Here is a 72,089-nt window from a genome sequence, read left to right as displayed (position 1 = left end):
GGAGAGTAATCGATTCGCCAGGTTAATACCGACTGCGTCTTTGTTGTTTAAGTGCTACATATAATTGTAATTGCCTAATTGAGTCGACGCAATTAGACCTTTATTCTTAGTGGACCTTAACCTAGACCGAAAGGTTGGAAGAGGCAGACTAGTAGCGAACAATAGAATATTGCAGCGAGGGCGAAAGTTAAACTGTTTACATTTTAGGGTGAATTAAGGACCGAAAGGTGACGTTCGCTACCCCTTAGACCGTGTTGCATTGACCTGGGACCTAGATTACTCGACCGGATAATTATGGTGAACCGTTTGTCTTAGCTATTCTCTTTTATCTGTTAAACTCTTCCTTTTTATTCCTCTTCCCTTACTCTCTTAGTTTAGAAATCACATTTTATAAACCCCCAATTTGGTTACTTAGACGAACTTGAATTTAGCCGACAAATTCCTACCTCTCTGTGGATTCGACCCGACTTCCCTAGCTATATTAGTTAGAGCCAGTTGGTTATTTTTGACAGGTACGCGACAGACGTGTCACAAATCTGCCTCTTTAATCACTTGGTTAAATGTGATATTAGCATCCAAAGCTTCACTAAACATCCAAAGTTTCCACCTTAATTGGACTTCAAATCTTGGGCTTGACTTTGCATAAGACCTTATTTTGCATTTCTCAAATTAATCCATCACTTTATCTATGCAAGTCCATGCACATCTTCCATGTTGGTCCATTATCTCTTCTTTAGCTTAGCTCATGCTTCTAGTGTTTGTACTTGAGTAGAATTTGGCTCATTTTAGCCCATTTTCTTACAAAATATGAGAAAACATACAAATGGAACTAGAAAGTAAATATTAGCTCATAAACATTAAGGTTAGTGCAAATGACATGTAAATTGGAGCTAAAATATAGGGATAAAATGTATATAAATTGGACTTATCAGGGTGATAGAGTTGACCTCTTCACCATTGATTCCTCTTACTAATGAGGTAATATGGTCGTGCGGGACTGCTTAAACCAGCGCTACCGAGAGGCAACTCGGAGTTTGATTTGTAATATTTTGTAATTCAGGAATTTAAATTTTGTTAATAGCATTTTAATTATGTTATTTCATATATTTTGAGTGATATGAGGGAGAGAATTTGATGTGTTTACAAGTATTTTTGCAGCAAAGACGGTTTTCAAGGTGGAAAATTGACGTATTGGCGAGAAAGTGGAAAGAATTTGAGCCCTGGATCAAGTCTACTTGTACTCGATCGAGGAACCAAGGCTAATTAATTAAATTTGCAAATGTCGAGAGTTGACGATTCTAGATTTTGAGTACTCGATCGAGTGCATGCAGGTTCGATTGAGTACCCAACTTGAACTCGGTTACGTGTTTTTTATACACGATGGCTCCTTCTTTCTTTTCTCATTCTATTGCTTCCTCTTGTCATTTCCGTCACTTTCTATTGCATTTCTCTCATTAACTCACATCACCCATCACTCTAAATCTCTCATATCATCATCAAACTTCATTATAATTTGTGCTAAATTGTTCTATTGTGAATTAATTCACTCCTTTGTGCTTATTTGTGTGATTCATTGCTCTAATTAATCAAGTAAGTGTCCCGTTTTTGTTTATAATTGGTCTGAAAAATTGATATTTTGTTGCTTATTTCTTGTGTTTATTGCTTTGAATCTTCCATTGCTCATATACAATTGCTATTTCCTTGCTTTTTAACCCATTAATTGATGAATTAAAGGCCTAATTTCGAAAATTTGGGAATTAGGGTTCATAAATCCGGGTTGAATTTATGCGTTAAATTGGTTGGTAATTGTGTTTGTTTGCTTGGAATCTTCATTATTTGTCATATAATTGCAATTTCCTTGCCATTTACATAGTTTGTGTGATTTTCGACCTCCAAAATCGAAATATCCGACTCACCTTGTCTTAAAAGCGTGGACTGTTTTTGGCATTAAATTGGTTTGTAATTTTATGATTGTCTTTGGTAGGTATGTTGAACCGAGGATAAAGCAACAAGAGACAACGGGAGAGGCGCGCTCCCGTCCGTCAACCTGAGGTAGTAGTGACTTCCGAGGAAGAAGAGGAAGAGCTTGGACCAATTCTTGAATTTCCATTTATTCAATTCCGGGACAATGAGCAAAGGGCAAAATTTATGGATCTGATGGATAATTATCACATGTTTCCTACTCGGTGTGTGGATAGTAAGGTATTACGTACTTTGAAGATTGACTCGGCCATGTATGACATGTTTTTCCAAATTGGGTTGACTTGCTTGTTTGATTTACATGATCTATCTTACCGACCGTTGACACTTGATTTTCTTAGTTCCTATGACTATATCCCACAAGAACATAGGATTCGGTTTATATTGCTTAATGTCGAGCGTTCCTTAACTTTTAATCAGATTTCTCAGTATTTAGGCCTTCACCTCCATGTTGATGGTGATTTATATACTTCTGCGGGATTGTTTGCTGTTAGATTCTTTCCCCTTTTCACTGGTTATGCTGACGTAGATGTCAGTACCATGGCCTTGAATGATGTGCAACATGTTTGTTTAAGGTTGTTTTTGCGGATGATGAGTTATTTGTTGTTTGGGAGGCATGATAGGAGTAAGGCTCATTCGATAGAGGTGATGTTGCTTTCTAGTTATTTAAACCCCTTTTAGGAGACCCCCTTTCAGTTTAGTCCTCCAGCTCTTATTTCTATAGCTCTTGACCGTATGACTGGGAAACATGTAGACTTAGATTGTGGAGCCATTATCACTAGGTTTGCGCGTCGGCTTTGCAACTTTCTGGGTGAGGCTCCTTACGAGCCAATGCTTGATCATGAGCCTTTGGTGGATGATGATTATTTGCGATATGGTATCCATTATATCGACATCATTGGTGGTACCACTCATTACTGGAAGATAAGGGGTATTTTTTATATGCAATTGCCTAATGATAAGCTACCTGCTATCTCTGCCCTTGAGGAGAATGATTCTATTCGTCGACCTGCTCCCCATTCCTACTTGATACCAGATGAGTTGCTAGTCACTTTGCCCTCTTCTAGCACTACCACTACTACTGGAGGGCGCCGTAGACCACGCCGAGCACCACCTACTCACTTATCTGGGTCTTACCAGCCATAGCCTACTGCTCGTTCTTTTGGATATCCTTCGCATTATGGTTATCACTTTGACCCAGTTATTGAGATGGAGGTGAGGATACATGAGAGGATAAACACCACCTTGAGTAATAGGCAGTTGTGGGAGCAGATAGAGGCTACTTCCTTGACTGAGGGGCATCAGTTTACTAGCACTACACCGAGTTACTACACTACTCCTGGAGATGATAGTCGTGTATTTCATCTTTATGGTGTCACTCCTACGGAGTTTGGTCCGTTCAGTCAGGATTTTGGTGTGCTTGGTCGTCCTTTTTATACTCCTATTCGGCCAAATATGCCCGTTGGTGATTTTGCAGAGGATGTTGGGGTTCCTCTTTCTCAGAGAGGACATTTGGCGCTTCTACTTCTTGGACAGCTGGTGGTTCTAGGGGTGGCCGTACTAGAGACCGTGGTCGACGTGGTGGTCGACGTGGAGGCCATGCTGGCCGTGTTACTGACCCAGATATGGATGTTTTATTCCGGGAGATTGATGGGTATGATGATGCCATCCATGGTGGCAATGATGATGATGATGATGATGATGATGATGATGATGATGATGATGATGATGATGATGATGATGATGATGATGATGGAGATGCGTAGTAGTGACAGTTGGTCACTACATCCCCCACTTTGTAGCTGGTTTGGGGGAGCTTTTGCTTTACAGCTGGTATTATCTTTCCTTGTACTTTCTTTTATTTTACTTTTTATGTCCTTATTCCCTTGTTAGTAGTGTCCTTTAGGTTGCTGGGTTTGTTGTGTTATTGCTATGTTGTAGGCGTCACAATGAGGACACTGTGACATTTAGGTTTGGGGGAGTATATTTATTTCTGTTGTGTGATTTACTTTCAGTTGTGTACTTTTATTTTATGTTGTGTGCTTTTAAAAAAATCCATAAAAATAAATAAATTTCAAAAATACAAAACCATGTTTTTCTTTATTTTAGGTCGGGTCTTGGTGAATTGTTTAGCAATGATGATAATTTGCTTTGTCTTTGCATATGAATCCCACTTAAGTTGTCCATGTACATTGTTTTGACATGTTATTTATGAAAACAAAGCTCATAACTCAAGTCTTGACCGTAATAATTTACCTTATGCCAAGTAAATTTCACAATATTATGTTGGTAAACCACTTAAATTTCTGAGGTCTATAGAGCTTCCTAGGCCAGGAACATCAATAAACTGGTCTTATTCGTCAATTAGGCTAAAGAGTGTGGTTCTCCTTGTGGAATGTGTAATACCAAACTGCATAAGTGTGACATTAGTTTCTTAATTTTTGCGCATTCATATGATTAAGTACTTGAGGAAAGGCGATTCTTACCGTTCAAATAAGCCATACATTATCCTTTTTGTTAGCCCGTTTGAACCCTTGTAGCCATTTCATATCTACTTTCATAGCTGTAATCTAGAATTTGCCTACCTTTTCGGGACAGTCGCAGTTGCTTGAGTTTCATGTCTTTTTTTGCTACTTTGGTTGGGATTGGAACTCTTATGTCATGTGGGTAGTAGCTTAAATTTTTTTAGCAATTGTGTTATATCTCTTATGGTGAAAAAAGAAAAGAAAAATATGAAGCAAAAGAGAAAAAAGAAAAAAAAAAAGAATTACTTCATTTGATTTTGTTAAGAGATTATAAGTGGTGTGTACTAGAGTCTAATGCATTTTTGGAGAGTGATTCATAGTCTCTCATATGTTCAAAGTTGAGATGATTTCTCTAGTTGGGATGGTTTATGTTTATTGTCATTAAAATTGGATTTTGGTTTAGCGCTACGACTACCGTCTTAGCCTCACATATCTATACGTGCCCTGGCACAAAACACTTCTATAACCTTGCCCATTTGCCACCCTATTGTCCTTGATACATGTACTTTTATCTTTGTTGTGAATGCGTATTGGTTGGAGAAATTTCTATCACATTAGAATGCATGCATGTTTCATAAGTTGACTGAGTGTCTTAATTCTTTCTATTTTACATATAACTTACCCCTTATGAGTACATGAGTGAATACATGAGGAGCCAACTAATTTGTCTTGCAAGATTGAAAGGTATTTGGCTGAGTCACGGTATCATGTCACATCTTGAGTAGAGCTGCGTTAATCTAATACCCGTGCCTTTGAATTTGTTTTATTGGCACAATTTTGGTCACTACTTTGTTATAGATATAAATAGATTGGGATTTGTATGTACATTGACATTAGCTCTGAGTTATTCATTCACCATTTGTATGTTTGTCTTTTGTATTGTGTTAGTGCTTTGCTTAGGGACAAGCAAAAAGTTGGTTTGGGGGAGTTTGATGTATCACTTATATACACTTTTATGGCTCCTTTTGTCTGGGTTTTGATACGGTTTCCGTTCTTATTATGTCATCTATATGCTTTTTACATTAGAATGTCGATACTGCCGCTACTTTGTGTTAAAATGCGGGAATGACGCATTTACGAGGTGAAACAAGTTAAGTTGAGCACTGCGGATATGGCATAGCAGAATACACGAGGCATGACACGGGAAACTAGAGGAATTGAAAATGAGAATTGAAGATTACACAAAGATAAGCTGAGAAGTGCTGAATCCTCGATCGAGTATGTGTAGGCTCGAACGAGTGATGTATACTCGATCGAGTATGTGTAGGCTCGATCGAGGATCTTTATTACTAAACATTTTCCGAATTTTCCTAAAACACGTCTTATTTGTATTATATATTCTAAACTCGCGAGAATTATTAGGTTATGCTTTTATTACTTTTAGAAGTCGAAAATATTCTAAGTTTTAGTCGGCTAGCATACATTGAGATCTATAATCGTTCCTCATTAATTTTGTTAAGGTACTTTAGTCTTTCTTCATTAATTGTTAATCTAGTTCATGTTATTGTTTCTTTGTTCGTATTATATGTCTTTAATCATGTTTTCATCAATTATTGTTGTCTTTAATCCTATTACTATGAGTAGCTAAACCTTTTATCTAGGGTAAAGGGGATCTAGGTTGATTAGAAGGGGGTTAATGAATTGATTGTTAGTAATATCGTATAATTATCGTTTGATTATTGTTCTTATTCTTGTTATTTGATTTAAGGCCTGAATCAATAATTAGTGTAGCAAATTAATACTTTCACCGACTGGGTTAGAATTAATATAGGCTACGATAATCAGATAGTTAAAGTTTAATTATAGCGATTGCATGTTAAACTGAATCTAAAGGGCATAATAGAATTAAACAATCTTGTGACCTTAGATAATTTGATTGACCTTACAATTGATTTGAATACATCCCCAGATAATTGACCAAGTGTACCTGCTCCCTAGACTTCTTAATATTATTACAGTCTTTACTTTATTGCAATTAGTTGTTAGCAAACAAACCAGATCAATCCTCCAAGAAAATCGGTTACTTTAAGACAATCTAAATATTAGCAAACTGAATATTACCGCCTCCTTGTGAATTCGATACTTGTCTTACCACTAGCTATTTTGTTAGTACTAAGATAGGATTATTTTGATATAGGTGATACGACTTTAGCCTTATCATAGGGTGTTTTTTATTTACTTGTTTGTATTGTTATGTATTAGAATGAAATATTTTGTTTTGTTTTGCTTTTATTTATTTTAGTTAGGTTTTTATTTAATTTTATCAATTTGTATGGATGTTTTATGTTTTTTATGTAAATTTATCGTTTTTTATTTGTAGTTAACAAAGTTGACGTAAATTAAAATACAACTTTATTAAAAACATAGTTAACGGAATTACATAAAAATTACAACATAGTTAAAACACATTTAACGGAAATACATATATTACAACTTAATTAAAACATACTTAACGGAATACTTAACGGAATCACATAATTAAAAGATACAATGAAACATAGTTTGACTTAATTAATTTGGAATGTAAAATCCAACTTCATTATCTTCCGCTGATGAAGATGACGATTCCAGATCTTCTAGATCGTCTCCAGACTCAATTTATTCAAGTTGACTAGCAACATATTGATCATAGTAATCAATGATATTGAGTTTTTCGTTTCCGAGGTTGAACACTCTACCAGCACATAAATCAGAAAGTTTTGTGTAATCGAGCACGGTTAGTATGCGTTCAAAATATGTAATGACATCACTTCGCAACCTGCGAAACTCCCACATCTTTTCTATTAATATTGCTAGAGACACGCCATCATCATTAACTGGAGAGTTAGTATATTGTCCCAGTGCCCGACTAAGATTTGACAAAGCCTGCCAAGTGGTATTTTCAAGCAAGTCCCATACAGTGGCTCTTGGGATGACAAATTCAAGACGGTCCACTAACTTTGGTAAATCCAAAACGATGGAGTCAAAATTTTGTTGGTACACTCTGATTTTTTGAGCATTTGTAATCATTTTGGTATTGTTTCGATTGTTTTGAATGGATTGGATTGAGAAATCGGGATTTAAAATAGTGAATGAGATAGGTTGTTAGTGAATGAGATAGGTTTTTATTGGAATAGACATTATCAAAGTTTAATTTCCTCGCTGCTTCTGGGTTATCTTTACTTTGACTCCCTCTTTGGCAACGCACTCTAGGTGTCGTTCTTATAGTTGTATGCCAATTGTCGAAGTTTGTCTTGTACAATTTTTCTAAGTGTGCAACAGAAGGGTCTATTCCCACTTCCCAAAATGGATCGATCGGAGGCATCGATACTTCTCCCGATGGTCCTCTACAATGCAATCGCATCCAATAGAAATGGTAATTTACAATCCATAAAACACCGTATGACACCGAACTTTGAGTTAACCTCCATAGGGGTAAATATGTATTGCATTTCCAAGAACGGACTTCTCCAATTTGAATTTGGGCGATGATGCAAATGGCCCAATTAAACAACGATGCAAACACAAACAAATGTTCCCCCCCACATCCAATGGTCACTCTCACAACCTCCTTTGTTGAAAAATTCGATGCGTCTTAAGGTGTTTTCATATACGGTCAAACCATTATCTGTCATGCATGTATGCCCAAAAAAAATTCTTGTACACATCGTTACCCCTAATCTCCCTAGCACACCACTCTCTCATGACTAAATAGTCACTTTCCCGACCCCGCGCAGCATGCGAGATTACTCGAAAACCACCATAAAAAAAACTTCAAAGCTCTTCCGGGACCCCCCATTTTTTCCCGCAACTTGAAAAAAGTCCCTTAGTGTAGCCAATTGCAAACGGTGCACCTATCGGTCCTTGATCAAAATCACCCAACGTATGTTGAACATTTGTCATTCCATTTATGGTAGGTGTCCCGTACTTCCTCTTTGCATGCTCAAAACCGGACTTGTTCCGAGTAGTAGAACCTCGTGGTCGCCCCTTGGGGTTTTCTCTAACAGGAGGTGGATGAATATCCTCGTCCTCTGGATGAAGGCCTTCGCACAATTTCTCAATGAGTACCCTCCTCTTTGCCAGGTCACTAGCTCTCGCTTCCTCTATAAGCTCCTCCAACTCATCAACATTGTTCTTGGGCATTGCATTATCATTACCGTACTCCAAGGTCCTCCAGAACTCGTGAACGTCATCAAGATGGACCCTCTTACCCCTTCTTTGCAGTTGAATCAAACCACAAGCACAAGGTAATCCATGAGTAATCCGTAAAACACATCCACATCGGTCTTCTAACCCAGTCTCCAGCTCAATCCCTCTCTTAATTTCGGCTTCCATGATATCAATGGCCTTGATAGACACATTTCCTTGCAACAAGGAAAAGACACGATTTCCAATTCGCGGCCTACTCTTCGATTATTCTAGCCCATATCTAATTTTGGAGTGTTGAGATTCAAGCATTGAATGAATACGGGACTACATAGTATCAAGGTTTAGGTTAGCACTTTTCAACCAAGCCTCCAAAAGTGAATGGGCGGACTCAACCCTGGAAGTGGTTGTGTTTCCAAGATGGAAGTATCGGTTTTTATAGCATAAAACCCACTTCTTCGTGTATTTATCCCATGTTTTCACCGCATAAGTCGCCATCTCCTACCACTTGTTACTAAAAGCTTCCCAACCGCTCTGAAACTCATCCACGGTAGTTGGATCGATCACTAGGTTCCAACCGCTTTCTGGATTGTCCATTATAATATTTTTGTACCACACCGTAGAACCATTTGAGATTGCTTTTTTCTCCATAGCACGGTTCAAGTGCCAACGACACAAAAGGTGAGGAGTGCGAGGATAAACGGATTCAAGAGCGGCGATAAACCCCAACACCCGATTAGTGACAAAGGCTGAAACAAATGCACCCATACACTCGAGGAGCTCCCTTAATCTCTCCAACATCCACGCATAATCTTTTTCCAACTCGGAAGGAAGCACCACACTAGAAATTAAGAAAGAAGTGTTGAAATATGTGTCCTCCGACAATAATGCGATCACGACTGTTGATCATGATGATCACATGTTTAAGTCTCATTATAAATAATACAATTGGGAAGTAATATTTTACTGTCAACTGATCAACATATATCGGTAATGATTGGCTGACTAGAGTTTGACATTACTGTCGTGCGACGGTGGTGATCAGTTGATCCCCTAGGTCATACCTATAGGGCAACACTCTTAATTGATCATTTAATTAATCGTATAACGTTACGAGTTAATTAAATTACTTGAAAAATTGACGGACGATTTTGGAAGTAAAATTTACGTATCTCATTGAAATTTGATTAAATGAGATGCGGTCTGAGTAATTGAATTGTATCATTACTCAGATGAAATTATTGTTTAAAGAAACAATTAAATTTGAATGAATTATTATAAATACAATTTATTGTGATTTATAATTGGAGAAATATTTTGGTACAAGTTATTATGAATCACTAAGTCAATTTTTGTATATGACGTATTTTTATTAATACGTTGATTTTTAATATGTTAAAAATACATAACAAATTTATGTTACATATGACATGTGACATATTGACAAATTTGACAAAAATAAAATGGATCCCATTTTACATATATGTACCGAAATTAGGGGAGGATTGAGGATAATATTGTGTTTATTTTTGAGTGGTAAACATGATGATTACCCTAATGACTAGCCATGCAAACCTAATGCTTATTGTAAAAAACAACACAAGCATGCATTGGCTCCCCAAAATCCCCCCCTTCCACCCGGTTTTTGAGATGGAAAAACCATTATGGTTTTTTTCATCTTATTTACCTAATAATACACTAAAAATGTGGTTAGTGCATTTCATTCTTTACTCATCCAAAAAATAAGAATTCTAGAGAGACAAAAAGCTCTCTTCTTATTCTCTCCCAAAACCGAAAATATTAAGTGTTTTATAATATTTTTGGGTCATTTTTCTACAAGATTAATATTGTACTAGTAACTATAATATTAATTTTAATTAAGAGTAAGCTTTGGGTATAAATCCTTGGGAGAGATCCTACACTTGGGTCTTTGTTCATCCAAAAGGGAAAGCTCAAGAACAAGAGAGAAAGGTGATCTCTCTTGTGCCCATATTAACCAAATTTCCAATGTAAGAACAAGTTTCTTCTTTATTTTGTTTAAATGTTTGCATGCATAAGATCATTAGTTAATTTTATGACAAATTAAATCATAACATATATGAATATGTAAGTATATAGATCTAATTTTCCTTCAATCGGTATCAAGAGCCATGGTTGTTTGCATGCAAATCGGTTAAAAGTTTTTCCGAGTTATAAGAATAACATATAAAACTTGTATTTTGTGTTATTATGAGATATCACGAAATTAATTCATGCATGTTAAAATTTCTGGTCCTAAAATGTTTTTAGGATATTTTGGTTAATTTACGGATTTTTATTGTTCATATTATACAATAATGGCATTTAAATATGATTTTATGAGTAAAAATGTCATTTTCGGTCTAAAATTAGCTATACTTCGAATTTTCAGGTGATTTTTGGATATGTTGTCACATATATTATTTTGAGATAACCTGTAAATTTTCATAATTTTTGGACTTCTTATGCTCGAAAAATGGATTTTTCATTATTAAAATCTGTTTTAGGTGATAAATAGGTTAATATGAGATAAATTTCGAATATGGTCATAGAAATTTAGTATGTTGTCACATGCAATTTTAAAAGATGTGTGTAAAATAATAGGCTATAGTGAAGTTTTTTTGCATGATTTATGGATTTTTGAAGAAAAATAGCGTAAATAGTGACATTATTAGTGAAAAATTAATAAAACATAATCTATGACTAAGGAAAAATGTCCAATGTTGCATTTTATTATCTTTTTTCAGATCTAAAATTGAAAAGTTAATGTATATAATTTTTCACATGTTTTTATGATTATTTAGTTAAAACCGATAATCCGCAACATTGTTTTTCCGGATAAATTTCGAAATTTTTAACCTAAGTTATTGAACATTATGAGTGTCATGGCATTTTTCCAGAATGTTCATGAGTTTAAATTTCAAATTTTGAATTTATTTGAAATTTTGTGATTTATTTGAAGTTTATAGCTTATTTTTGTAATTTTTAGTCCATTAATGAACAAATTTTATAAATATGAGTTAATTATGGTCAAATAATTAGTGAAGACTAAATTTTGAGTCCTAAGAGGTTAGGGTAATTAACTTATGCATAAATATGAATTTATGTAATTTTTGTGATTGTAAAATGTTGAAATTACGCAAATCCGTAAAAACCAAGTAATATACGATATTGGCAAATTAAAGGCGATTTAGCATAAAATTGGGCATGTTCATACATATTATAATGCTGCATTTTCTTTATGATTGTCATAATTTTAATTAATGTAATTTTTGAATTATGTAATTTTACTTAGTATGACCTTAGTTTTTAATTGGTATTTCCCGAAATGTATTGGAATATCGATTCGGTTGTAATTTTATTGTGATCTCGTATCACCGTTTTGTAATTTAATAGATTATTTTATTTTAGTTACAAATGTATAATAGGAAATTATGTAATTCGTTATGTAATTTATTTTATCTCGGAGTTCCTAAAGACGGATTCCTTCAAGATGGCGATACATAAAGACGGTGTTACCTCGAGATGCGTGCCACAACCGAAGTTCAAGGGACCAATGGAGTTGGTTTCCGAATATGTAATAGTTAAATAGTTTTTCTATTTTAGGAAAGGCCATACTAGGATTTATTTTATGTTTGCATTTTATTTATATGTCACATGCATCGCTAAATCGCCATAACTAAAACATGCATCCTCATTTTATCGAGTTTATCGACCGTGTCAATTAGAATTATCGTAGTTCACCACTTTAGTTCACTTTAAACATGATAGATAATAAATTGACATGACCTCTCGCTAAAACAATTAATTGAGACATAGCCTTACCAAATAGTAGAAACCATGAAAACCTATTTCGCGAGGGAGTGCACTCGGCCCTACCGGGGTACAACACTTGTTACGTAGGGGAAGTGGGTGATAAATTTCTATCCACCGAATTCATGTTGATAAGGGATGAATCGGCCCTACCGTGCCCGAGTTGATGTGGATTTGGATCATGGACACATTTATTCGAAATTTGGATTGAACTCAACAAAAGTTTTTCGATAAGGGTTTCATCGGCCATACCGTGCCCTTGTCGGATGTGTTTTGGGCTATAGATAATTATTAGAGTAATTTTATCGACCAAGAGTTCTAAAAGTAGAATCGATTAAACGTTAATCTACCGAGTTATATTGATAAAGGATGAATCGGCCCTACCGTGCCTAAGTCGATATGAATTTGGGTCTTGGAATCATTTATCTAGTTGGGTAGAGGTCACTAGAACAATGCATAAAACTTGTTTAAATTATAATTTTTACGAGTATTATTATTAAAACGACATTTGTTTTACTCCTTCTATTTTGTTTTGTAGACCACTTCTTTTTTTCATAACAAATGGCAACACCAACCCCTAACGCAACGCCTCTCACTAGTTCATCATGGCTCCGATCCTTCATGGATCGATGTAAACTTGAAAAGAATGGGTCAAATTTCTCTGATTGGGATGCCCAACTCAAATTGGCCGCCCAAGGGGACGACAAGCTTCGTTACCTTACCGAGGCCTCTGCACCCGAACCTACTACTAGGTCGACCGCCGCCACTAGGGAAGCATATGAGGCTTACCAAAAGGAGTCCGCCGCAATGAAAAATGTCTTGATATTTGCGATGGAGGCGGACCTCCAAAGGAGAGCTTTTAAAATGGGCAATGCTAATGAGATTTACTCCAAGCTTGTGACAATGTTTTCACAAACTCCGCGGATCGTCCAATATGAGGCGGCCGCGACATTCTTTGATCTCGACTTCAAAGAGGGCCAAAAGGCTAGCCCTCATGTGCTCAAACTTATGGAGCATGTCGAGACCTTGAAGATTCAAAAGGTTGAAATCCCCAAAGAACTCATTGTAGATAGGATTCTACACTCCTTGTCCAAAGTGAAAGCGTATGTTCAATTCCGGGTGAATTTTAACATGCAAGACAAGGATGTGTCTCTTGAGCATGGGGTTAAATGTGAACCCACCTAAGGATGTGCTTAACATAAGCACTAAGAGTAAGGGGAAGTTCAAGAAGAATGGGAGAAAGGGTAAGAAGCAAGCTCCCACATTCACCAAAGCTAGGACTTGTGAAGCTATCACTTCAAAAATCAAGAAGGGTCCTCTTGATAAATGCCATTATTGTAATGGTATGGGACATTGGAAAAGAAATTGTTCCAAATACCTTGGTGATATTAAGGCTGGAAAGATTACTCCAGTAGGTAAATGACTATCCTTCTTTTATGTTTCTAATTCAACTATGGTATTATGATACAAAGTTGTGATAATGTATCTCCCTTTTTATTGTAAATAGGGCCTCCACCAAGCAAAGACAAGGGAAAGGAAAAGCAAGCATGAGAAACCATCAAGAAGCTAGGGATAGCTTTCATGGAGCTTTGCTTTTCATTGTCTTATTTTAAATTATGTTTTGGATTTTAGAACCTTAAGTTTCCGTGTTCGACATGGAAAGGTATTTTGGATAATGGGTTGTATTTTGGATAATGGTGACTTGGTTTGCAACCCAAGTCACCCGTTTTATCATTTTATCCTTTTATTCTAAAATTCATGTTTAAATGCTTGTTCTTAGAAACATATAACTTAAAGTGATCTAATAGACAAATATAATGACGGGTTTCATTATATGTCCACATGCTTAAGGCTTGTGTATGATCATTTATAAAGTGATTTTGAGTCTATGAACTCTATCAAAAGAAAGTCAATCACCAAGAACACTTACGAAATCTAAAACTATTAGTCAATCTATGAGATAGTTCTCCTTAAAATTTCAACATCATTATTTGTGTCTCATATGCTATCTTTGAATCTCTAGTGTATTTATTCTAAAGATAGAGTGGGACAAAAATGAGGACACAACACACGAGGCAAGAAAAATTTATGTACTTGTGTAAATGAGATCTACGCAAGGTAGAATGATTTGAATGAAGGGTATATCTATTCACATAGTATACCAAATAGATGAGATCTATGGTCTCAAGCAAGTTCTATATGACTAAAGACACCAAGTGAAGTAATCATAAGAGTATATTCTCAAGATAACTACACGAGGAGACCAAAAGAAAGTTTTGGAACAAAATGACTAATGTAAAGTCTTAACAAGGTTCTTGACTAGTTTATGATAAATTGTGACCAATAGTTTCAACCTTGAGATTTACTTAAGAGCCTAAATGAATCAATGTAACATCCTAGTAATAAGCGATATTTATGACTAGAGGTTGCAAGGATTGATATACCGATATCTTCAATAGCCAAAGTTTTAAACCACGCAGATGTCATTACTAAACCTCATTATGAAAATGAATTGGTTAAACATCCTTCTAAAAGGGATATTTTGAAGGATGTGTATTAGGTATTACTCATATTTAATAAATGACATTGCCACACATCATTATGACATGAGTGTGTTAGAGATTTAAAATCTCTTTCCATAAGGTTAAAATGAGACCTCTTCGAAATAGGAATTTTGAAAGGATATGATGGGAACATATATGGTTTCATCTTAATAACTTTGCAAAGCAACATACATTCCAAATTTTGAAATATGTTCAATTGAGTAATCAATTTCGAAACATATGGAATTAAGTGGGAGCATTAGAAATTTTCATGTGAAGACATGGAATTTAGTGGGAGCCTTCATCCTTTGAATGTTTACAACTCATCACTCATTGAAGAATGACGAGCTAATATCTTCTTTCACAAAGAAGTATTTGAGTTTTCAATTCTGGATGAATTTGGACTATGATGAATCCAATTACATCAAGAAATATTGGATTAGTATTAAGAGATACACATCGTATCAACATATACATAGGTTGTTCATGTAGATGAAAATGGAATTGCCATTAGCAGTCATGGTCGTTCATTGAACCTATGAACGGTTGATCTCATGATTATTAGTAACTAATGTTTCCACCATTAGAATAATCATGCACATGTCCAATGGTGAATCATATGCATAAGAGCATGATGATTCATTGGTAAGCCATAATAGAAACGTCATGAATTCTCGAGTAGAATCCGATGAGCGATTTCGGTGTTTGACGGAATACTCTATTATGTGTTAAGAGGTTGCACATATTATAGAAAGTTCGAACACACGTAAAGATTTATGAAAATCCTAAACTTTTCAAATCAAAAGGAGAAATAAGAGGTTATTGGAAAGATACTTAGTTGAATAAGAAGTTACTCAAAACTAATCCTTCCTAACTAAGCTAGGACTTGTAAGAAGTGCTAGGCTAATAATTTTGACAAATTGTTGCAAGACTCTACAAAACATGTACCTAGTGCATTGTGTGTGGATGGAGTACTTGATCAGTACAAGTTATATCATTCACCACAAATTCGTTCGTTATGTGATAATTGATAAGGAAGTTCTTTCAAGATAAAGAACCAAAACCGAGGTCGGGAACCTTGATGTGTACTTGGTAAGATTCATGCTATGAGAGAGAACATGAATGTAAAGGAAAATGCGATTATAAGAGGTTTGGACACATGGACACCTGGCATGCTAAACTTCTATTGCAATCAATAAGTGTTTACACTTACGATATACATCACAAGGTTGTAATATGGTATTAACTACCCGAGTGTGATGTCGACATTTGTCGTTTGAGTTATTATTAACTCGCCTTGTACATTGTTATATCCAAACGGGTTGTGGAGATAATTGAACCCCGTTAAAGTGAACACAGATTAACATTGTATTTGCCCATAGTTACTTACATGAGGTGACGTCTCGAAGTGACTAGAGTGTGATGCGTTTGATGGCAAGTTCAAGTGTCATAGAGTCATGTGAGATGACTAGTCGATCACATAGGCAGACTGTTAGGAACATTTTGTCGGGCCTAATGACCGCTTATAGAGTTCTGGCAAATTTATATAGCTTGGTCGTGGCGAGAGCTGCTATAGTATTCAAATGAGTCGATTCTTTTGACTAAAGACTATTCGCCTAAGATGGCACAGTTTCAGATTAACTTTGATTTGTGTTACTACGACCTTCGTAAATGGGGTCAAATGGGCATATTTTGGGTTATGATGGCTGTGGCTAGTAGAAGGGAATGAGTGCGATAGGAATTGTCCATCCCTAGTCAGGGTTATAACAATATCTCAGGGCCACTCGAGGAGTAATAAACTGGAAATGCGTGGCCACGCTCGGAAGGTATCTATGATAGATAAATCCGGTCAATCAGTTATTCTCCAGATCGAGCAAACCACTCTCGATATGATCGCTTGCAAGTACGACCTGAAAGACACCTTGCATTGAGTGGGATATAGTAATAGGACAAGAGAATTGGTGACGCACACTTGTCGAGGACAAGTGGGAGATTGTTGGAATATGTGTCCTCCGACAATAATGCGATCACGACTGTTGATCATGATGATCACATGTTTAAGTCTCATTATAAAGAATACAATTGGGAAGTAATATTTTACTGTCAACTGATCAACATATATCGGTAATGATTGGCTGACTAGAGTTTGACATTACTGTCGTGCGACGGTGGTGATCAGTTGATCCCCTAGGTCATACCTATAGGGCGACACTCTTAATTGATCATTTAATTAATCGTATAACGTTACGAGTTAATTAAATTACTTGAAAAATTGACGGACGATTTTGGAAGTAAAATTTACGTATCTCATTGAAATTTGATTAAATGAGATGCGGTATGAGTAATTGAATTGTATCATTACTCAGATGAAATTATTGTTTAAAGAAACAATTAAATTTGAATGAATTATTATAAATACAATTTATTGTGATTTATAATTGGAGAAATATTTTGGTACAAGTTATTATGAATCACTAAGTCAATTTTTGTATATGACGTATTTTTATTAATACGTTGATTTTTAATATGTTAAAAATACATAACAAATTTATGTTACATATGACATGTGACATATTTACAAATTTGACAAAAATAAAATGGATCCCATTTTACATATATGTACCGAAATTAAGGGAGGATTGAGGATAATATTGTGTTTATTTTTGAGTGGTAAACATGATGATTACCCTAGTGACTAGCCATGCAAACCTAATGCTTATTGTAAAAAACAACACAAGCATGCATTGGCTCCCCAAAATCCCCCCCTTCCACCCGGTTTTTGAGATGGAAAAACCATTATGGTTTTTTCATCTTATTTACCTAATAATACACTAAAAATGTGGTTAGTGCATTTCATTCTTTACTCATCCAAAAAATAAGAATTCTAGAGAGACAAAAAGCTCTCTTCTTCTTCTCTCCCAAAACCAAAAATATTAAGTGTTTTATAATATTTTTGGGTCATTTTTCTACAAGATTAATATTGTACTAGTAACTATAATATTAATTTTAATTAAGAATAAGCTTTGGGTATAAATCCTTGGGAGAGAACCTACACTTGGGTCTTTGTTCATCCAAAAGGGAAAGCTCAAGAACAAGAGAGAAAGGTGATCTCTCTTGTGCCCATATTAACCAAATTTCCAATGTAAGAACAAGTTTCTTCTTTATTTTGTTTAAATGTTTGCATGCATAAGATCATTAGTTAATTTTATGACAAATTAAATCATAACATATATGAATATGTAAGTATATAGATCTACTTTTCCTTCAAGAAGAACCACACGGTGTGACACCAACAAGCTCAACGAGTGCAACATTGTAAACGTTGGTCTTGTAGGTCGAATAAATGAGTATGACATGGGGATAAGCAAGGAATAACTTTACGGCTTCCGGATGAGACATGAAAACATGACTGAGCTCCTTTCTCTCGGGATTTTTCTTGTGCCATTCCACATACTTCGCATTTACAGCTAGAGCCAACATTTGTTGAGCGGCATTCCATGTCCCTCTGATTTTTCGCCGAACCTTGTTTGCCTCGCTATAAATTTGGGTGCGGTCTTCTAACCCAATCCCCAGCTCAATCCCTCTCTTAATTTCGGCTTCCATGATATCAACGGCCTTGATAGACACATTTCCTTGCAACAAGGAAAAGATACGATTTCCAATTCGCGGCCTACTATTCTATTGTTCTAGCTCATACCTAATTTTGGAGTGTTGAGATTCAAGCATTGAATGAATTCGGGACTACATAGTATCAAGGTTTAGGTTAGCACTTTTCAACCAAGCCTCCAAAAGTGAATGGGCGGACTCAACCCTGGAAGTGGTTGTGTTTCCAAGATGGAAGTATCGGTTTGTATAGCATAAGACTCACTTCTTCGTGTCATTACCCCATGTTTTCACCGCATAAGTCGCCATCTCCTACCACTTGTTACTAAAAGCTTCCCAACCACTCTGAAACTCATCCACGGTAGTTCCATCGATTACTAGGTTCCAACTGCTTTCTGGATTGTCCATTATAATATTTTTGTACCACACTGTAGAACCATTTGAGATTGCTTTTTTTCTCCATAACACGGTTCAAGTGCCAACGACACAAAAGGTGAGGAGTGCGAGGATAAACGGATTCAAGAGCGGCGATCAACCCCAACTCTCGATAAGTGACAAAGGCTGAAACAGATGTACCCGTACACTCGAGGAGCTCCCTTAATCTCTCAAACATCCACGCATAATCTTTTTCCAACTCGGAATGAAGCACCACACTAGAAATTAAGAAAGAAGAACCACACGGTGTGACACCAACAAGCTCAACGAGTGCAACATTGTAAACGTTGGTCTTGTAGGTCGAATAAATGAGTATGACATGGAGATAAGCAAGGAATAACTTTACGGCTTCCGGATGAGACATGAAAACATGACTGCGCTCCTTTGTCTCGGGATTTTTCCTGTGCCATTCCACATACTTCGCACCTACAGCTAGATCCAACATTTGTTGATCGGCATTCCGTGTCCCCCTGATTTCTCACCGAACCTTGTTTGCCTCGCTATAAATTTGGGTGCTTGTAGGTTGGGGTTTATCGGGGTTTTTTTGATGAAGACCGTTTTTTATATATCTCGGGGGAATCGATGCCCGGACTTGTTGCCTCACATACTCTTTATCCCCGGCATTCAAACCTGCAAAATGCATATCCATGTCTTTGTAGTTTGTTAGACGGTGGTTGTGATATCCACCGCTCTCGAAGTCAATATGTTCCAAACTATCAACTCTTTACCATCTACATCATTAACCCTATTCTGCACGACTCGAACCCGGAACATACACTCACACTTAGGTGTCCCTTTCTTCTTAGGCTTGTCAGGAATGTCAGGCTCGTCGGGATCAATCTTCTTTCTAGTTCGCCCGTACCTTGAACAACGAAAGTATGACCCCAACAACTCGGGTTGTTTACAATTCTTGGACCCATTTGATGCTTTCACGAAAGCAAACCCGTTATCAAAAGCTATCTTCTGAGCCCAGTCAAACACGTCATCCCGACTTGCAAAACTTGTATCCGTCACAAATAAATGGTTATAATTAACGCCGTCACCACCAAATTCCTCAAGTGAATCCTGTTAATACGCAAATTTAAGAATGATTAGGTGCTAAAATACGTAATTACGACCTAGATATACAAAATAAAGTACTAAAAAGACGAAAACTAAGTTTCAAAATCCAATCCATGACAGGACATTGAGTCCGCACGTGCAGGCCTAACTGGGACGAGCAGATTCAACGTCCAGGCCCAGGACAGACGTTTAGTTCATACGTCCTGGCCTAGTTGGGACGAGCACATTCAACGTCCAAGCCCAGTCCAGACGCTAAAACTCCTCGTCCAAGTCCATCCTAGACGCCCACAATCAACGTCCCTCAACCCATGGACGTCCAAATTCATTGTCCTGGTCCAGCCCAGACGATAGGACCCATCGTCTATGGCCATTTGGGACGTTGGGTTTCGTTGTCTTGGTCCATATGGGACGTCCATATTCAACATCCTAGTCCATTTTAACGTCAACTTTCCTAATCGATTCATACTACGCAACAACTCAAACTAGGCAATGTCCGATTTAAACGAAAATAAATAAATAAATTACAATTCGATAGATTGTTAATAACTTACCGATGATTCGTTGCTAGCCGTTGATTTAGATGGTTTTTCGTTTGACATTGAATTCGATTAACAATGTTGTATTTTTTTTATTTTTTTTTTTAAGTTTGTTGTTTGGGAGAATATGGGAGAGAATAGAGTAGAGAGAGTGTGTTTGTGTGTGTGTGTGTGTGTGTTCAAGGGTAGTGAGGGTCTTTTTAAAAAAAAAAAACGTCGACGATTCTTTACAAAACGTCGACGACGTTTCGCAACCCCCTTAAATTAAAGTTTAGAGTAATTAAAAAGGACCCTAATAGTTTGGAATATTCCTATTAAATAACCCTTATTTACCCTTTGAATTATGAATGACCTAAAACGACTAACTATAGTGTTACCAAAATTAAAAAAAAAAAATTAATAATAATCATCTAGTCATGACCCGTCATGACCTGAATGAAACCCAATTAACTCGACTCATAATAGGTGACCACAAAATATCTCAACAAAATGCCCTTATCTTAATTAATTGACCACTTCTAAAAGATAACTAATAACACACTCAAACCAAATTATCACTATATTATCACACCCCTAAACAAGCTCGACTCAAGAGGTGACCACCCTAATGAGTCAATCAGGTCGATCTTTCTATCGGGATCGCTCTCGACGAGTTCTCCCTACTTGGTCACATATCCTCTCAAATTTTCGGGTGGATCCACTTAACCAACCCAACCAGTTGTCACCTCTCCTCTCAAATTGACACCACGAATCCGTTCTTCTACCCAAACAATTTTTTTTTCTATCATGGGTAGTCATGGTCAAATTGACTCGACTCAAGCAACCTAACTGATATGTTCATTTTATATATACTTTTACCCCTCATTTTAGCTCGGTTTCTATTGATTATCATACTTTAATTAGTATACTTTTGAGCTAATTTTGTGTTCTAGGTGTATTGTTGTGTTTGTTACGGTTTTGTAGGAATCTAAGCATTTAGAGGCTTTTTCCTATGATTTTGTACACCAAGTTCACTAAGCTAAACAAGGCCAAACATTAGACTAAGCATGGAGCATTGGATTGGGTGTTTGCATGAAGAATTGTTGGATTGAAATGAGAATTACAAATGTTGCCAACAATCAAAGTCAAGCCCAACTTCAAGGTCCTTATTAAGGTCAAGCTTAGGATGCCATGAAAGCTTAGGATGCCAAGAAGAGCTTAGGATGCTAGGAATTGAGCACTACCGAAAGAAGCATAGAGATCTCTCACGCAATCAAGCACGAAGTAGCTTTGTTGAGCTAGTAGCTTTGTTTTTCCTTGTTCGGGTGCTCAATTGGGATTTATTTCAAAGTTTGGACAATCATGTGAGCTTGGTCTTAATGCTCAAGAAAGAAAAGAAGAAAAAGTGATGATGAATTGAATTGGAAAAAAATCAAGAAGAAAAAGAAATGAATAAGCATGAAAGAAAATGAAAAAAAGAGATGAATAAATTGAAAAAGAAAAAAAAAAGGAAAAAAAAGAAGAAGAAGTTGATATGAGAAATTCTCATGCATTATTCATATATTTTGGAGGATTTTCTCATGGTTTGCATTGCAAAATTGGGTTAGAAATAGGATTGAGCACCTTTACAATTTGGTAGTTGCTAGCTTGACTTAGCTCCACATTACCATAATTCATTTGTTCCCCCTTCTTACCCATTACATTATTGCCTTCTTCCTACCCATTTGGCTTCTTTATCATGCTTACATATGATTATCCTTGCTTACTAGTTTTGACATGTTTACCATATTAGATTGCGGACACATTGTTATAAGTTGAGGATAGTTGAGTGTTCACTCACAACAAATTGTCCTTTCACATATAAAAGAGTTTGAGTGTCCCGTGAGAGTCCATAAGTCAAAAGATCATGTAAGAGTTTAAAGGTTCATTCAAAGTTTTCTATGCTACGCCGTCGTGTAAATCTCATCCATGTCTTGCTTTATTCCTTGCCCATGTTGTTTCGGGTTTTTAAATCGTTATGCTTAGCTTGTTTAGGATGTAGCATTTGATGGATTTGGTTTCTTGCTTGAGGACAAGCAAGGGTTTAGCTTGGGGGAGTTTGATATGTTCATTTTATATATACTTTTACCCCTAATTTTAGCTCGGTTTCTATTGATTATCATACTTTAATTAGTATACTTTTGAGCTAATTTTGTGTTCTAGGTGTATTGTTGTGTTTGTTACGGTTTTGTAGGAATCTAAGCATTTAGAGGCTTTTTCCTATGATTTTGTACACCAAGTTCACTAAGCTAAACAAGGCCAAACATTAGACTAAGCATGGAGCATTGGATTGGGTGTTTGCATGAAGAATTGTTGGATTGAAATGAGAATTACAAATGTTGCCAACAATCAAAGTCAAGCCCAACTTCAAGGTCCTTATTAAGGTCAAGCTTAGGATGCCATGAAAGCTTAGGATGCCAAGAAGAGCTTAGGATGCTAGGAATTGAGCACTACCGAAAGAAGCATAGAGATCCCTCACGCAATCAAGCACGAAGTAAGTGGAATGACGAAGGGGCACACCACCCCGATCGGGGCCGCATGATTCTCGATTGTTTGCGTTTTTCCTCCTCTCCTATAAATAGGAGAGGTATTCCTAGGTTCTAAGCATCTCATTTTACGTCTAAGTCTACTACAATAAGCCTCAAGCATTATAAGTTTTCTCTCATTAATTTTCATTAGTTTTCATTTCAAGTTTAAGTTGTTTAAGCATTCCTTAGTTAATCTTTCAATACTTTGTATTTCAAGAGATTTTCAAGCATTTGTTATTCAATCCTTCGGTTGTTAGTTAATCGTTCTTCCATACAAGTCTTCCTTATTAAGGTATCTCTTATTACAAGTTTATAATTTACACCATTGTTTTAGTTATCACATAGTTATTATAATTGAGTTTTTCATATTTAATTTAGTTTTGTTCTTTACATATGTTATATCACTTAACTAATATAATTCATATAACCATGTTTAATATTCTTTACAATTTAGTTTGCATTTTATATCTTAGTATGAGTAGCTAAATTCTCTAGTCTAAAGGCTAGGGGAGTCATGCAAAATCAAACATATAAAATGACTAAATAAAGTTCATAATAATATTGATCAATTGTTTCCACCACATGCTTGTTTTGTTTTGTTTAATCTTTGATTATCGGCCATAGTCATAGATTATATTTGTTCATTCGTTCTAAAGTCGAGAGGCACGGAATTGAATTAGACAGAGCATGTGTGGTAGGACGACCTAGTCATGGACGAGAGTTTCTCTAGGACCCGGTCTATGGTTGACACTAATGCCGTAAGGTGGGTGTCTTTAAGCCTAAGCAATTGACAAGATTATTACTATCAAATTTATCATGTTATTATGTTTACCTTTGCATGAGTAACCCGACCCCTTTAGACTATCTTTTATCATATTATTTTACATTGCATCTTCATTAATCATCAAACAAACAAACCAAACCCAAATCGTAATCGACCTCGATAAAAATCTACTCACAGCAATTCAAGACGTAATTCCCGTTTCCTTGTGTTCGACCCCTATTACTACATTTAATTATGTCCAGGGAAATTATCTTTGCATAGGTACGCGATAAAGCCTATCACTAACCTAACTCCCAAACTGAGGACGCGAGAGTGACTAGTGACCCCATTGACCCGAATCAATATGACTCGACCCGAATATTTATTATTGCAAACAGAACATTATGTTCGAAGAGCATGATAACAATGGATCCGAAATAACCCAAACCCAAAATAACCCGACTCAACCCAACCTGGCTCGAATTCAGACAAATCAGAAAATGACTGAAACTGAACAATACGAACCCAATTAACTCAATTAATCTGTTTGTCAGGTCTAAATTGTGGATGACCCCTGGACCCGTGAGTCCATGACCCTTCAAGATTGTATCTTTTCATTTTGGCAACATTCACAAAATCTCCTTACTATCCAGTATCCACTTATCCCTTCACCCACTCCTACGGGCATTAGCAATAGACAAACCTTCAATAGGTTAAGATAATATACAAACTCATTTACTCACAAATATCATACCAACAATAGATAATGTGGGATATATCTGTATGCATCCCTTTAATTTAAGGATTATAACGAATCATAAAGTGATGAATACTAGTCATAAAATTAAATTCCATTAACAAAAGGTAGAGAATTATAAATAACCTTTGGTCCTTGCTAATTCGGCCTATGAACAATATCGCAATGATATTCTCCTATCAGTTACACCCAAGATGCTCCGAGAAATGCCCTTTGATTATGCTAGAATCGATCCAAAAATTAACTGATTAGTTTTTAGTATTTTTGTGTTTTTCGTAGAGATGAGAGGCAATTAGGTTAGAATGAAATTAGGGTAGAAAAATAAACTCCCTACTTCTCTTATTTGCACCGAATTGAGGAAGTCCAAGGGGAGATATTTTTCTCCTTATTTCGGCCCATCTAATACCGAAATAATAAGGAGTAATATCTCCTTATTTTCGGTTTTAAGTAAAAATGTATAAATGTGTAAATTGTCATCTAGTGAGGATCGAACCCATGACCTCTTGGTTTGAGTACCCTCACTATTACCACTATGACACATTCATCTTGTTGATATTAAATATAACCGATTACATTTAATTACGAATTAACAGATTAATTCGTCCAAGCTAACATTACATACATTTAATTAAATATAACTTATTATATTCAATTTACGAATTGACAATTAATTCGTCTCAATAATATTATTTAATTTTCATTAAATAATTGTCTCATCAACACATTGACTAACTGTTTAGTCATATAATGCATCAATGTGATTATATTTCTATAACCACATCTCTCAAACACATCCTATAGGTGTGACCTTTAGGGACCAGGTTGATCACCATTAATCCGTATGATAATAACGTCAAACTTTCTAGCAAGGCAACCGTTATTAGGTAATCGTTAATCAACTGATTAAAATACTAAGTATACCCTTGTGAACCTGTAAGAGATTTACAAATGTTATCACACTAATTTGTGGAGGACACAAGCTCCAACAGATAAACCTCTCCAAGGTTCTTAATATGACCCACTATACTATTTATTCTCTCACATTCTCTCCCCACAAACTTGTATACTATATCATCCATGAACCTCAATACCTAGAGGGTTTATAGATAAACGTCTAAAATAATGGACACATCATCTTACAAACCTTTTGACAAATCTCTATTGGTAATGGCCTAAGGCCCTGTTCTTTTGGACTGAGACGAATCTGATCTGAACTGATATGAAGTTATAGGATCTGAACTGAACTTATAGGATCTGAACTGAACTGAACTTATAGGATCTGAACTTTTCTAAACTGAACTTATAGGAGCCGAACTTAATTTTATTTTATTTTATTTAACTTAACTACTATTATTACTATTACTATTACTATCTGCCAAGAGAGAACATTGATAAAAAAAAAAATTATAGTCTAAAACACAAGGTAAAATAATAATTTTTTCCCTTTTATATGCATTTGTTTGTTCATACATTATACTACGATTACATTACGATAACAAATAAATCACATATTATATCTTTTTTTCTAACCATTTATTTCCATATTATCATAATTCTCATAACTTTCATCTTCACTATCACTCTCAACAACGGATTCATTGCCTCCCCAAATGTTTTTGACTATGTTGTTTCGTACCTAATACATGGCCTTACTCCGTTTTTTATCAAACATGCACAAATCTATTGTGACGCTGAAATTATTAATGAGAGGAGTGATTTTCTTTAAATAATAATGTATGTATCGAATAATTAATGTCAAATGTTTTTGTATCGGTCTTTAAAAATAATATTCCGTATATAGCTTTTCTAAACTAAATTTATAGGATCTGAATTTTTCTGAACTGAATTTATAGGATTTGAACTGAACTTATAAGATCTGAACTGAACTGAACTTAACTTATAGATCTGAACTGAACTTATTGGATCTAAATTGAACTGAACTTTATAGGATCTGAACTGAACTTATAGTATCTGAACTGAACTAAACTGAAGTTATAGGATTTAGAGTGAACTAAAATTGAGTGACTTTGGTAAAAAAAAAAAAAAAAATAGTCTAAACCCTCCTCACCTCTACTTCTCTTCTTCTCCTCCCTCTTTCTTCTCCATTTTTCCCCAAAAATGGCGACTACTACTACAAATCCATTCCTCAAAACCCTAACAATCTCAATCACAACATGATCTCTTCAAAAACCCACTTCACTATTCATTCCAAAATCCCTCTTTTTCACAAAACCCACCAATCAATTCACTCTTTTCCTCCGAAAATCCACCATTTTTACACCACTTTTTGTTGCACAAACATCTGATTGGGAACAAGAGAGCTCTACTAATGCGGTTCTTGATGAAGAAGAAGAAGCTGCAGTTAGTTGGGACTTGTCCCAGGATGTGTCCGAGCCGGAAGCTTCTGGTTTCGGAACCAAAGACGGGTTTTCTCAACCCCCTGAGGATGCTAAGTTGTATGTTGGTAATTTGCCTTATGATGTTGATAGTTAGAAATTAGCTAACATGTTTGATGGAGCTGGTGTTGTTGAGATTGCTGAGGTATATCTAACTTTATCATTGGTTTATTTATGGGTTTTTGTTTATTCAATTTTATATTAATTGGGTTTCATGTATTTATATAATTAACGGGTTTTGGCTACTAATGTTTAATTGCTTGGTTTTGATTGTAAAGTTATAATTTTCTTGGTTTAATTCGATTAGATTTCAACTTTTAATAAATTTTGTTAATTAAGCTGTAATTTTTTTCTGGGTTTTATTAATAAAGATGTAAACTTTGATTGCTGTTAATTACTATTTCCGTCTCAATCATTTGTTTACCTTTTTTTTTTTATATTCTGTCTAAGTGGTATTTTAATCAAAGGTAAACAAATGAATGAGACGGAGGGCGTAAGATGTATAATTACTGCGTTTTTGTTTATTCAGTTTAATAATTATTGGGTTTTATGTATTTGTAGGGTTAATGTTTAATTGCTTGGTTTTGATAGTAAAGTTATAAATTTTCTTGGTTTAATTCGATTAATCTTCAACTTTATGTGTTTTTGTTGATAAAGCTGTAGTTCTCTGGGTGTGATTGATAAAGATGTAAACTTTCATCGGTTTTGTGAATAAAGTTGTGCTATTTGTGGGTATGTGTTGTTGAAGGTAAGATATTGTGGATGTTTTTTGTAGGTAATCTACAACAGGGAGACTGACAGGAGTAGAGGGTTTGGTTTTGTGACAATGAGTACGGTTGAAGAAGCCGACAAGGCTGTCGAAATGTTCAGTAATTATGTATGTCCACCACTCCACCCTCTTACTTTGGTGTATAATTCTATAATAATTGTGTTTTGTTGTGGTTTTTGAATTTTGATATAAAGTTTTGTGTGAATGTTATGGCTGTGGTCAGTGCGGAAAGTAGAGGATAATTTGTAAGGTGAGATGCTTTGGTGTGTTTGGTGCGTTTTTAGCGAGGGGCTGTTAAGTCAAGGGAATTCAGATAGGATAGAGGATTTCATGATAAAGATTGCACAAATTCTCATTATAGACGGGAGATATCCATCTATAGTTATAGACGGGCTTAAAATATCCACTCACTTTAAGCATAAGACAAGCAACAAGTGGCATGGTGGGGCCCAAAAATGTCACCACTTATTTGACTCGTCTTTCACTTTAGACGGATATATTAGTCGTCTATAGTGAGACTAACTAGTTGAAAAGCCCGTGCGGATCATCTGTACAAATATATTCTATAATTGATAAAAGAAGTTCAATTATGTGTAAATCATTGATAAACAAAAGTTCGTGGTTGGTGTAGTTGATCATCAATGAACTATTAGTGCTTTTAGAATTGAAGTTTTGTCATTTAGTAGTTATCATTTCAGTTGTGAAACGGCCAAATGACCAAATTGGTAAAAAAGTGCAAGGGTGGTGACATATTGGTAAAAAAAAAAGTTTGGTGACAGATTGGTAAAAAAAGTAGTAAGTGAATGCCAAATTGGTAAAATAACAACTTAAATGACAAATTGGTAAAAAAACCAACATGCTCTTCATTTAAATAAAGCCAAAAGAGGTGGTGTATCTCATATCCAAAAAAATTACTGTTGGTTTAGACACCAAAACTAATTTCTAAAATGTTGTTAATAGATCAATTTTAACATACCAATTGATCTAATAACAACAACAAAAGATATGCTAAAATTACAAAATAGCCTCGATATTGTTAGTTCTAATCGTAGTTCGTCTTAACATATAAATTTGCTATCGTCGCAACGGGATACTTGGAGAAGATGAACTGTGCATTTGTGGGCCATTGATGACAATATTTGGGGCAGTCATACTCGGACTATATATCACCTCTCCTCCTTCACCATAGCATATACCTATCCCCGGAAGCAAAGTTGACCTTCCATGTGTGATGGTTCCTCTTCCTCTACTCATTCTTCTTACTCCTCCCCTTCTGGATGCTACAACTTGCAACCACGATGGTTGTGAAGTTGCAAGTACTCCTCCATCTTCGATAGGCCTAGTACCCTTATGACCCCTAATCGTTTTAACGTACTCAGCTTCGGTTGAGACATCTCCTTGCGTCCATCCAATCCTGTTTTTGCCTCCTCTTTTTCTTCCTCTATTCCAACTTGTAGAAGCATTTATCGGATTATGACAACTTTGTGTCTTGTAAAACAAACATTGTTAATATTAGAAATTAAAATGATAAAGAGTACAAATATGAAAAATATTTGATAAAGTGGAGATTTCTAAGTTCTAACCTCTGTTGTGTTAATAGGTAAGGGACATTTTCGCTTGTCATGACCTTGTTCCCCACACTTCCTACATTTTGTAGATTTTCCTTGTCTACAATATTTTCTCCTACTTTTGGGTACTTCATCAGCATCTTTCCTCGCATTTTTTCTTCTTCCACCTGACTTAGATTTTATAATATCCGGAGGCAAAACCATTCCCTCTTCTTCATGGTTCCAAAAGGTGCTACCCGGAACAGGTTTCAACAAATTAGGATATGTTTTGTTGTATGTTTGTAAGGTATACCATTTAGGCAAATATTTTTCTGGTTGGTGCCTCATGTACAACAACGCACTCATCCCATGACAACATGATGACAACATGGTATCTCTGTAAGATCCCAAGCACGACAAGAACATGATTTTCTTTCCGACGTCCACTTCATGACTAACACCGTTATGAACAACCTCAAAACCATGTTGTGAATCTTCTCCATTCCATGACAACATTGGTTTATATCTTGATAATAGGATAAAGCTATTAAAAGTTTCAGCCATATTATTGTCATATTATTGTCTACTGCATCACAACATGAATGCGTCTTAAAGAAAGACTTGCAAAAATGTTCAGGGTTTCTTTTTTCAAAGTCATCATATGCTTGTTGTGATATTTCCTTCAGTTTAGCCAACTCAAGAGTCATATTCTCCTTTACTAGGTGCCTTCACACATTTCCAAAATTGCCTCTCCAATACTTTTCCTTTGCGTCGCTTGCTCCAATTTGAGTAAATGTCTTGCACAATTTCTATGTTCCGCATGTCTCCAAAAAGCTTTTTTTTTTTCAGCGAATGAAAACAAACATAAAATCTTTGAAAAATCTTTGGCTGTCCTAATTCTCCATGGAGTGTCTAACACAAGTAGTTCCTGGATTAGATTTAACCAGCTCCAGCAAGTATGGTTTTAGGGGTATGGTTTTAGGGGTCGTTTGGTTGCATGCAGAAAGTTGCATTGCCCTATGGTGCTCGGACTCGGGTACGGCGTACGGATACGAATCCTTGTATTCGACACTTGAAGTCCTAAAATCAAGGATACGAGGACACGAATAACTAACGGATACGACAACATTTGGACACGGTCAACGTATCCACTTTTCAAATTTGGACACGGTCAACCTATTTCCAATTTTATATTTTTCCTAGTTTATAATTAAAAAGAAATTAAAATAAAACTACATATGTATAATTGCTTGTTGAAAATAGGTGGGAAAGTATTATGCTTGAAAATGACAGTTGTAAAAGAAAGAATAAAAGAGAATAAAAAAAGAAAAACCTATGGACCCACCCACCTACTTATTTACTAGTATTTATTAGTGACATCAAGTGAGAAGATATAACCGAGGCAATTAATTCCTTCCTAGTAAAATCAAAGATAAAAAATAACAATTTCCTTTCCCAATAAATCTACCACATCTTTCTTTCTCCTTTCCCTCATAAATATAAAAAAACTAGTCATCTCCTTCTGCTCGCCTTCTTCCATGGCTTCCAGGGACTTTTCTTCAATGGCGTCTGCAGCCGTCAGTTACTCCTCGTCTAAAATGGTGTCCATCTTTTACGACGATCTGGACCTCAGAGGTGTCCCTTTTTCAAGCTACCGACCGGACACGATTTCCGTGTCGGATCGGCCGGATACGGGTACGGCGGGTAAACAGGCGAGTCCGAGTACCATAGGCATTGCCTAGAAAGTGATAAATCACATGAGTTTAGAATTCATGTGAATTAGGAAATGTTGTTTGGTTGCATAAAGGAAATGCAATTCATATAGGCATTTCCACCTACCTAGGGGGATCTAGGTAAGCAACTTCCTCCATTATGGAGGAATTAGAGTTCCAAGGTAATTCTATTTCATGTGAATTGGGGTAACCAAACAAGTTACCTATTTTGCAATTCACATGAATTGGAATTCATGTGTTATTTAATGAGTAACCAAACAACCCCTTAAGATACCATATTGCTTTTTCATCAATGTAGTAACGACATTCAATGCTTTTTCTTTTGCTCTTTGACACTTTCTTATATTTGTTACAATCTGGTATTTTTCCTTCATGTCATCTTTCATTTGAGCAGGAGACAACAAAGGATTCCTAAGAATCTTATTTAAGTATTCTTGGACCAACCAAGCTTCCGTAATTAATCTATTATTCATAGTCCTCAAGCAATCGTGAATTGGTTGCATAGACTTAATTTGCCAAGCACTTACATCTTCTAGGCCCGGTCCGGCCGTTAACTCCCATTTGCACAAGGAACAACCAAGATGAATATGCATCTTGTCATTTTTCATGTAGATGAGGTCTTTGTGTTGTTGAATCGAGTACAATAAAATAGCTTCCTTGAACACTTCTCTTGATACGAACCTTAGCCCAATTGAAAGCTCAACTTTTCTTATGTCACACTTCTCATTAAACATTGGATACGCTCTCCCTTTTCTTCTTTTTAGGACCGGAAGATCAACATCAGAGTTATCGTCTGATATTCTACCACCTTCGTCATCTGATGCTCTCTGGTCAGATTCATACCCTCCTTCATATGTGGTAAAATAACTCGGCCACTTACTTGATGACCCACCATCATCCCTATCATGTTGTGGTTGCAAAGGGTGTTCATGGAATGTGGTTTCACCATTTAGCGCCCAAGTTCTAGTACTTCTCAAATTTCTATTTGTTACCCTCCACTCATACATCTCTTCGTCATCGTATTGCAGTTCCTCCGTCAACAAGTCATCATTGCATCTAAATGAGTCATCTGATCCATACGCATCCTCACTTGTTTCTCCACCCTCACTATCGTCCCAAGAGTTAACCACTTCTCCACACACACCTTCTTTTTCTATTTCATAAGTTTGGGTCTGGGGATTGACATGTAATTGGGTAGGAACTACATTATCTTGAGTTTCAAAGCCTATGAACTCTAGAAAATCATCATCTCGTTCTAAACCGTAACTATTCATCTGCTTATATTCACCAACAGTCCAACACAACAAAGCACAACAAAAATTTCAAAAAAACGTAAAAGAAAAGGAGTAGCAACAAAATTCAATAGAGAATGAAAACCCTAACATACTTCATTTAGTAATCGTAAATCCTAAATTAATCAAATTGTATATTAATTGTACACTAACAACTCCATGTAATGCACATATATATTCAATTATAATTCTAAAGTACAAATTAATTTTCGAGTTTTGTTTGATGGAAATAAAAATAATACCTTTACCAGAAATTAACAAGGAGGATAAGCTAATTGTGAAGATCTATTGTTCATAGTATAAATTTTTTTTATGATGTTTCATTGTTTTGATTATTGAAGAGTTCAAGTGGTAGTTGTGGAGTAATTTGTTGACAAAAAGAAAAAAAAATTTGGGAACTGAAGTGTCGTGATACTCGTGAACGACAGAACAGAGATGAGTAAAAGGAGTTGTGAGGTCTGTTGACTTAATGACTTTTTTGGTCAAATTTGGTATTTTATTAGTTTTTTTGCCTTAAATGGTTAGACGGTGTGTTTTTTTTTTTACCAATATGTCGTCAATTATTATTTTTTTTTGCCAATATGTCACAACCCTCCCACTTTTTTGTACCAATTTGGTCATTTGGTCATTATGAAACATCAAGTAACATAGTAAGAGTATGTAATTAGTTTTTCCATTATTGTTATAGGTATCACTGGTTTTAATTAAATACAATAGTTATTTCCATAAACATAGTGCAACTCACCAAATGAACCACCAAATGAACCGCCCTTAATAACTCAGACACACTTTTATGAGTTTTGCAAATTATTTTTAACATATAACAACTACGTAAAACTAAATGGTGTTACGTAAAGCAACAGGTATCATAATTATCTATATTTTGTGTGTAGAAAAATGTTAGATCTCCTATAGCAATTAGGAGAGTGTTTTGCTCTTTATATATTTCTCGTAAAATCAAATCAATACTGAATTCCAATAAAATTAATAGTCTCTAAACAACAGTACAAAAATATATGTATAAAAATATATGTGATTCTATTACATAGAATGCATGAAGCTCCCATTAGGATCATCTTTAACAATATGCATGTTGAATGTTCTAAGAATTCAAACATTGGTTTACATTGTCATGGTTTGGTAGTAGAAGTCAACTAAGTTGGACATTGTTTTCTGTGTTCTGATTTTCAACATTGTTAGACATTAGTAGTAAAATGTCCCTTTAACATAAAAGCTACTTTTTTTGGTATTAATTATATCAGTTGTATAGCATCTGAAGACACAATTGTATTATGTAATTACCTATTTTTATTGTACACACTACCGATTTTAGTTAATTTAAAACGTCATTCCAAAAAATGTGGTTTAATTCCATAAAATGAACACGTGACAACCGAGACTCGTTTTATAAGATTCACAAATTAGATTAACTTACAACATCTACCAATATTCCATTTTATAAGCATACGACAATGTAAATGTTGAAGAATGGTACACAAAACATGTATCTCAATTATATATGTAGCTTGTTTGGAGGATTTTTGTTAGATCTTTAAACAATAAAAATTTGTTTTTGACTATCTACCACTAAGACTCGTTCTTCCCTATGAACTTCATGTGAAATTTATAATACGAACTCTAATTTTTAGATGTGAGATATTTTTGAGTGAATTAACGGTCAAACTTTTCAAAGTTTGGCCTCCAAAAAACAAATTAGGAGTTTTGTGTGGATTGGAAGGAGTAGGATATTAGGATACTACTCTTAAACTCGATTAGTTTTAGATTAATTCTATTAAAATTATAACTCATTTTTGTTTATTTGAAATGTTATCTATTACTCTTTATTTATAATAACAAAATGAACAAATTTTCAGAGAAAAGTTCCAATTTTAAGAAAATGGCTTCAAATTACTAAATATATATGTACAATCATTTCACTTCTTAACCAATATATATGAGTTTGACCTAATTTATTACACTAAGGAGTACTTTATATTCAACTAAACCCATATCGGATACCTCATAGTTAAACCATTAACAAAAATAAAAGTACTATTTCGACTTTGCTGCCCTGATGTTTAGCCTAATTTCACTTTGGTGCCTCGTGATTTGTATAATTTCACTTTGGTGCGTTCAAGTTTTGACTACTTCCTACTTTAGTGACCGTGAGATCCCTGAAAAATCTCCTTTTTTGAAAATAAATAAATAATATGGAGGAGTCGCCAGTAGGTTTTATAAAAAAAACATACAAAACAATTTCAACGGAAAAGGCCCCTTTAGATCCCTCGTATGGGGACTGATCCGTCACTCCGGCCTAAACCAAATATTGCGGATTCGGGGGTAAATGTACGGTCAGGGAAGGTGTTAGGCACCCGAACCGCCCATCAAACTGACGGCCTCTACTATTTATTTGTAATATCATATATTTGACGAAAGTTGACTAAAAGCAATGTTAATTACAAATTATTATATACAAGAACAAGTTAGCTTAAGTGTATGAACAATTATACGAGCAATACGTTAACATACGAGAAAATAAATAAAAGACTAAATAAAAAGAGAAAAGAAAACTTACTCCCTCCTATTCTAGATAACTCTCCCCTTTGGAGGGGGGCACTAGATTTAAGGAAGGGAGTATTATATTGTAAAGTATGTGTGTGGGGGTAGGAGATTGGAGAGAGGGTGTTATGAATTAGATTGTTAATTGAGAAATTAAGAAACTAATTACTCCTCCTTTTTACCCGATTTCACTTTCCCTCCCTTTTCATGCACTTTAGTGTTGATGCATTGTTTCCATCACGGTTTAAAACGCAGACGGTGAAGCGTAAAATTAAAATTACATGATGTTCAAATTATTACAAATTCTGAACAATTAATTAAATTACATACGGACTAATAAAATTACATGAACTAATAAAATTACATTAAGCGTAAAATTAAAATTAAAGAACAATAGGGACTTAATTTTTTTACGGGGAATTAGTAATGAGATGGACTTGAGATAAACCATAGATTTCCTTCATCATTTCTTGAATGGCCCATTTGAGTAGTCCCTTAAGCTAAGTTAACCCAAAAACTCAGTCAAATGTTACATATCCTTGCACCAAGTCTGAAATTTGGCACCAAAATTCAAATATGGAGCCAAAATACAAACAAGTTTCATTTTTGCGCCTAAACCAAAATTTTAAAGTAGTGCAAAGTTCTTTGTGCTATAAATAGAATGGATATTTAGGTGGGGGTCATTTATCAGCAAGAGTCCAAAGAATACCTTTCACATAAACACCTTTCAAACAAAAAATCGGGAGCATTCAATGAAAAATCTCACTAACTTAGAAAAATCTAAAATTCTTGAAACACTTTTAGAAAAACAAAAGACGATGGAAAACCACACTATGGGGTAATGAAGAAAGCGCGACAAAATACTCGGTTTGCGGGAAGACAATAAGCGAGGTGTGGAATCTAGCAAGGTCACAGAGGAGGTCAAATTTACGGTCCAATGTCAACAACCTAAAGAAAGGAAGCGAGAAAAATTGGCGGGGTGGTGTTAGACAATGAGAAGCTCGTATCGATTGAGCTTCTTAAGAGAACCACACAACACTCACTTTACGAACAATTAGGGGTAAGCGATCAACCATATCAAGATGGGTCATGTCAAAGCAAATAAGGGGGCACACAAATGCATTGAAACCAGGTTTGATCGATAAAAACAAACTTGCTAGATTAATTTTAGGTCTTCAACATTTACAATATCATGAAGTAACTAAAAGAGTGGTTTTCAAAGATCAAAGCATTATCATTCATATGGATGAAAAATGGTTTTCTAAAACTAAACCATCAACAAGGTTTTACTTGGCTAAGGGGGAAAGCGAACCCCATAGATGTGTGCAATCTAAAACATTCATTGAAAAGGTAATGTTCATGTGTCTTTGTTCTTTAGACCAAAATATCTTTGCGCAAATGGTGATCTCATTTTTGATGGGAAGTTAGGAATTTGGCCATTTGTTAGCCAAGTTTCAGCAAAGATTAGAAATTCAAAAAATAGAGCGGCAGGAACACTTGAAACCAAGTGCGTAGTCTATAAACAAGCAAGTTACTAGAGATATGGTTATAAACTCGGTGTTGCCAAGAATAAAGGCTAAATGGCCTTCATGTCTAGGTAATCATGTTATCATTCAACAAGATAATGCACGACCACATATTAACAATGATGATCCTGATTTTAAGAAGGCAAAGAATGAGATGGTTGGCGTATTGAATTGGTTTATCGGACACCCAATTCACCGGACTTAAATGTCTTGGATTTGGGATTTTTAGATCAATACAATCACTCCAACAACAAAAAAAAAGGCAATCAAGTTCGATGAACTTATTCAAAACTGATGGATCATATATAGAACAAGATCCACTCAAACTCAAATATGTTTGGATTACATCACAGGCATGTATGCTTGAAATTATGAGAAAAAAAGGTGGCATAGATTATCCTGTGCCACGTATACGCATAAGACTAAACTAGCGAATTTGGTTTACTTCGAATATCTTAATGCTAACATGGATTTAGTGAAAGAATGCATACAATATGTTCAGAATGTTGGTGATGCAACCACCATAAGTGAATTGGTGAATTCATTAAGCGATTATCGAGAATGCACGGGGGATATAAAGAACGGATGGAAATAATGAACCAACAGGAGACAATGCACTGTTGGTAACATTATCGAACATAGCGGGGTAGTAATGAACCAACAGGAACAATGCCCCTGTTGGTAACATTATCGAGTAAACAATCCAAAGAACCACAACATTTTGACAAATTTTGGACAGTTTTTGTATGTCAAAGACTAGATGTGTACTCACTTTGTCACAAGATATTCGCGAGATGAAGAAATGAGAAAACACAAGTAAACATTCCGGTAGATTTCAAAGAAACAATCCAGCAGAAAAAGCAAAGAAGAATGTGGAAACAAAGAAAGAATCATGCGGAACAAAGAAACAAACCAAAGAAAAGCAAGCATGAATCAAGGAAAAACACATTTTGTAAAGTCATTGAAGCATTTCATTTTGAACTTTGCACTACTTTTCTATTATTCGGTTTATGGCACTATGGATATTAACATGAAACATGAGCAATTGGTCAATCACTTTAGTAAACAATACTCTCAATATTGTTGTACATGCACAACCTCTTCACAACAAATGGTGGTGGCGTAGTGCGTGTACATCAACATCAAGGCTAAACACTACCCTCAACAAGTGATCATTGGGCGTTTCATTTAGATGAAAGTCAATTTTTTTTCAAAAACAGTTATCATCACTAGTCCATTCAACAACAACAAAAAAAAAACGATAATTAATTAGAGATAAAGATCAAGAAATCGACCTCCCTTGCCCTTCATCTTCCTGTAAATCAAGTAAAACCAGGCCAATATTTTGAAAGAACCCCAATAAACCATTTTGTAATCACCGGGCTTTCTCGTATCGCAACTGGATCTAATTCATCATCTGAATTAGAAACATCCGAACAACATGCAATCTCGAAACCTTATCATTTGGCATCTCGAAACTTCGTACTCCATTAAAACTTCAAACTGAGGCCAATATTTACATAGATCCTCCATAAACCGTCTTCTACTCTCATCCTTTTTACGCCTTGCTAACCACCTGTTAGCCTTTCTCTCATTTTCTCTCCTCTCTTGCTTCCTCTCCCTCTCCTCATCCCCAAATGTGAAATGAACAACATCAGAAGCAGAAGCAACAACCTCGTCAATCAATCCAACATCAACTTCGTCATCTTTCATCTCCATTTCCTCATCACCCATATATAAATCTTCATATAACTTCTCCATATAACGCAGATCAATTTCAGACGAAAAAGCCCCAATTTTTTTCATGTTTTTTTTTGAATTTAATCGATGGTAATGATGTAGATGATGGTATAGATTGATTATATGGTGACAAAGATGAAGATAAGATGAAGAAATTAGTGATTGATCAAGATAAGAAGGTAAGATAATGGCGGAAGAGAGGTTATGAGAGGGAGGATAATGGCGGAAGAGAGAGAATGTTAGGGTTTTCTGTGAGTGGACGGAAATTATAAGGCGGGAGTAATTAGGGTTAAGTGTGGGTGGGCTGGGTTAGATTAGTGGATTGTATAATTAGTGGGCTGGGTTAGTGTTATAATAGGATGGGTTAAGGGTGGGTTGGGTGGTAATTATTGAAAAGTAGTAAGGGTAAGATGGTCATTTCATAACAAAAAACTTTACCAAATAAGGAAATAGGGAGAGTATTGTGAATAGACGAAAAAGGAAATAGGGAGAGTTATTTAGAATAGGAGGAAGTATTTGAATCCGGTACCCTCAACCTGGATTTGACTATGAATGAAAATCGACTTTGTCGTAAATTAACGGCTTTATGCGCTTATATGGTACTAGGATGATTTAATGTGGGTGGTTTGATTTGAAACCAGGATAGTATATTTGAGACGATGTATGGGATTTCTGGTCGCTCGCTTTATACCCGTGAATCTCGTATACTTTTTTTGTGTCCCTTTGGCTAATGGTTCCATGGAGTATATATAGTGATCAAATAAGAAGAGGTTGGCTCTAATTCAGAGGTTTCCGAGAGGTAGAATTTAACAAAAATAAAGAGTTTGAGCTGCTATTGTATTTCCTATCTAAATCTTGTTTTTCTAATGACTCTTCCGGAACATTAGTGCCAATTTGCCAACTCATGACCAATCATAATAAACAAATTCTCGTAATTACAATCCTTATCTCATTTGTGCTTTGATATACTTTTCCCGTTGCGAAATTGTTGAACACTTTTAAACTTGTACCATCACTCTGGTTAATGGGCTTCTTTTTTGGTACGTTGATATCCCAATTAACAAGGCGTGCTTATTCTACGATCTTACTCGACTTTAATTTACTCGTTGGTTTAATGCCAAACGAGCTAAATAGAAATACAAGGCTTATAGGAGATTTTAGGCTAATTTATGGGGTTTTTAGGAAAATAAGCGTAAAGAACCGTTTATTATAACATTGTCAATTTCCATTTAATCACTAAATATTAGCCTCATCATCGGGTACCCTTAAGGCTTGTAGACACCTTACAGAAACCCCCACTTTGACCGAGTCTGAGTAAGACGAAGGTCAAAGTAGTCCGGGACAGATAAAGGTTAAGAAACATATCTGGGCCTCTTATTTTACGTGTCTGGAGTAGTTCCAGCGATAGAGACAATCATAAAACTTTGTTTCATGACCTTACTGGAAACTCGCATGGCAAAACTTTGTTTGTTTTGCCGGTTTGGAATCTGGATCTGGTTGTTGCGAAACTTTGTTTCACTGGCTGTAATCTGGAAATTGGTATAGCCAAACTTTGTTTAGCTCGTTTTGAATCTGATATAGCCAAACTTGGTTTAGCTGTCCTGGAATTTGGTAAAGCAAAACTTTGTTTTGCTGCCGGTCTGGTCTGGAATCTGGTATAGCCAAACTTGAAGTTTAGCTTGTCTAAAATCTGGTAAAGCAAAACTTTGTTTCGCTTCAAACTTTCAAAGTAAACCTGCAAAATCTGATTTCACAAGCTCGAATGCGTATCAGGGCCCGCCGACCAAATAATTTCAAAATTTTATTTGAAAAGGGATTAGAATGTAAAATCTGATTTTACAATCTAGGTTGCAAAATTTTATTTCACGAAAAGGCAAGTCCATAAAATTTTATTTTAAGAACTCAAATGCATGTCAAGGCCTGCCGACCAATTGATTTGAAAATTGCAAAATTTTATTTCGCAAAAAGGCAAAAGGCAAGTTCAGAAAATTTTATTTTAAGAACTCAAATGCATGTCAACCAAGTGATTTGAAAATTGCAAAATTTTATTTCGCAAAAAAGCAAGTTCAGAAAATTTTATTTTAAGAAGTCAAATACATGTCAGGGCCTGCCGACCAAGGAATTCAAAATTTATTTTGAAAAAAAGCTATATTTGAAATCGCAAAATGTTATTTCACGAAACTGGCTGGAGAATTGGCCAGAATTTTTCACAATCATTGAATTTGAATTTGGCAAAATTTTATTTTACGAGAAAAATGAGACTTTATGAGAAGTCCCCACTTTGGATGAATCTAGAAGATGAATACCAAAGTAGTCGACTAGGAGTAGTTAGTGACAAATATATGACACCTAAAATGTAAATGCATGTCCTTGACATAATGCATGTATGATTAATGCAAAAATGGAGTATTTTTTAAAACAGTTAAAATGATTATTGAATTTTTGAAAAGATTTTTTGAAAAAGATGGGGTCTGACCCAAATGTGATCCAAGTAGAAAGACTACCTTGTAAGTAACTTCTAACAATTTAGTTTTATCTGTCTCGAAAAGATAATTCAGTCTATTCCTGCCATAATTTACAAGTCTTAAAATCGCAAAACTTACATGATAGCACTAATTTACAATAGCTTAATGTTAGATTTAAAAAAAAAATACATCATATTATTAACCAAATGAAATCATCCGCACTAAAAATCAACTAATTTTCTTTTGTGGAAAGTAATTATAAAATTGACTTAAAATACCTCAAATAAAGATTATAAAATAAGAGATCAATAGATTAGAGAGGCGAGACGAGAATTAGGGTTTAGGTTTGTTAGTTTGTGTAATTGTGTCTACTGCCTTGCATAATGTATATTATTATTGTAAACTAGATTTTAATGCCCGTGCGATGCAGGGGCCGTTTGGTAGAGGTTTTTGTTTTTCTTTTATATATTTATTAAAAAAATGAACTATTTAGCCATAACGACTTATTTTCAATAATAAAAAAAGGTACTCCGTTTAGGAGTTACTTGGACACCGTGAAGATAATTGAAACTGATTTGTGAAGAATTGTTTGGTAGATAATATTTGCTATAGTTATGGATGAGTTGACAAGGGATATTCAGGACGACATCCCTTGGTGTATGATGTTTGCTGATGATATTGTGTTGATTGATGAGACAAAAGAGGGGGTGGAGAGAAAGTTGGAATTGTGGAGGCAGACTTTAGAGACTCGTGGGTTCAGGCTGAGCAGGAGTAAGACTGAGTATTTGAGGTGTCAGTTCACTAAGGTGGCGGGATCTCGGTGGCGGGGTTGAGATCGACAGAGGCGGGGAGTATTATTTTCGATGGGAATGTTGTTGAGGGTTCGGATTTCTTCAGATATCTAGGATCTATTATTCAAAAAGATGGGGAGTTAGACGGAGATGTGGCTCACAGAATTAAAGCGGGATAGTTGAAATGGAAGAGTGCTTCAGGGTTTTTATGCGATAAAGATATGCCCCAAAGATTAAAGGGAAAATTTTATCGCACGGCAATTAGGCTCGCCTACTTTACGACTCCGAGTGTTGGGCGTGAAACATTGTCACATTCAAAAGATGAGTGTGGCGGAGATGCGCATGTTGAGGTGGATGTGCGGACATACAAAGAAAGATCGGTTAAGGAATGAGGTGATTAGGGAAAAGGTAAAAGTGGCGCCAATAGAGGACAAGATGATGGAAAACCGACTAAGATGGTTTGGCCATGTGAGAAGGAGACCTATGGACGCACGAGTTAGGAGACGGGAGACTTGGAGAACAGAAAAGGTCCCTAGAGGCAGAGGAAGACCGAGACAGACATGGTTGAGAGTGATAGAGCACGATAGGAGAGTTCTGGGGCTTGATGAGAGTATGGTGACAGAGAGGGCACAGTGGAGGGAAAGGATACATGTGGATTTTTAGTATTTGATATTTTTTTGACAGATTTAGTGTTTTTTTATTTATTTGATTTAAAGAAATTAATTTATTTATTTTTCTCTCCTTTATTACACACTTTTTCAACAACCACTTTCTTATAGATTTTACCTGGTTCATTCCGGATGCTTAACTCTATTTCGGTTTTAAAAATCGTTTTAATCTTTTCTCTCGATTTAAATTTTAAGTTTTTATAAAAGAAAGACGGAATCCGATTTTAAAACCCCTTAGTTCACCTTGACTTTACATTACATTTTCGTTCCCCCTTTTTTGTTTTTCATCTGCCCTTTTTTATTCGCATTTTGAGGCGTGCGTTCACCCATGGACGGTTCGAAAGGATGATTCATGTCAGCCGACCCTAAATCATTTTGGGATTAAGGCTCTGATGTTGTTGTTGTTGTTGTTGTTGTTGTTGTTGTTGTTGTTGTTGTTGTTGTTGTTGTTGTTGTTGTTGTTGTTGTTGAGATGTGCGTTTACCCATGGACGGTTCCAAAGGATGATTCATTTCACCCGACCCTAAATTATTTTGGGATTAAGGCTCTAATGTTGTTGTAGTATAATTCTTCTAAACCAAAACTCCATTTCTCCCAATCATCTTCCCTTTGTCCCACTGAATAGTTTACACTTACTTTATTTTATAACGGAAAAATAAAGCAAGTGTAAACTATTGGCCAGAATGGAGGGAGTATTTGCCTTTTTATATGTACAACTTGTTCAATGTTGATAAGTTTCGCTAACACCAAGTTACAAACACACTAATGAAAACTCATAATGCATGATACTCCGTATATATTTCCATTATCTACAAAGGCTTATAGCATATTCACATGCACAAATAAAAAATAGTTCAATACAAAAGATTTTGTATACCTTAATCTGTTTTAATGGAGTATAAAATATTTTTTTGGGTACTCTTGCCCCCTGACAATAATTAGAAACTAAGTAGCTATTACACGGGGAATAGAATTCCGAGAAAGTTCTTCCTAAGAACACAAAATCTCATTGAAGACGGACGATATCCGTCACAAGCTTGTGACGGATACTGTTTCCTCTCACAAAATGCCCATTGAGAGGTGAGTGGGAAGCACATGGGGGTGCCCCACCTTGTCCCCTCTCCCTTTTTGTGAGAGGTCACAAGCTTGTGACGGGATTAGCCCGTCACAAACAAGACTAGCTGCCCTAAGAATACTATGAAGCTCAGAAGGAGGAAAATCCAACACGGTAACCAAAGTGGACGCATCAACACCCCGATTGGCTAACCAATCGTTAGCTCGATTCGCCTCTCTATAAACATGTTCGATCCGAACTATCCAATCTTCAGCTTACGGAGTCCATTACTCAACGATCCGAATGATACAGATTTTGTATACCTCAAAATGTTTTTAGCTCTTAAGTCTTATCTCTAAACGATCTCTTTCATCGTCAACTTTATTTAATACCTGAAATTAAAACACTTAAGTCACTAAATTTCTGTGTAAATGTTCGGAGGAAAAGAAAAAAATTAACAACCTAACAAACTAAGGAAAAATACTGCACAAATTCTTAAGAGATGAGAGACCTCTCCCATAATTGGTAGTTATCATTTTTATTTAATTTTTTCCTTTTTTTTAATTAGTTTTTAGTGCATTTATTGGTTGTCTCTCGTTAATATAGTGAGAAACAGTCTCTCTATTGGTGAATAACTTCTTATAATTTCTGTGCAACTGTCCGAATATTAGCCCTATCACAATTCACAATACAGAGGATTACTTTATTAAATGGACAGATTTTATATGAACCTCTTAACTTAATGCCTCATATTATCTAACGCTTTAGGCTGTGTGGTCTCTTACATTGCTCGAAAATCACTCAAAATAGATGCTTTGTTATATAAATACAAAGAGTACACAACTACGACAAAGAGTAACATAAGTATATGAACTCTTTTTATAATCACCGTTAACTCGTGAAGCACATTAAATTAGTTAATAATGACGAAAATAATAATTGGAGAACCGACAATACATAGACTTGTGATGTGGTTTTTATTTGACGATGGATGCCCACTTTCTACTTATTCTGTCCTACACATAAAAGCCAACAACATATCTTCAAATTTTTGAAGTTAGTCCCAATAAATGTGATCATGAAATGAAATTATTAATAAGGTGAAAAGGAAAAAAAAAACTAAAACTTACCGTATTGCTCAAATCCATTGCCAAACTAAATTAATGCCTATATAACATATAAGTAGACATCAAACCTATGTTACTCCGACACTTCACTTAACTGCCGTGTCGCGTGTCAGACACGTGTCGGTGTCCGACACGACACGACACTTCGACACTTTAATTTAGACCACAAAACAGGAAAATCCACCCCAAATCGCCGTGTCCAACACGCCGACACGTGTCGGCGTGTCTGAGTAACACAGCATCAAACAGAAAAAGTAACCAAACGTGATAATTAATCTACATATACCATGCAAATTAATGCCTACGAAATCCTTGGATGATAAAATCTTCCTCTAAACCACCTGCAACTCTACCATGCTTTACTGTGTTCCTGTTGTTCCATATGCCCAAAGCCGCATTACGAACATGTATTGAAGTTTAATTGTTGTGCTAAAAAAAAAAACAGAAAAACAAAATAAGAATCGATCAATGTAATAGTGTAATACTATGAGCAAACTAAAAAAAATACGTGAAAAACTAATACTAGTAGATAGAAGATGAATGGGGAAGCAAGGACATTGAATATGTATTTATATATGAATATTGGAGATGGGTGTATATTTGACTATTTGAGTCATTTTAGAATTCTTTTGACGAACTGATGATCAAACTCTATCTTTAATTTTAGTTTTTATAAATATAAATATTGGAGTTGGGTGTATATTTGAGTTATATTAGAATTCTTTTGATGAACTGATGATCAAACTCTTCTTTAATTTTAATTTTATTTGAATTTTTTTTTTAGTTAAAGTTATTTTGCATTATTTATTACTCTGAGGTGTTTTGCCAATGTTGAGACTTTTAAATCGCTTGAAAAAAGCTTCATTTATTAATATAGACTAGATTTAATGCCCGTGCGATGCACGGGCCTATTTGTAGTGTGTCGTGTATACTATAGTCACCAAAAAGTGTTTCCATGGTCTCAACTATATGCTACTTGTACTTTGTTTCTGTAAGATAGCAATACTCCTCCATGTAAAGTCCTCTATATTAGGTTTGAGATTATTGTTCTATATTAAGTAAAGTGGCTTCCTAAAAAAAATTAAAAAGGTAAAGTGGCATTTCGCTATGTCGCAATTACGAGCCACATAAGTTTTTAATTAGGTAACCCGCCTTTAATTAGATGGTAATCTTATACTCTTTCTGTTTCAGTTATTTGTTTATGTATTCCATTTATTAATGTCTCAGTCAATTGTTCACCTTTTTATTTAAGGAAATCTTTTAATGGGTAATTTGATCTTTCACACTTAGTTTGATTCACTTGTCATTTAATAATTGACACCCTCCTCTTTCCTTGGTTTTTGTGCCAAAACCAAAGGTAAGGAAATAACCGACCCGAAAGGAGTAGTCTTTAAATTCTCACATATACGAACATTGGAGAAAATGGTCTCTTACCAAATTATTGTGTAAATTATTTATTATGAGCAGACTCATTTTTGTACCAAAAAAAAAAAATGATGTCCAATTACCTGTTTTCATAGTGAGATGGCGTGCCTATTTTATCGTTGATCTACTTTTTAGTAATGAATCATGTCATAGCGTTGGTGATTATTTTTAATTTATGATACACCCCTCGTTCTGATCTCCACTCTAAGTGTTACTTAGTAAGAATTAAAAAGGTCTAGCATTAAAGTTATTGTGTGTTTGTCTCTCGAAAAACTTCCGCTTATGATATATCGTTCTTAGTTGATTTAGATAACAAAAATAATATTTAACTCAACCTCTGTATTTTGTATTGAAAACTTATGTTTTATCTTCTACACGTATCTAAATTTCTTGAGTTTTACTGGTACATAGTTTGATTAATATTGGACTATCACAAAAGCTACAAAATATATGTATATATAGGACTGTATATACTCTGTATATAGTTTTAAAGCTAACAATAGAGAGGAAAATAATCGTCCAGTTACGTCCATTTCCTTACATATGAAAAATTAACACGATAAATGTATACATGTACGACTATATCTAATTAGGCATTGCAAAATTCATCGATTCAAGTTAGCTATTATACTTCTTTCTTTTCTGCTTAAGAATCCTACTTACATAGTAGATTACTATTACAATTCTATTACAATTATTGCTCATACTTAAGTTTTAAAATAATTGTTCTCAACACACTTCTAATACAATAAATATGGTGTTTTTCATCGTAATACGCTTCTAATACAGTAATGCCGTACGTACAAACCAATGTCAACTATTTGTGTACTACTAAAGTACCATTGAACAAAGGAGACTTGCTAAGCACAAAGACTCCTTGTATGACTATAATCTTCCAATATTATTTAATATATATCGTACGGAGTATATCAATTGAAACTAAAATAGGAACTTTCTAAAAAATTTGACTCTCTAGGTAGTTCGTAAAACTTGGAGTCTCTATAATCACTTGAAAAAAGCTTTCTTTAATAATATAAATAGATAGATAGATAGATATTTTATAATGTGTGTCGTGGTTTATTTTTAAGTTTTTCCTCTTATTTTATGTTTTTTAAAATTCGGATTGGATCCGGATTTCAAAATTTCTCAATCCACATGCTGTCCAGTTTAATCGGAAAAAATCGGATCGGATATCCACTTTAAATGGTATCCACATATTCGGATTTTTTAATTCGGATTTCGGATCGGATTCGGATAAAAAATTCGTATCGGATTTTTTTGCTCATCGTTTTTATTTTTATTTTTATTTTTGAAGAGGTGAAGCAAGATTGTGGCTGAAAATTGTACAAGCATGATATATAAATACCGGGTCATTATTAGTGTTCAAAATGGGAATAAAATCATTAATTGATAAAGATTTGGGTGCTTAATGTGCTATCAATTGTGATTTGTAACGATGGCCGTAAAAATGACAATAAGAGTAATTGCTCCTTAATTTTTGATTATGCTCAACCTTTAGACGCCCCTATTGCAAGGGATTCACTTATTCTTCGAAATTGAAAGTTACGAAATCAATGAGTTTTAATTCATAAATTTTCGATGCTCATAAATTAAGGGGCGGTGAAAAAAGTTGATTTGCTAAAGAGACATTGGAGTAATTGTCTTGACAAAGTCAAAATTCTAAGGTGAAAGGAATTATCCGTTGAACTTAGTGTCCGGAGTACAACACATTTTGGTCCAAGCTAAGAAGGCTTTAGAACAAACTTGTGTTAGTCGTTTCTACCCTTGAATTTTGCAGCTATTATATTCATGTTGCCATAAATCTCGTTGGTTTTATCGGTTGTGGAGAATTACCATAAAGTATAAACGGAAATGGAATAATTGCTCTTTCACAAAATGCTACTCTAGAAGTTAGTAGCACCCTTTAAGCATTAGCATCATAGATTGCATTTAAGGATTAGGGAATCTTCCACTTTCCAATTGCGAACTGTTATTTGGCTTAGCTTGTCACCGAAGCGAGGTATGTTGTCCGTGGGCAGATAGTCTCATGAGAAACTGTCTCACAAAATAAAATTGTGAGACATTCAGTTGATAAGTGTTAGATTAAATGTTATAGTTCGATCACACCATTTTAGAACGATATGATTTTTTGGAAAAATTGTGATTTGTCCGATTAACAATTGTAATTTGCCGTCATTGACAACTTCACAATGGCTGTTTTTTTATCTTGTCTTTGTAACAGGAAATAAATGGAAGATCATTAGTTGTAAACAAAGCTGCTCCAAGGGGTTCACGACCTGAAAGAACTGAGAGACCACCTCGGGAGTTTGAGCCTTCTTTCAGAGTCTATGTCGGCAACCTTCCATGGGATGTGGATAATGGTCGTCTTGAGCAACTTTTTAGTCAACATGGCAAAGTTTTAAGTGCCCGTGTAGTTTCAGACCGAGAAACTGGCCGTTCGCGTGGATTCGGATTTATCACCATGGCCTCAGAGACGGAGATGAATGATGCTATTGCTGCTCTTGATGGACAGGTATACTAGTATGATTTATATTATTTTTTTGGCGTAAACAATCTAATTTAGTTTTGATTTGAAGAGAGTATGACCACAATGGCAGTAAAGCTTCACTCATGAGTTCTAACATAGCTGACTCGGGGTTAATGATGTAAAACTGGATAAGCTAGATCAAGTGTAGATGAACTCCCTCTCAGTTGATCTCTATGTTCACGGTTTTATATTTATTTTGTCATGGCGCTTGCAAAATCTATATATCAGACACTACATGTTAGTATTGCGAATGAAATGTTATTTATATCAAATTAGGCAGCCATGTCCCATGTTCGACATCTATTGATACCATTCTTGAAGTCTACGATATTGGCCATCAAGCATTATACATCTGATGAATTCTAAAATCCTTTCAAGCGTTAGCTGTATTTTTCCTAGTGTTAATGAATGCTTTTATTGTGCAGAGCTTGGACGGAAGAGCGATCAGAGTAAATGTAGCTGAAGAGAGACCTCCAAGACGTTTCTGATTTGGCCCGAGAGCATGATTCCGCTGGTTGATACTATTAGTTCCGTTTCTTTTCGCTCCTCTGCCTCAGACTTTTTGTGGCTCGTATTTTTGCACCCCATAGTTCAAGTGTTGTGATGGTAGTTAGTTCCTGCATTGGTTGCAGTAATCATCATACAAAATCATACGGAGTATGTTATTGCAATATGTATGTAAGTTGAGCTAAAGTCTTTGTGAGTCTTCTTACTCTCTTTCTTTGGAGTGTCCAATTAATTCAAAAGCTCTGGAATTTCTTTTCGGCTTGCTCATTTGTCTACGGAAGACTTGTTTTCTTGTTGTAAAGAGAGCCATAGGTGCAGTTTTAGTGTTACTCCGTAGTATGTTTCAAAACAAAATCAGTTCTCACATATTCCACTTAGAGCAAGTCCAATAATAAGCTAGTTACAACTAGCTTACCTTACAACTAGCTCACCTTTGCCATATCATATTTTAAGCTACAATTACTTTAAGCTACCAAACTAAGCAAAGCTTACATCAACTCCAATGGTGACAATATCCATTGCCTCGTTAATAAGTTGGTTGAGAGGTAATGGTTGCAAGGGAAAGAAAGAGATCTATTTTTCGTACTACAAGCCTATTAAAATCCTTCTAACATGGAAACGATTAATATCACCTGTCCCCTTCCTCAAACCTCCATCCTCCTCGACGACTCCTATGCTTCACTACCAAATTAAGCTCAAAACATTACAATTCCAAACTACTCGATCATTAGAGTTTGAGAAAGGTGCGTGTTAATTCAGCCCTGCACGTCTATTGGGTTGAATTTTGACCAACCTGCTAGTTCACCTCCCATCCCGGCTGGCCTGGCCCATCTCTCGGGTCAGGCTTGAGCTTCAGTTTTGAGCGTTTGGCCCATGAAAATAAAAAAAATTAGTTAGGTCTCCCTGGCCCGACCTCGACCTGCTCCCTCACGTGGGAGGGTCTCGGATCAAGGTGACCAGACTCGACCTGACCCAACCTCCAGTCTAGCGCTGAGCAAAAAAATCCGATACGAACTTTTTATCCGAATCCGATTCAAAATAAAAAAAAGTGAATATATGGATACTGAAGAGTTTATGATTCTAAGTACTTAAGAGGGGGAGAGGGTGAATTAGGTACTATTTTTAAAAGTTTAACCTTAATCTTTATTGTTTAAAGGTAAGTTGATTAACAATATGAAGAGCAAATGGATACATCAAATAAATTGAATGATTAAATGTGTATCACGAAAGCCCAAGAAGATTAATGAAGTTTGGGAGTGACAGTTGTTCTGACTATTACTTGATTGTCTTAGCTAGTGAAGTAAGAGCTACAGATCAGAAGTAACAGTATTCAGGACTATTACTAGCAAAACCGTAAATGAAGAACGAGTAAGTAAATTGCAGCGGAATTAAAAGCGAACAGAGATCAACACAACGGTTTTTGAATTGGTTCGGCCAACACTCTAAAGCCTACGTCCAATCTTCTTTTATTAATAAGTGAAGTGATCTACTCCGACTACTTAAGACACTTACAATAAAAGGACCAACAACCTACTCCGGTTGCTACACGAGTTCTAAGACTACTCCGTATAGGAACTCGACACTCTAACTAGAATGTTTACAAGACCAAGTTTCCTCAAACTGATTCTTTGAAAGAATTGAGAAGGATAACTTATTGGTACAAACGATTCTAGATGAGAGAGTACAATACAATGAAGCAATAGTGGTGATGACTGTGACTCTTGAAGACTTAGAAAATTTTTGCAAAGAGAAAAGCTTTGAGTTCTTAAAACTGAAAATACTTTGATTTCTCAGGTAAAAGTCTTGCTTTCAAAGTGAAGGGAAGTGTTCCTTTTATAGAGGGAGCACTCAAGAGGAAACAAGCTAGGGTTTATGAGTCAAAGCCTTTGATAAGAAACAAAGACTTTGACCTTCCCATGTTTGCACCAAAAGAGCTACCTTCTAAGAAGAGAAAAGAGGAAAAGAGGATTTGTAATTTTCCTTAAGAGGCTTTGGCTTTTTCAGAAACAAAGAAGAAGGACATTCACAACAAAAACAAATCTTGAGAAGAAATGGGAAAAAGCAAACTTTGTTTTACAAAAGCCAAAGATAAGTTTTAGCACATTTTAGGAAAACTTTTGAACTAGAAATTAGTATATTCTTTTCCAAAGACCACCCTTCCAGTATGTCAAGTTTAAAACTTCTTTTAAAGCTGATGTATAAAAGCCCATTTTGATTAAAAATGAAAGACTTGCTTCAAGTGTGACAGACCAAAAGTGACAGTCAAACACACTGTTACCGCTGAGAGTAACGGTAGGCTTGACTGTTACCATTGCAAGTATTCTACTCTTTCATCTTTACATTAGTTGACATAAACGACTCTAAATCTTGGGTAGCAAACGATTGAAGATTCTTGATTAAGACTTGCAAATTGATCGATTAATCCTGAAATAAGAAACTAAGAAGGCACAAGTTAAATTGATCGATTAATCCTGGACAGTAGCCTGACCAGAAACACACGATCGGCCGAGTAAGCCATATTCGGCCGAGTAACAGACTTAGAAAACCGTAGTATTACAGTCTTCCCTCCTTAAAAAGAACTTCGTCCCCGAAGTTCCAACCCAACCTATAAAACATGGACACCTAACACTAACTCCATCAACCACGCTTACTTCCACAATATGGCTCACGATATTGTCTCAACTACAACATAGTCTCTCAATACTAACTCCATAGTACTATCCACCAAACAAGATCAACACCAAGACGGAATGTTACATTCTACCACCCTTAAAACAACTTCGTCCTCGAAGTTTACTCATACACATAAACATCATCACCCAGTCCATTAACACTATCGAAGTTTACTCAAACTCCTAACATCATACTACTACAAGCACTGCCATTACCTGTAATAAAATCAACCATCACACAAATCCATCCTTATTCTACACCAACACTCAAACTTCCAATTGCAACTTGTATGACCATCAAAATCTCTTGTCGCATCCTACTCCTCTTAAGATAAATGTTACGTCCTCGACTCCTCGTAACTCACTAATACTAGGTCCTTTGCTATACCCCCCCCCCCCCCATAATCCTCATTACCACCGCATGTCAACGATAACCCACTATAACCTCAACACCTACAACCATTCCTATATCCAGGGCTCTCTTTCTCTAACAGTCCTCATACCTCAATTCATTCTGCACTCCATATAACTTATACCATAAAATCCTCAACATAACCACTACCCCAATTCTTCAATATTACCGCAAAACGACATACTTCTATATATACATACACTCATCTCCACGATCATAACTCACGATCCACAATTGTTACACACACTAACATTAGCTTCTCAAGTTCATTTCTTTTATTACCACAAAACTCACCTATAACTTAACATGATACTAAGTCCCAATACTCCGTACTGTCCCAATAAAAAAGGTTATAAACCACCTGTAGTTTCCAGTTCAATACCACACCTGTTCCACAATTCTCTTGCCACAACTATGTACACCAATGTCTCATCTAAAACAAGATCAAAAGTACTGTAACAACCTCTCACAACCGTGTCCCATTAACAGAATATTACTATACCTTGACAACAACGGAAATACACCCAACTCTCTTTCATATCATACTCTATCCCCACTCCCAAGCCTACACTGGTAAGAAACATCGGTAAACAAAACAGTCCATATGTCCAGACCGAAACTCACAGGAAACAGCAGTAAACAAAACAACAATCTATATAACTGGTATACACTTTCGAAAACTCGTCTCATAAGTATCCCGCGTACTCCACCACAACCGATGACGGCATCGCAACACTGCCATCAACAACCGCACCGCAACGGAAAAATACTCGTATCACCACACGAAATACCGTGCCCGGATCACCACCCGAGGCACAACAACCACATCGATAGTCATCGCAACTTATACAATCCCATAGACACTGACTCAGTACAACTTTCTTGACCAGAAGACTACCTTAAAACCGCTTTACTAGATCACAACGCAACATATTACATGGAATAACAGATAATAACCTTATAAATATCATCCATAATATTACCTATGAGGCCGGAACCTCACACTATCACTTACAGATATCATATATACACATACAAGTTTAACATACAACATGGAACACTCATATAACGACTCATAACTATCACACCATACCATTACTCGTGAGGTCAGAACCTCACACAAAGATTTACACATATCATGGACCCATAATCGAATCTAACCAGCCAATCCTGATCACGTAAGTTACCACTTGATAATGAATCTGTCTCATCTGAACTTAACTTAGATGCCCTTCATAACATATCCTCCCATCCAAACAATTATCACCACCCAGCGAACGTAACCATATCATCACTACCCAACTACTAGCAAACACCTCCTATATCGACATCTTATACTCCCTCACATCCATACATACCAATCAGGCCTCCACAAAATCAACCTTGTAGAACGACTGACTTCCCTATTTAACATCATTCTTAACCACTAGTGACAACACTACGACACCACCGTCTTTCATGCAACTACTCTCTTACTATCACTTCTTAATATAACAATCCGTTTTCTTTCTTTGGCTATCATCCCAAATAACGAACATCAATTCCATCAACAAAATTTACCTCAACATTCTTTCCAATTCTATCCTTAATTGTATCGTCACTTAACTCTCCACCAAAATCTCATATCGTGCAAACACTCTATCAGCTTCTTATTCCCTTAATACCTCGAAACTCACTGCTAACATGTCGTCCTGAACTCCTATATAACCATTAACTCACACCCTCTCATGATGCTATCATACATTTCCATGATTCCTTACTTTCATGTTCCATAACTTTGGTCAACGTTCTCTCAGCTTACTTCCATTCAATAATACTAATTAATAAATTCATCTCCTTCCTTCTTCTACCTAACTCTTTAGTAATTCGGTTACTTTCTTGTTGCTCCACCACTCAAATCCCATTCATTCATATTAATATCTTCTCATTATTTCTTATCACTGATCATCTCTCATCATACTACTCACTCACACTTGTCACCATCAAGTCCACACAACTAACTGTTACCCTTTAATTAGTTGTATCTCCCTTTCGTATCCCTAGACAACCAACAATTCACCTCATCTCGTTAATTGCCCAAAGAATTACACACTGGGCTCACCTCTTAATAATCCAAATTCCCAAACTGAGTCACTATCTACAAATCCACGTCGCGACATAACTCCATCTAAGTTCACTATATACCCCTCCTCTCCATCCCTCTACAACAACCTTTCATTACATATATATTCTTAACCAACACAATCCTAACCATCTCCCTCCATAAATCCTTACACCTCTCAAATTGTCACTATTCACATCCTTCCTTTCAATCTTTCATTCTCACGTTTCTTTACACTTACATCACCCTTGCCCATATACACTTACTTTTATATTACTCAACACGCGACTATATCACTCACCATATCTCACAAAACATGCTTCTTGCCTCGATTAGCTCATCAATATTCCCTTTCTTTTTCCACTATTCCTCACAACCACATATAATACATGTCCTCCCTATCCAACACATATCCCTCATAAGCCGACATTCTCCATATCATAGCATCTGGTAACTTACGTATCAAGACCGTCACATATATAAAAGAATGCTTTAAGACCCAAACATACATGTGTACATAACCTACTACTCAAAACATATGTAAGAATGTAGCCTCCGACTCAAAACAACCGCCCAAAGAGATACTCGGTTGAGTGCACGACGTACTCGACCGAGTACAGGACACTCGGTCGAGTAATGAGACTACTCGGACGAGTTCACGACTCCAGAAGCTGAACATAATTATCACAGAAATATTACTCGACCGAATATGGGTTACTCAGTCGAGTATGAAAGATACTCGACCGAGTTTGGCCTACTCGGTCGAGTATGGCCTACTCGGTCGAGTACCAACACAGTTCTCAGCAACGTCCAGTTTTCGTAAAACAGTCATATCTCACTCGTTACTTAGTCATTTTGGGCGTGTGACCTATCATTAGAATCGTAAGAAGACAAGCTATAATCTCAACTTAGAATCACATAAATATCATTTCTAGAACTCGACTTATGACAGTTTTAAGACAACCCTTCCGTAATCGATCTTCATACAAATCAAATTTTCTAAACAAAACAACTTGAACATGAATTAGGCAAACAATAACAACTCAATAATTCTAAAAACCAGTACATAGGTGAACTTTTATCATACCCATATTTAAATTAAACACAATATTCATATATAGAGACGCATGACCTTAATCACATGCTACTACCAACAACCCAAACATTAACATCATCATGATCATATAGACATACCCCACATTACATTACATATACTCCAATCACTTCCATTCAAGCCAAAAATATACTTCATCCGACATACACTTAAAGGTACAAGTACAACACACATTACTTTCTCATTTCATCCAACAACTTTACAAAAATTACAGCTAGAAATACCATACACATTACTTTAAACACACATGATTCCCAAGACACCCCATGTTGACCGGCTAGAAATTGTAAGGGCCTCAATGCGACTTCGAGACGTCTCCCAAGCCTTTGCGGTAGCTCCAAACCACTCTCCTCGGGTTCATTTTATTTAGACTCCCTATGTTCATTAGGTTCATTGGTTTTAGGTTCCAGAATCGTCGCTCTGATACCACTTTGTGACACCCTCACATACCAAGGTGCCTTACCAGGACCACCCTAGCATGAGAGACCGTCACCATCTTGGTTGCCCGAGGTTAGTATATCATAGTTACCATTCCAAAACAACATTTATTAAAGTATGAATAGTTAATGATTACATGTTCCAAAAACCAAATCCAAAACAAAGATTACTAATGTTCAACAATTGAAATTGAAAGATAAATCTCATGACATCGGAAGCTAGACTCAAGTGATGACTCCCCATCCAATCCCCATAGCTAGTACTCATCATCACTTGTCACAATCTACTTACCATCCCCGAATGGAGCACCACAGATTTTACAAAACAACAACGGGGTCAGTTTACTGCATAATCAAAACAAGATAAGTACGATAAGCTCCCAATCACATCAAGTAACTAACTACACACTAAAGTGTGTAGCCCTGCCAGTGGGGGACCGCAGCCGTAACCACGTAAGCCCCCGCTCATCAACGAGCGATAACCCTGTACATTAATGTGCACATCCCCTCCTGTGGCGGGTTCCACAGAGGGCAAAACTAGGGCGTGAAGCCACTCCCGCAAGTGACTCCACTCAGCCGAGGACGCACTTCGCGAACATCACCATCAACCATCACAACTCCAACACCCAACTCCAATTCAACAATCAGCAGATAATCACAATATCAATCGTACAACAATCACAATATAATCTTAAATCAATTAACAGTAAATCGAGTAGGGAAACCCTACCTTCTCGTAATCTGTTATGCCGCAGCAAATCATAGAAATGCAGAACGAGTAACACATTATCACCTATAACAACGATAATCAACAATCAACAACCCATACGATGACCAACCCTAAACCCCCAAATTAACCCAACCTAGGGTTTTCTAACTTATAAGAACAACAATAGATCGACGAGGATACGACACTTACTACGGCGATTGACACGGAATAAGATGCTAGAACCCACAATCGACGACCTTTGCCTTGGAATTGATGAAGATGATTAGAGGAGAATGAAACGTAGTTTAGGTTTTGGAGGAAATGATTTTAGAAACCGACAACGACTTATATATAATCTCTAATCATTTTAATCATAACCGCGAAAATAACCCGTAACAGACCGGGTACACGGTCGAGTATAGAGTATACTCGGCCGAGTATCCCCTACTCGGTCGAGTATTACCATACTCGGCCGAGTATTCCTGGACAGTAGCCTCACCAGAAACACACGACGCAAAACTCGGCCGATTAAGCCATATTCAGATGAGTAACAGACTTAGAAAACAGTAGTATTACATTTACCATTTACTTTGGCGGTGAGGGAAGTTCCGGACTTATCGACTCGTAAAGATGCATAAAACTGAACCACCTCGTTTATAAAGACCGGTTCCTGGAGCTCCATCAGATTTTCCCACCCTTGAGTCACCACGATTTCCCGGACCTTGCAAAAAGCAGGTCTTTCATACCACGATTGTTCATAAAACCGGGACGTGTGAATCACATCTTTTGTAATTAACCGCTTACAATTCATGTAAATCGAGGAAGGAAGATCTAAATCTTTGATATGTTGCCAAAGAGTTACCACATCCCATTTTGAGACAAGAGGGACCGAGTCATTTGGACCGAGATACACAGCTTTACCTTTCCCGACACATTAGACATTTTGGCTCTTTTTAGGGGTGGTTCCCTTGAGGATTTCCCCTTTTTGGATTTTGCAGTCATCGAAATTGCCTTTTCGAGCCCGACTCTATCCAGGTAGCTTTTCCCTTTCCCTTATCTACTTTCTTTGGTGACCCCGATTTTTCACATGCAGGGGCACCACCTTCAGGCTCCGACGGTTCTTCTTCAATATTGGCTTCCTCACCATCTCCCTCTTCCTCGATGTCTGGGAGAGATGAGGTTGCCTTCCCTTTTATCTTCACACCTCATTTTGACTTTTCCGGCACATAATCCACCGGATCTCCTTGATCCACCTCTTCCTCAGAATGAAGAGAGCGATCTAAGGGATCTCCTTCTTCATTATCGCCGTCAATGATGGTTACGGTTCCCGGTGATGACCCGGAAGATGGTATGGCTTTTTCCTTTGCTCCTCAGGTTCTATTTCCGATCATTGAGGAGATCGGAGCTTCATTGGTTAATGGTTTGTCGGGGGATAAGGTGGCTAATGGTTCGGGTTCCAATGCTGTTTCTGGGTTCGAGTTGATCGAAAAAGCGTAGGAACCTTTCCGTTTGCCGGTCATTTCAGTGGCGTTTTCGGTTAGGAAAGAAGAAAGATTAAGTGATTTGGTTGGTTGTGAGGTTGGAGAAGACATGGAGGCTGATTTGACTGAGAGTTTGGTATTGAACGACGTTTTTACCATAGTAAAATGGTAAAAGAGGCTTTATGGGTAGGTGAGAGAGGGGAGGTGAACGGTTGGTAGGTGAGGGATGGTATGGGTTTGGGTTTGTGAGGAGATTGGGCGGGAATTATTAAGTAGCCCAATTAAGAGAGGTAAGTGGGGTACTTGGCCCATATTTAATAAAGTGTAAACAATCCAATTTTGGTATGGTGAGTGTAAAATAAACATAGACTTAGATATGAGGTTGAGTGATTACCGAATCACAAATATGGTATCGATTTACGCTCATGAAACGATATGCATACACAAGAATTAACAACATCATACTAACATGTCCCTAATAAGTCAATCATTTAGGAGAAAAAATATAATCACATTCATGAATTATAAGCAATTAATTAAACCTATATCTAGCCTAAGTTTCTCAAATTGTTTCCTTTCAAGTGGTTTAGTAAAAATGTTGGCTATTTGATCTTAGGTTTGCAAAAAATAAGTTTAACATGCTATTTCTCTACACGGTATCAAATGAAATGATGACGTATTTCAATATGCTTAGTCTTAGAATGTTGAATTGGATTTTTGGAAATATTTATTGCACTCGTATTATCACACATGATTGGAACGGAGTCATAAATAATACCAAAATCAAGGAGTTGTTGCTTTACCCAAAGAAGTTGTGAGCAACAATGTGCGGCACTAACGTACTCACTTTCGGCGGTTGAAAGAGCAACTGTGTTTTGTTTCTTTGAGCCCCACGAGATTAGGCAAGGACCCAAGAACGTTGTAATTCCGGAAGTGCTCTTTCGATCAACACTACATCCCGCAGAGTCCGCATCGGAATATCCTATAAGATCAAAAGGACAATGTAAGGGGTACCACAAATAAAGATCTTGTGTTCCAATCAAATATCCACGAATACGTTTAACCGCTTTAAAATGAGGTTCTTTCGAATTTGATTGGAATCTAGCACATAAACAAACACTAAAGAGAATGTCGGGACGACTTGCTGTCAAATAGAGAAGCGATCCAATCATACCTCGATACACTTTTTCACTAATGCTCTTACCGTTCTCATCTTTGTCCAATTTGGACTTAGCTATCATAGGTGTGTGGAATGAGTTCTCATTAGTCATCCCAAACTTCTTAAGCATCTCTTTAATGTACTTTTGTTGTTGGATCATGATTCCGTCTTTGGATTGCTTAATTTGGAGGCCAAGGAAAAATCCTAGCTCAACCATCATACTCATTTCGAACTCCGATTTCATTAGTTCCGAAAAGTAAGCATATAGTACCTCATTTGTTGCTCCAAATATAATGTCATCGACATATACTTGGACAACTAACAGTGCGTCCGACTGTTGCTTCAAAAACAATGTTTTATCTACGAAACCTCTTCTAAACCCATTTTCAATTAGAAATTTAGACAATCTATCATACCAACACCTAGGTGCTTGTTTTAAACCATAAAGAGCTTTGTCTAATTTGAAAACGTGTTTAGGAAAGTCATTGTTTAAAAATCCCGGAGGTTGCTCTACAAAGACATCCTCTTCCAAATATCCGTTTAAGAAAGCGGTTTTGAAATCCATTTGAAAAAGCTTAATACCTTTGTGAGCCACAAAAGCTATTAATAACCGTATGGCTTCAAGCCTAGCTACCGGTGCATAGGTTTCGTCATAATAAATTCCTTCTTGTTGATTGTAACCTTGCACCACTAGTCTAGCTTTATTCCTTACGTTTTCACCGGAATCATCAAGCTTATTGCGAAAGACCCACCTAATACCAATGACGGTACGATTAGGTGGTCTAGGAACTAAGGGCCATACCTTATTTCTCTTGAATTTATTGAGTTCTTCTTGCATAGCAATTAACCAGTCAGCATCAGTCAGTGCGATTGTTGCATTGGCAGGTTCGATTTTAGAGAGAAAGGCATTGAGAGCACAATATTCGTTGAGGTAGGCTAGATTGTTGAGAGAGGATCTTGTTTTAATTCCAGAGTTCAGATCATTTGTGAGGTTTGAAAATGGATGTGAGCTTTGATGTTTCTACCTTCTTGGAACAATGGCGGTTTGTTCCCCTTCAGATGTAATAGTCTCGGTGACTATTGTCTGCTAGTCAGAAGAGGGCTCTTCATCATGGTTTGAGTATTCACCTGGACTAACACTGTCTTGCACTATTACTGTTTTGGAAGTGGATGCATCGGTGGTTGGGTCTGTTACTGCTTGAGAAGAGGGTAATAGTGTTACTGACTGTTCCCCCTGAGTTGTTGCTTACATCGGCAGGTAACAGTCCGTGTGTCTGTTGCAGGGCGTCATTGTTTGGAGCTTCCTCATCCTCAAACACAAAGTCTTTTCGTACAAGACCAATCTCAAATTCATCATCTTCATCATCTTCATCCTCATTTTGTACCTGCCGAAGAATGCTAGATTCATCAAATATGACATGGACACTTTCCTCAATTAACATGGTTCGTTTATTGTAAACTTTATAGGCCTTGCTATGGTCAGAATAACAAATGAAAACCGCTTCATCACTAAGTGGATCAAATTTTCCCATGTTATCTTTACCATTACTGTGAAAAAACATTTGCTCCCAAAGCATCTAAAATATGAAATATTAGGCTTTCTTCCACGTAGTATTTCATAGGGTGTTTTATTGATTATGCTCCTTATCATGACTCGATTATGAATGTAGCAAACGGTGTTTACCGCTTCGGCCCAAAAGTTCTTAGGCAATTTACTACAAAACAACATGGTTCTAGCCATACTTTCAAGGGTCCTATTCATTCGTTCAACCACTCCATTTTGTTGTGGAGTTCTAGGAGCCGAAAAATTATGATCTACACCATTGTCATTACAATAAGCGCTAAATGATGAGTTTTCAAATTCGGTTCCATGATCCGTTCTTATGGAAACAAGTTTGAAATCAAGTTTATTTTGAAACTTTTTTAACCAAATTAAAAGCTCATCAAATGCCTCATCCTTGGAGCTTAAGAAAAGTGCCCAAACAAACCTAGAATAATCATCAACAATGACACACACATAACGACTACCACCTTTACTTCTAGTTCTCATTGGTCCACATAGGTCGATATGTAAGAGTTGTAATGGACGAAGAGTAATCACAATTGTTTTGGGTTTAAAGGAGCTTCTAACATGTTTACATCTTGCACATTCATCACATAGTTTATCAAAGTCAAATTTCATGTTAGCAAATCCTTCAACCAAGTCAAGTCTCCTAAATTTATTAAGAGTTTTAGTACTAACATGTCCAAACCTTTTGTGCCACAACCAAGGATCGTTTTTCATTACACTCATGCATGACATGGTATGACCGGATAACGTGTTTAAGTCGGTTAAATACACATATTTAACACGTCTTCCTTCGAGAATAATTGCATGAGTTGTGGCATCAATTATTCGACACAAATTAGCACTAAATTCCATAATGTTACCTTTATCACATAGTTGAGAAATGCTAAGGAGATTATGTTTCAAACCTTTGACAAGCCGCACATTGTCGACACAAAGTAACGATGACTTACCGACCTTCGCCATGCCTATTATTTCACCTTTCTTGTCATCGCCAAACGTTACCTTGCCACCATCATAAGCTTCTAGTGAGAGGAATTAGCTTCTATCTCCCGTTATGTGACGAGAACATCCACTATCCAAGTACCAATTGCGGTCGCCTCTCACCAAGCCCTACACAAGATTAGACTTTGAGTTTAGGAACCCAAATAAATTTGGGTCCCTTCTTATTATATTTCTCAACATATCTTTTCTAATCCATATTTGTTTTACAACTTTGATGTTCTTGTTAATGTCATTATGTCTCTTCTTGCAAGTATTAAAGACATGACTGGTTTTACCACAATAGTTGCAAATGATATACTCGGGAAGACCAACGTATTTCCTTCTTCGAAAATCCGTTTTGGTTGGATCCGGCTTTTGGATGTAACAGTCTGACTGACTGTTTCATTTAAAACCTAGACCGATAACCCTATCGCATTTTTTGGACTGATTAGTGAGAAAGTTTAAGACGTTTTGACTTCCTTTCCAATTTTTTGAAACATTCTTAGCCTCAACAAGTTCCTTGTTTAGTTCCTCGACTTTAAAGGTGAGATACTTGTTCTTCTCCTTAGAGTTTTCAAGCTCTTTCTTCATTGTGACATATTCAGATTTTAACTCCATGAAAGTTTCAGATTTTTGTTGAACATTAACCTTAAGATTTGAGATGCATCTATCTAGGTGAACAATCTTGGATCTAGAAGAACTACATTCGGGAGATTCATGTTGAAATTTGACAAACTTTTCGTGAAGCATTCTAATCTCCCTTTTGTAGGCATCTATGTTGACCTTAAGACACTCATTCTCCTTTGATAGGTTAGTGACTAGTTCATTTGAAGTTTCTTTGGTACTGTTAGAGGTAACAGTCTGAGACACTGTTACTTTAAGTTCTTCTACTTCATCAACTAGGTCATCAATTACACCTTTAAACATGGATTTTTCTTTTAAACGCTCATCACGTTCCTTGGTTATCATGGACATTTGTATAACTAGAGTAGTGTTGACATTCTCAAGGTCAGAGACATCGTTGGGAGTCGACCTAAGACACTCTATTTACTTGGACAATTCTTTGTTCAACTTGTTTACTCTTTTTACCTCATCATACGCCTCAGAGGTAACAGTGACATTGTCTGTTGCTTTCAGTTCATTTTTAAGGTTAAAGTTTTCTTGAGCAATTTCTTCAATTTCATCTTGCATGACATCTAACTTTTCACTTTGTGAACGACATTTGTCAAAGAGTTTGTCAGGAAGCTTACATACTATTTCTTAGGAGTAAGACCTAACCTTGGCTTTTAGATGTTTTACCTCATTGTCAGAATCCGAGTCGGAATCATCGGGATGAGCCATAAGACATCTAAGATGTTCAGTTTTAGAGGGTTTGGAGACTTTGTCTTTGAGATGATGCGTAAGATACATTTTTGCCTCTAGTTCCTCCTCGATGATTTCATCGTCCTCGGAGTTGGACATTCTGTGAGATCCCGTGAGAAATCTCAATTTTAAAATATAAGTAAATAGTATGGAGTCGCCAGTAGGTTTTATAAAAAAATATACAAAAATAAGTTAACGGAAAAAGGCCCCTTTTGATCCCTGGTATGGGGACTGATCCGTCACTCCGGTCTGAACCAAAGATTGCGGATTCGGGGGTAAAGGTACGGTCAGGGAAGGTGTTAGGCACCCGGACCGCCCATCAAACTGACGGCCTCTACTATTTATTTGTAATATTATATATTTGGCGAAACTAACAATAAAAAATGTTAATTATACAATTTTATACACAAGACGATATAAATTTGAGACAAGGACAAATTAACCAGGTTAGTCAATATAATAAAATAGAGAAAATAAATAAAAGACAAAATAAAAGAGCTAAATAAAAAGAAAGATTAGAGAAAAGCTTATTTGAATCACAGAACCTCATTTTATGTGGATGTTGATTTATTAATGAATTTCGATTTTTGTCATTAATTATTGCATTTCTTTATGCGCTTATATAAACTGGGACGATTTATTTGTGTGGTTTGATTTGAAACTGGGATTGAATATATTTGAGACGGTGTATAAGTATGAAATTTCTGAGATCTGAATGTCTCGTGAATTTGGTGTGTGACGAAATTATTTGTGAATCTCTGTCTGTTTGTATTTTTTTTGTGTCCTCTATCTGATGATACATGGGAATATGTTTATACCATATAGAGTTGTAGTTTGGTATACTTAGAAACCATAAAAGATAAGACTTCAACTCGCTTTTGTTATCTTGCATCCTCGTTTGCATCAACATTCAACAAAACATCTCGTACATACAACCTCCTCGGTAGCTAACCACTTCTAAATGCTAATCCATCTTGCTTTTCCTAATCATATGCTGCGTTTGGCAACCAATAATAATAAAAGATTTTTTGCTTTTGTCAATCACAAATTCCCACTAATAAGGGATGTCTACCTCCTTAGCTCTTTGACGTTAACCCGCCTTTCCTCTTTGAGTGTCACTAGAATTCATTCATCAATGTATTCGGTGTTGTGAATTGCTATGGTCCTATGGATTTCGTTGCCCTTAATATTGTCCGAATCCACTATTATCACATGTACTATTCTTAATCCACTAAAGATATTAGCCTATGGGCTAGTGGCCTGGTACTATTAACCGGTCGAATTGACATAAGTTCTGTATGGAATTATATTAATATGGTAATGAAATGGCCAGGTGAGAAATAACTCTGAAAGTAATTTCCTATATATTATTTAACGGTTTTATGCCGTAACATGTTAAAATGGGTTGAGATGGACATAGAAGGTTTAAGGGTGGTTTCATGCCATTTCAAGTTAATTCTCGGGAAATAAGCGTAAAGAGCCTTTAATTATAACATTGTCAATTTTCATATTAGTCATTTAATTTTAGCCTCATCATCGGGTATCCTTAAGGCTTGGTAGACATTTTGAGGTGTTTACAGAAGCCCCCACTTTGACCGAGTCTGAGTAAGACGAAGGTCAAAGTAGTCCGGTCGGGACAGATAAAGGATAAGAAACGTACCTGGGCCTCTTACATTACCTGTCTGGAGTAGCTGGAATCTGGGACTGGCTTAGTAAAACTTTGTTTTACTATTCTGGAATGAAGCTGGAACTGGTGCAACGAAACTTTGTTTCGTTAGTCTGAAACTGGCATAGTGAAACTTTGTTTCACCGGTCCGGAATCCAGTATATAAAATCGGGTATGACAAAACTTTGTTTTGTCAACTGAATGGAGGTAAAACTTTGTTTCACCATTCTCAGAACGGTCATGGCAAAACTTTGTTTCACGGTGCGGACTGGTAAAGCAAAACTTTGTTTTTTTGTCCGAAACCTGGAGTAGCCAAACTTTGTTTAGGGTCAGTGAATCAGTATAACCAAACTTTGTTTAGCTGGTCTGGAAACTGGTTAAGCAAAACTTTGTTTCACTTAAGAGTGAACCTGCAAAATTTGATTTCACAAGCTCGAATGCGTGTCAGGGCCTGCCGACCGAGGATTCAAAATTTCATTTTGAAAAGGGATTAGAATGTAAAATTTGATTTTACAAACTAGGATTTGCAAAATTTTATTTCGCAAAAAGGGCAAGTTCAGAAAATTTTATTTTAAGAACTCAAAATGCATGTCAGGGCCTTCCGACCAAAGAATTTCAAAATTTTATTTTGAAAAAGGATGGGTAAGACCGTAAAATTTTATTTTACAAACTTAGATGCGTGTCAGAGCCCGCCGACCGATAAGTTTAAAAATTGCAAAAATTTATTTCGCAAAAAGGGCAAGTTCAGCAAGTTTTATTTTAAGAACTCAAATGTATGTCAGGGCCTGCCGACCAAAGATTTGAAAATTGCAAAATTTTATTTCGCAAAAAGGATAAGTTCAGAAAATTTTATTTTAAGAACTCGGAATGCATGTCAGAGCCTGCCGACCAAGGATTTGAAAATTACAAAATTTTATTTCGCAAAAAGGGTAAGTTCAGAAAATTTTATTTTAAGAACTCAAAATGCATGTCAGGGCCTGCCGACCAAAGGATTTCAAAATTTTATTTTGAAAAAGAAGCTGATTTGAGGATCGTAAAATTTCATTCCACGAAAAGAGCTGGAGAATTGATTGATTTTGAAACTGGCAAAATTTTATTACGAGAAAAATGAGACTTTATGAGAAGCCCCCACTTTGGATGAATATGGAAGATGAATGACAAAGTAGTCGCCTGGGAATAGTTAGTGACAAATATATGACACCTAAAATAAAAATGCATGTCCTAGATATGATGCACGTAAGATGAATGCAAAAAATGTTAACATTTGAAATGAGTATTGAAAATGTTTTTATTTTTATTTTTTGAAAATATTTTTAAAAAGATGGGGTTTGACCCAAATGTGATCCAAGTAGAAAGACTAGACACTTTTACTCTGAAAGTGACTCACAATTCTCTGGTGTGGAGAATGTGTTTCATTTTTATTTAACTTGTTACTTTGAGTTATACTTTGATGAGTTTTGCCCTTTTTACAGTAACAAGCTCTACTAATTAAGCAAAACTAATACCATAGAAACAAAATACTTATATGACCGTATAAACTTAGTGTACATCCCCCGAATTCTTAGATGCTGAACGAGGGTGATAAATGGAATGGAGTAGAAGGTTCTATGGTGTTAGAAGACACTGGAGACATGTGTGCCTCTCTCACTCACCTAAATGAATGAAAGGATCGTCCCAAGAGGAATGGAAACAACGTAACTGTGGATTGACTCGTCTGAGACATGAAAAAGTGACTACTATGAAATTTGAATTGCAACTTGATTGGAATTGTTTTGTCTTGTGAAATTTGAGTCTTTTGACACTGGAGTTGTATCTATTTGAGATCATAATTTTTGGGTCTTTGACTTTTTGAAACTTTTGTCGCTGGACTTGATTGCAACTTTGACTGAAACTTTTGTTGACTTATGCGAGTCTTCAGTGTGAGTATTTTTGAGCTTGTATTGATAGTTGGGCTCACATCTTTAGTTCATTTTAAGGGACTAGTGGTCACCTATGAAATAGCACGGAGTGCGCGCTCCCTTGTCTTATTTGATATTTTTGGACACTGGTGTACTGAGAATCTGGTTTAAATATTTTTGAGCTAATTTTCTAGCTCCAGTGATAGTGGATGATAAGATTTGGATATTGATCGGTTATATGAGATTCGTGCTCATCTAGTAGTCACATGGAATATGGTAAATTGACGAATCTGGTAGATAGAGAGTTGTGCTCATTTGGTAGTCATGGAAATTTGACGAACCAGCTAGAAAGATGGAGTCTCCAAACCTAGAGGTCACCTAGAGACACGGCGATCAAGGAATTATCACATCACAGGAGATGGAAAAGATGGTCAAAAGCACGCCCTCGTTCAGGCTGACTCTAAGAGGTCGATTGATCTACACTAAAGAGATACACCCTAAAGTATTTTAAGTGTATTCTACTAGTTAGGGGTAAAAAGTAGAACAAGTGACTAATAAAAAAGACATATGCTCTTCTTTTAAATTTATTGCAACTCAAAGAGGACTAGGATGGTCCTATTATTGTCCAATGTAAATTAAGGAAGGATAAAAAAACAAATAACAGAGTGTGATTGGCTATCCAATACTCCGTAGGGAGTTATCATCCTACATAGTACATACTGTCTGAACTAAGGCTTGGTTAATTCAACTGGCCTGGGTGAGATGCGGTCAAATCTTTGCAATATTGGCCATTTGTTCCTTGCACTTGTATATTGCATGTCTTATTGTGGCAAAGACGAAGATATAGTTCTTACTTTTCGTTACTTTACTATTGTCCTAAGCTTATCAGCACTGATTTGGTGTGGGCTAATGACGTGAGAGTCATTATCAAAGACACGAGATGCTAGACTTACAACACGACTCATAATTGGCTGTAGAATGTTGTTTTGACAAGGTTAATTACATTAAATGGGTAGTCACTAGTCAGGAACAAGGAAAACCTGGGAGAGTTATTCGAGATTGATGGAAAGACTCAATATATGTGCGACGATAATTTATATGAATTTTTATAATGGATCACAAATGAGTTTTTTATTTTTAAAAATAAAAGTAAAAAGAATTGAAAATTGTCAAAAAAAAGGAGAGAATTTTTTTTTGAAAAAAAAGTTAACCCCTAATTTTTACAAGGAAGAAGAAAAAAAAAATAAAAAAAAATTGAAAAAATGTGTAGAAACAGAAGGCAAATTTACTTACGCATTATACTTGCATGCAATACAAGGATTGACGTCGACAAAGAACAGACCACGGTTTTTGCAGCATCAACACAAGGCCTTCTTCGCTCAATGTATAGAGCTCACTCAGCTTCGCAATCCTCCGTTGTTTTCAAAGTTACTTCAAAAAAATTAACTTCAGTTCTGGCTTCCTCGAAGCCAGTACCAATCGAATTGCGCCACACTTTGTGCACAATTCGTAGTTTCCTTCGTCTGTATGTTCACTGGTCTGTTAGTTTGGCAACTGGATGATTTGTATGTTCTTTTTACGTTATATATGAAGTTCATTATTGTCAAAAAAAAAAAAGAACAGACACGTTAATATGTACATGAATTCACAAATACCTATTATATATTATACGAGTAATTAGTAAAAAAAAAAGAAAATCTCTTGACACACACATGCATAATCACGTGCATTGGCGGAATTTGACTCTTTTTCATTAGTGTATAATTTACGGAGATTTCTAGCATGTCTATAAAACACAAGATAGAATTTGTTGGAAATAGAGGCTTTGAGAGCCTTTTTTCTTAGTTTCCATTTGTCCCATATTGGTGAGGAAGTGGGTGTTTTATGGGTTTATATAACACCCCTTCCCTTACCTTATCACTAGTGGTCATGGGGAGTCTTTTGTAGAGACTTTCATGGTCTTAATTCGGCTCGCACTTGCGCGTGCGGATCCGGATTCGGGATTTGGGATTTGGGATTTGGGATTTGGCAATCGCCTGCGGCGGGCTGTGCCTATCTTTTTGGGCCGCATCCGAGTTTTGTTTTGGGCTGTGTTATTTGTTGAGTTGAATCGTCGGTACCCAACCGATCCAACAGGAGGGTCATGCTCCACGTTTTTGGCCTTGATCGCAACTTCTTAGGAGCACGTTTTTCTTTTCGTTGCTTCGTCTTGGCTATAAATAAGAGCCCGACTTCTCTATCAAAATACACAGAAAACATAAACTCTCTTCTCTCGTCTTCTCTGCTCTCTCATAAATTTCTGGGTATTGCTAATTAATGTCGTTCCAGGCCTTACATTCTTGAGTGGGCGAGTTTGTAAGGTAGCAGTAGTGTAATCCTTGGGGACTACCGGTCGATGTTGATCGCCACCACGGTCGCACCGGAGAAATAGTTTTTTAAGGCAGCGGTTCCGCACCGCGTCACTACCATTTCCTCTTTCGGTATTTCTAATTCGATCTTGCTCTTTGTTTTTAGTATTAATTAATTATCGCTTCGGGTTTTGAGAATTAGTTCCAACAATTTAAAAAACTATTGAATTAAGTGCAGTAGCCATGTCGTGATTTGAAAATTGTACGATATTTCGAAAATTGAGCAATTAGATGGTCGAATTATAAGCGTTGGTCCTAAACTGTTGATGTTTTTGAGCGTTGGAAATTGATTATGTTTTATTTAATGACCCGCCAAAACCTATTGTTCCTACTGATGCTGAGAAAACCCCTCATCCCTCTAAAGATGTTAAGTCCAATGAAGAGGATATTGCTAAATTTGTTAAGGACAACAAAACTGCTAGGTGTCACATACTTAATAACATGGTTAACCATTGCTTCGATTTATTTGCCGATAATAAATCGGCTAAAGTCATTTGGGAGTCCTTCTTTTGAAAAAAAATATGATGACGCTGGGAAAAAGAAATATGTTGTGGGTAAGTGGCTGCAATTTAAGTTGGTGGATGGGAAATCTATTATGGAACAGGTCCATGTCTATGAAAACTTGTGTCTTGATATTGTTAGTGAGGGCATGAAATTAGACGACCTTTTTGTTGCTAATGTCTTTGTTGGAAAAATTCCCTCCCTCCCGGTCCGAGTATAGAAATCGGCTAAAACACAAAAAGAAAGACATGTCCCTTATGGAACTTATCAGTCATATGAGGACCGAAGAGGCAAATCGCCTCAAAGACAACCCTACTATTTACCGGTCCGTGAATGCATCGTTGCTCTTTGTCAAAGCTAATTTGGTTGAGTCCGGTGGTCCGTCAAATCTTTCTTTGAAAAGTTCAAGGGTAAGGGTAAGGCCAAGGTTGGTCGGGGTAAGGGTAAAGGAAAGAAGTCGATCCAGGGAAGTACACCAAGCGGTTGCAAAGATTCGAAGCCTAAGGGTCCTTTGGTTTGCTATGTTTGTGGGAAACCGGGTCACAAAGCCTACTAGTGCATCGATAAGAAGATCATTGAAGTGAAGCCAATCTTGTGGATCGATGATGTCATTCTTCTTTGTGGTCGTTGAAGCTAATCTGGTGGGTAATCTTTGCTTGAATAGGTCTTGATATCGGCGCTTCCAGGACACCTCTGTGCTTGATAAGGGGTTATTTCCGAGTTCGAGGAGAGATAGCCGATGGGGAATGCGTCTACATGGGTAATTCTTCACCGCAAAGATCACAGGCAAAGGCAAGATCTTTCTCAAACTCACCTCGGGGAAAACAATTGCCCTTAATTGTAACATCCAGGATTTGTAGGAGCGTTGTTGACTGACCTTGTTGACCAAACAGACCTTAGGAATGATGGGGCGAGGGATCAGACTGGTAACAGGAGACGTATTGGTTAGTTACTCGACCTAGCGGAGGCCACTCGGCCGAGTACCATCAATACTCGACCGAGTGGAGTCTACTCGGCCGAGTATTCCTATACTCGACCGAGTATGGTCTTGTCTGTCGACGCGTTATTATAAATGCGAGTTCGCGAGATTCATTTCTATTTTTCTCATTTCCTCGACAGTTTCTCTTTCTCTAACCCTAGACCATCACCCTACTCTATCACTCCATAGCCTCGTACCTCTAAGGAGTTAGCCTAACCCCTACCATGGGAACGTCGGGACTCGCGGAGCAAGGAGGTCGTGAATGGTGGTTGTCTATGTCGTCACCGATGTGCAAGGTTAGGTAAGTTGCTGCCTTGTGTCCTTTTGTATGATTATTTGAGTATAGTTGTGTAATAGGATATGGTTACCATTGTTAGGGTGCTTAATGGAGTTGTGCGTGGCTATAGATGGAAGTCTTTCATGCTTTGTTATGAGGTAGGGTCTCCTACTCAGTCTTGTTAATTGAATTGAATTTATGATTGTATTGTGGTTCATGGTTATCCGCTGATCATCGGAGTATAGTGGTTGTGGTAATGATGACGCTGTCATGTGACAGCTGCGATGTTGTGATTGAGATTGTGGTGGAGTCACTTGCGGGAGTGGCTCCACACCCTAGTTCGCCCTCCGTGGAACCCGCCACGGGAGGGGATGTGCACATTAAGGGACAGGGACTGTTAGTCGCTCGTTGAGGAGCTGGACTAGGTGGGGATGGGTGCGGTCACCCCCATCGGCGGCGAGGATTACCTGTTGCGATGGGTAATCTGGCAGGACTACACACTTCGTGTGTAGTCGGTGTGTGTACGAGGTGGTGAGTTGGGATAGTGAATGATCAGCTATTTACTTTATTGTCTTATCTTATATTTGATTAGTCAGTACTGACCCCGTGTTGTTTTGTGGTATCTGCGGTGATCCATTCGGGGATGGTGAGAGTTGGCTTAAAGTGTATTGTTGATTCTGCTGCTGGGATTGGAGGGATCGAGTCATCACGCTACTGGTCTAGAGATGTAGAATCACAAGTATTGTAATTGAACTGTATTTTAGGGTACTTGAACAGAATGGTATTGTAATAGACTCTCTAATGATATAATATTGTTCTTGTATTGTCCAATTTAATCTACCTCCTCGGGAAACCGAGATGGTGACATCGTCATACACTGGAATGGTCCTTGGTAAGGCGTTCTGGTGTACGGGGGTGTTACAAAGTGGTATCAGAGCCGACGATTTTGGAACCTAAACTAACGAAATTAAAGAACATAGGGTGTCAATTAAAATGAACCTGGTGTATGTACGTTGGGAGCCCCAGCCGATGCTAGATTTTGGGTGAGTAGGCGCCCTCATTTCAAAATCATGGCCCCATCGGACTTAAACCAGACATGGGAAAAGGGTAGCTAGTGTGAGTCGTGGATTGCTAAGTGTTGTATGCTGTGTGTATCTATTGTGTGCGTATCTATTACTAGAGCGATATATGTTAGTTAGATGTGTAGAAAAGTGGAAGTGAATATGGAATTGTTGCAATGTGTGATCAGTGACAACTTAATCAATTTGTTTTATTTGGAATGTGTTAGGTGTGAAATTATTGTATTACAAATGTGAATAAGGTGTGTGTCTGGTGGTTAGCGGAAGTAGAAATGATGTGATATAGAGCTAAACTTGGTAATTATCGTAATTAGATTGTGACATGTGCCTTATGGGTACAGTAAAATAGTTTCTTGGTATAGTGAGGGATAAAGTGGAAGTGATGATTGTTTGGAGATGAATGTACAGATATACGTGCGGTTGTGTGTTT

At 36.4% G+C, this 72,089-nt stretch overlaps 1 pseudogene; it reads left to right on the top strand.

Annotated features, from left to right (window-relative positions):
- The first annotated feature begins 26,752 nt into the window (after window positions 1–26,752).
- LOC141633347 (28 kDa ribonucleoprotein, chloroplastic-like) lies at window positions 26,753–49,114 on the top strand (annotated as a pseudogene).
- Window positions 49,115–72,089: the final 22,975 nt, after the last annotated feature.

Source organism: Silene latifolia, chromosome Y (genome assembly GCF_048544455.1).
Source record: "Silene latifolia isolate original U9 population chromosome Y, ASM4854445v1, whole genome shotgun sequence".
NCBI classification, from domain to species: domain Eukaryota; kingdom Viridiplantae; phylum Streptophyta; class Magnoliopsida; order Caryophyllales; family Caryophyllaceae; genus Silene; species Silene latifolia.
The sequence above is the reverse complement of the archived record's forward strand: the minus strand, read 5'-3'. Positions and strand labels throughout refer to the sequence as shown.